The 72,089-nt window shown below is 40.9% G+C and overlaps 1 long non-coding RNA gene across 1 annotated transcript; it reads left to right on the plus strand.

Moving 5' to 3' along the window:
* The first annotated feature begins 3,578 nt into the window (after window positions 1-3,578).
* Window positions 3,579-8,128, plus strand: LOC120638798. Its single transcript, XR_005660749.1, has 2 exons — window positions 3,579-3,642; window positions 7,840-8,128. It is a non-coding gene; the product is annotated as an uncharacterized LOC120638798 (long non-coding RNA).
* Window positions 8,129-72,089: the final 63,961 nt, after the last annotated feature.

Below are 72,089 nucleotides of genomic sequence, written 5' to 3' on the forward strand. Positions count from 1 at the left end.
GGCTCCCTTTACCATCATTCACAGTCCTGTTCTATTCCTGAATGAAGTCTCTACCCTGAGGCTGTGGCTACTCTCCCAGAGAGTCCTAAGTAGAGATCTCTACACTATCCTCGGTCAACTCGTATGCAGGCGATGAAAGGCCAAAAGGGCATCTTGTAACCAATAGCCTTTCATGGTTTGCCAACCCAAATTGATCATTTTATGGGCCACTATCTGTAAATCGTATCAAAATGGCACACCAAGCCCTTTCTCTCTAAGATGCCGAACTGTAAACTGCAATCTGAGTTGTCTTCTCTAGCCTTGGGAAGGTTTCATCTCTAAGGACAATGGCCTTCAGCATGACATTAAAGCAGAATCAAGTACTGGTCTTTCAGCTTTTGACTACCCCGACAGTGCTTAGAATAATAGTACCTCACTACTATTAATTACTAGTAATCTAGTAATTATTAGGATCTAGTAATTACTCTAGAAGAGGCTCTTCCCCTCTTGCTGCCATTAGCTTGCCCTGTTCTCGCTCTACCTTTTTGCTTCTAGGATCTGGGCCAGAAGCAGTGTGGCTTAGTGGAGAGAGAGGACAGGCCTGGGAATCAGAAGGAGGTACTGGCTTCTAATTCCAGCTCTGCCACATGTCTGCTTTGTGACCTCGGGCAAGCCACTTAACTTCCCTGGGCCTCGTTACCTCATCTGTAAAATGAGGATAAGAGTGTGAGCCCCATGTGGGACAGGGACTGTGTCCGACTTGATTAACTTGTATTTACTCTGCACTTAGAATAGTGTTTGCTACATCGTAAGTGCTTAACAAGTACCATAATAAGAATTATTAGTCTGGCTCAACTGCTTCCTCTCCTACTCCTGACTTACTTTATGCAGGTCTAGTACATTCTCACCTGAGTTAAAAAAACATATCCAGTGTCTTTGGCTATCCCATTCTATTCACCTTTATTGGGAAACATGGAACCTGTGAGTGTTACATAGAACCCAATCAGTGCTCTCAGGCTGTCTTCCTAGAGTGCAACAGGATTCTTCCCTATCGTATCATTGAAAGATGGCCCCCCTCCAGACTTCATTCCTCCAGCATACATTTAGCCTTCCTTTAGGGTCTTGAATTTGACACCAAGTGGTAGCATCTGATTCCCAGCTGAAAGGGGGAACAGGGTTTCTTCTCTAACAGAATTGTCCCCGCTACATAAGCAATGTTCCGCTGAGCCCCCGGTTTCACAAGATATAATTTTAAAATGCCTGTCACTGAAAAAACATTACGGTCCTTTTAGACCCAGAATAGCAGCAGAGCTTAGTCATTTCACAATGCCATATGCTTTTTATGTGATACTCTGAGGTGCTAAGTGAACTTTGTTTTATAGCTAACCTCTTCAAAGAATGAAGACAAAATGATACGAGATCCTGCAGAGTTCCATTAAATGCCATAGCCGTGAAGAACCGAAACTGAAATGTAGACAGTAAACTAGAAGAGCATGGAAATGGAGCCTTAAAGAATATTTCTTAGCGCATTGGAGCATATATGATTGAAAACATTGTTAGCTGGCAGGATAGATTGCAGAGGTTGGTGCAGTATGCCTTTAAGAGAGAAATTATTGAAGAGAATTCCAAAGTGCCGCAACATGCTGCAGAGCAGAACTTAGAGGCAGAAGAATAGAGCTGGACACAGGGTCATTTGTAAATAATTTAAACTTCTAAGCCACTCTAAAGTTCCAGGACTGCACATAGAAAGCTAAGGACAAAGAGTGTTTAAGGTGAAGCTAAACCCACAAAGGAAGCTAATGAGATTAGATGGGGAAAGGCCCAGAAGTTTCTAGAACGGGGACTAGCTGATTTGCAAAGGATGTTGCTCATTCTCTCATCAACCGCAGCCCAATCAATCACAAGAGAGGAAATGGGCCAAAAACTCAGAGCCGGAGGGGCAAGCTAGTGGTTGTGGATAAGGAGGGATGTGTCTAGTTGGTGTTTTCCCCTAAGGCTGTGTTTCAAGAGGATGAACCGCAACCGAAGAGCTACCAAGGAAAGTAGAGTGGAGTGTTTTAGGGGAGTGGGATTCGCTGGGTTTCAATTGGAAACACATGTATCAGCAGGATAGGTGTTTATTTATGAGTTAGAGCAGGATTCTGTTTGCACAGCCCCTGTTGCTCTTGAAATTTGAGATTAAGTAAATGCTAGTTATCTGTTTTCTAACTTGAGGACTCTTTGTGTGTGGAACTAGATAACTTGAAAGGATTTGTTATCAAGGGAGAGGGTGGATATAAGCATTTGTTCCAAGTATCAGTAGCTGAAGTTATGGGGTGCAGATGGGCTTAGCTGCCTCTCAGATGCTTTTTCCAGAGACCTGTGGATGAATCAGATTTGAGTCATGGGCTGGTAGCAACCTCCTGGGGGTCACCTTGGAAAGGCAAGTGAAATGTCATATATACAATCTTAATAAGTAAGCTATATGTCCTGGTTTATGAGCCTTGCAGTGACTGCCTTGCTTCCTGGTGAAGTCACTCAATTCGGTACTACAAAAGAACTTGATAAATTGAATAGATTAGGAAAGGGGATTTGAATGCTCCTGGTTTTAGCTTGGACTAGTTGAAAAGCTTCCCTGTTGGAGTGTTAAAGTGTGAGCTCCTTGTGGGTAGGGATCATGCCTTATACTTCTGTTGTATTTTTGTAAGCTTTTTATGGATAATGATAATAATCAACATCAGGGACAGGGCCCTGAAAGCTGTCACTGAGTTCTGTTACCTGGTAACGTATTATCCAGTGATGCAGGGAAAGGCAAGGATGGAGGAAAAAAGGATAGATAATCCTCTGGAAGACTTGAATTGAGAATGGCACTGCAGGGAAAGTGGTTTTCCTTTTTGGGCAAACAGGATGAATTCCATACAGAGTATTATATTGGCAGGGCTATTAGGAAGAGCTGATGTCTCCTTGTAACCATGGGAGAGGAAAAGAGGGACAAGTTTACAAAAAGACGGTTCTGTAAAGTAGTTCGGGAGGGATGAGGAGAGTAATCGGGAGGGTTGTGGGGAGAGGGTAACTGGCTAATTTGGCAATAGGTGAATCGAACAGGAAGATTCCTCATTTCTTTGCCAGTCCCAAAAAGCAAGCCAAGTAATCCATCACTAGGTGACTTTTATGGAGAACCAACTATGTGCAGAGCATTATATCACCGCTTGAGAGTACTACTGAAAACAAAGACACATTCCCCTCCTTCAGAGAGCTTACATTCTCACAGGGAAAACATTATGACCCCCTCCTTGAGGGCTAGGGACTGTCCCTAGCCCAGTGTCTAATTTCCACCAGTTTACTTTTTCCCAGTATTTAATAGAGATGTCTTTATGCAGGAAGCATCCAGTAGTACCTTTGATTTGATAAACACAAATTTCTTTCAAACAGTGGAGGAGGGAAAACAGAAGATGACTAGTACAGGATAAGATAAAATAGGTGAATTAAGTAGCAGCTACAGTTCTGAAGACACCACGGATCTATATATGAATAGATTACACGCATGGTGAGGATACAGTCATCTGAACTGAAAATCCTTCAAGAAAGTGGGAAGTTGAACTTAATTTTTTTTTTTTTTTAGGCATTCACAGTTGCAAGTTGCCACCTGGAACCAATCCACTGAAAGAACCTACAGAATGGGAGGTACCAAATCTTTCTTTATGTTCAGGGCTAGCAGGTGAGGAGGGCAGAAGGAGCAGCTGTAAGTGTGGGCTATGGGGTGTTTTTGGCAGAGATTCCATATGTAACCCTTGCATTGTGATGGTGGTGGTTGCGATTGGCTCCCGGGACTGGGTTTCCATGGGCCACAGAGTGCCTGCCTATTATTACTGTGATGTATATACATGCTGCTTTGACCCTCTGAAAGAATAAACCTTCTGCATTACCTCAGACTGAATCAGAACGCCGTGGGAGACCTGCAAAGGCAATTGAAACCACAGTGGGGAAACTTGTTATTGGATTTTTTTGAAAAAAATCTCATGGCTTGTGACATACTAGCATTTGAGAAGGTCAGCTTCCTTGAGAAGTGGATACTTTAATAACAAGTATCTCTCTTCATAACAAACTTCAGTTGATGCTGTAATTGACTTGTACCTTTGAGATTTTTATTACTGTGGATTTTCATCAACATTTCAGCTAACGGGCCATTGAATAATATTTGGTGGTGGTTGTCGTTTGAGATGGCAGTGTGAACTAGGAGATGCTGTCTATTCCCAGGGTACCACAAGCGATCCATAACTGCATAAAAAGTTTTGCATGATGAGTAGACATTGGTGCAATGGTGTCAATGTGCTAATACATCTGTCTCAGTCAGAAAAAAATATTTATTCCTCATGGTACAGAGTCGTGGAACTGTTTTTTGTTGACAGGGACTAATGAACTAACTTAATTAACTAGTTTAGTCAACTAAGGTCCGCTAAAACATTAGTGAATAAGAATGTCCCTCCATTACTGTGAGTCTGTTTGGAAACAGGATGGTGTGATGTCACAAGGCACCGCTGAGCACGTGTGCATAATAACTGTAGTATTAGATATTGTGTGCTAACCACTGTTCGGTGCTGAGGTAGATTGAAATCATCCCGGTGCAGTCTCTGTACCACATGAAGCTCACAGTCTAAGGGGGGAGGAAAACAAGTGTTTAATTTCAATTTGGTAGATGAGGAAACTGGGCCACAGAGAAGTAGCAGAGCCAGTATGAGAAATGAGGTTTCCTGATGATGATGGCATTTACGTGCTTACTATGTGCCACGCACTGATGTCTAGTAATGTACTGTTTCTACAAGGTCATGCTACATATGATACCTTAAATACTACTGAGCAGGTTTTCGTTAATACCAGGTTTCATCAGAAGTTGTTCTTTGCATTTAAGGGGATCTGGATGGATTTCCTTTGTAACGCTCCAAAACACCTAGTTCAGTGTTTGCTCGCAGTGAAGTAATCTATCTTTGAATTTTTTTTCTAACACTTTCTATCAAGTAAAATATGGCCCCGTATTTGACAATGCAACTGACTTAAACTTCCACCATCTTAAAAAAAACAAACAAATGAAGGGGTGCAGTGTATTAAAACGCTACAAATCATGAATACTGAGATGAGCCAATCACTTTCCCAAACACAACTTGGGCCTTTAAAATGTATTTTGTAAGTATTAAGCATAACATTGTCAATTTGAGTATTCCAACAAAAGATCCATTAGTAACAGCAAGAGTGCCTCAGTTCAAGGAAGAATTATTTACTCAGCTTTGATTCCACTGGCATTCTAAATTTCCCCATCTCCTACATGTGAGATAATTTGGTGGGTAAAAGTGCTGAGTACCCCATCCTGGTTCTCCTTCAATAACAGATAAAGGGCATTCTGGAGGGTAGATGTGTGGCTCTGCTCTGATGCTTGTAGCAAAGTCTGTGACTCTCCAATCTTCCTCATGTCTGTCTGTGTGTGGTAATGAGCTTTTGGGATATCCTCAGCACTGATGTTCTTCTACCAACAGGTAATAGGCCAAGTCTCCTCTTCCTGGGACTTCTCTGGCCCAGGTTTGTCCATTTCATCTCGTCAAAAATACACTATTCTCTGAGGGGAAAATTGCCATCTGTCCCATCACTAGCTGGGTGTCTGCTCTACCCCTCCCACACTCTTCTGTTGGCATCACCAGAAGCAAAGTCCCGGGACAGAATGGAATTAATTTTAAGCGTCAGGAAAATCCCTGTTTTTGGCTGGAAAGGCATTCTGCAACTTCTTTATTTTAAAGTTTGCCCATTGTTTATTGACCACAGAGCCAACATTAAAGCTTTGTAAGTGATTTCCTATGAACCATCTTCTGCAGAGGATTATTTTTTCCAATGTTCTGGCTGCCACACACTAATAGGCTTGCCAGGCTTGCTAGGCTTGCTAAATTACCTCAGGAGATTTCATTTTGGAGACTTGTCTTCCATTTCTCATACTCAGAAATGGAGAGCTTGGATCACCTGGATTCCAAGCCCCTCCAGGAATCGCGGGTAGTAATTCCATTTTCACAACAAAGGAAAATTTCAGAAGTATAAAGTGCTTCAAAAACCCTAGTTTCCAACACCCCCCAACCCAGAAAATGAGAGCATCCCCTCTCCCAGGACACAACTGAACAGATTGCAGGGAAGGGAATATCTCCAGCATGAGACATTTCTTTTTCAGGGCTTTGAAACTATTGGAACCAAAGACAGATGTCACATACAATTTTTGGCTTACTCTGGCTGGGTTGTGCTGGAGTCCAGGATCATTAGCATTCTCAAATGTCACAGTATGAGCTATTGTTAATAGAGGGATAATGGCGCTACTCAGGAAAACTATAGGTGAAAGCCAGGATCAGTAAGAAGCCTAAGCAAAAGGCTTGCATTCGGAAACAGGTCCAAATCATCTACGTTTATCGATTAACTAGGATGAAGCACCCTTGACCCCAAAGCTTTAACCTGATAGCTGCGAAAAATGGTCAACCGAAAGTAGCCAACGGCATAACACTCCATGTCCAATGCAGTATTTGTCCAATAGGATAAAGGGATAGAAAACCCGACCTGCTATATATGGGGCGTGTAGATCATCCTTGAGCAGTACCACCCCATGGGAATGTGTCCATCTGGTCAGCATTATCTTTAAATGAGGTCATATAAGCATTTAATTACAGTTATAATGATATCTAAATGTTTATGATGTCAGGCACTGTTCTAATCACTAGGATAGACACACGTTAATCAAGTTGGACTCAATCCCTTTCCCACATGGAGTTCACAGTCTAATTGTTTATAACAATTGGTATGTGTATATATGAAGAGAAGTAACAGTAATCATCTATATCAGAACAGTGCGTTAAATACTGAGGGGGCGGGGAATGGGTTAGAAATAAGCCCGGTCCCTGACCCTTAGGGAGCTCACAATCTAAGAATAAAAGAGGAAAAGGAACTGGTGACAGATATGGACAGATAAAACAATAAAAACATAAAATAACATGAGACGAGGACAATGGTCATTTAAAGAGCAATAGGGCAGAGAAGAGCAGAGTTTTAGGCATCTCAGTGCACTTGACATCCAAGGCATCATAACCTCACGGAGTTGCTGGACAAAAAGAGAGGAAAATGAGAGTAACTAAAGAAGCCACACACTATGTGAAATGTGATTGCTACAGTGTCATATTTTATTAATAATAATAATGGTATTTAAGTGCTTACTATGTGCCGAGCACTGTTCTGAGCACTGGGGTAGATAGAAGGTTAGAAGGGTGGCCCATGTGCAGCTCACAGTTTTTACATTTTACAGATGAGGTGCCTGAGGCACAGAGAAGTGAATTGACTTGCCCAAGGTCATGCGGACAAGTGGAGGAGCCAGGATTAGAACCCATGCCTGTGCTCTTGCCACTAAAAAAATCCATTCCCTGAATATGTTTGGGTCCTGGGAAAGTAGTTAATAGATAATCTTTATAATGAAATGTTAGCCTTTTTTCTGAGGAAAACATATTGGAAAAGGCCACTCTGTTTGGATCCTATGACCTACAACCAAAATAAACTTTATCACGGAGACAGTTCTCTGTTATCATATGACTCTGTTTAGGGGTAATATTTTTTTCAAACTGAAATTAGAGGGTAAGTGAACCAGTAAAAAGACAATTAAGCCAGAGCTGCACTTGCTATCTAAGGTACTCAAGCAGTGTGAATGCAAACATAAAGCAGTTCTTATTCACCAGGCATGCAAATAAATCAACTTTAATGTCGATAAAGTCAGTAATGACAGATTTCATCACTAAGATATAACTAAGCAATAATGACCAGGAAGAAAGTAAGTAGCTCACAGCAGCAGAAGTGATTTCTTTTTTGTCCTAGGTGAAGCCAAGGGTAACTGAAGAGACTGGCCTTTTCTCCCTCTATTATTAACTGCAAATCATTCTTGTCATGTTAGAAAGCAGATTGTTTCTTCAAGTGTTATTCACCATTATGCTCTGGATCACATCTCTTGACCTTCTTGCGGGGAACTTAAAGTCCATTTCCAATTAACATGTGCTCATTGCGGAGCTGTGGTTTATCTGTATATGGAAGTCTTTGTTATTTTATCACTCGGTAGAGGAATTATATTTTCCATTTCTCCCCACTAAATGTCACACTCTGGCCAAACTTTCCGATTTATTTTTGTTGCTGCTTTATTTCGTCTGACAACAGAAAAGAATGAAAAGGCCAATTTGCAGGCTTTCAATTTCTGCTCTTAGTGAGCTGAAAAATTAGTCACACAACCGAGGGGCAAACAGAGAAAAGGATTGTTTTTTTAATGTAATAAAAAAACTATTACTTTAATGCAACTGCTCCATTTCAAGCTTAACTAAAGCCACCACTTTGGTAGAGACGTACACTGTAAAATTCTCTCAGCCTCTGGGTTTTAAAATAAAATACCTAATTTTATACTATGCATGGAGGTTTTATCCCCGGGGAATGTGTTATACAGCATTCGATTGCCGTGTTTCAGTGTTTGGCTGACATTCAGCAAATGTCTGAGCTGCTAATAATGCACTTAGTTCAGTTTGTCCACCCATCTGTCCATCACATCTGCCTGTCCTTGGAAATGCTATTATTAAGCAACATAACATTTCTCACCACCTCTCCACAGACACTGTCATCCTGCCTGTGAGGGAAGTAAATACTATAACATCCATCCTTAAAAATGTTCACCTACCCACCTTTTTCATTTGCAAGGGAAGAATGAAAAACACAATGATGAATAAAAAGTGCTATTGTTTTCTACTGAGACAATGATATTTAAGCCATCTGATGTAGGCTGAGTCCCATCAGCCCCTTGGCAAACGTGTAACGATTTAAAAAAAATCAAATTGTTGCCAATTTTCATTCAGAACATTGGAGGCAAAATGGCCTATGGTTATTACTACTATGGGACCAGACCACTGTCCAAACATGAACCCTTCCCAGCAGTTGATTATGGGGGGGAAAAATCACCATCTGATAGTAATATGGCATTGTTTATCACATAAACTGCTCATCAGACAGGGGAGGTACTAAAACCAGGAGATAATCAAAAAATTCTATTCAAAACAAACTAGTCATTTTCAGGATTCAATTAATGTTTCACTCACACTATAAATACTCGTGTATTTATAGATCCCAAATGTGAAACACGAAAATCCCCTTTACCTTATGTGAATCATTCTAACCCAGCCCCAGGAGTCTAGGAATTTGGAAGCAAGACTGAAACTTGAAAATGTACAATTGTTCCAAGGGTCCATGGATCATAACATTTTACAGCTGCTGCTTCATTTTGTATTCTGCTATCGTCATCCTATACCCAGTAGAAATCTGGATTTGTACAACAAAAGAGGCTGAGGGGAATGCCAGGGTGACTCTATTGATTTGGTCCGGATGACTTTATCTGCCTGCTAACCAGAATGAAGCCGCTAAGGTAAAAATCAGGAATCTTCGCATGGCCTCAGAGGAAGATAGTGAGGTGGATCTGAATGTCACATTCTTTGGAAGTGACTATCACTCTGTAGTAGTTTAATAAGGATGCAAGCCTACCATATTTCCAAAATCAGAGGGCTTCGCTGTTTCCAGATGACTATGACTTGGAAAGAAATCAACGCCCATGAGATGCCACGAGAAGGCAATTGTGAAAATTTGGGCAGAGGTGATTACTGGCTTCCTTGGTGTTTTCACCTAATGCTCATTTCAGATCAGCCAATAGTCAGTAATTATACCAGTTGCTGTGTTACAAAAAAAATGTTTTATGCCAACGGGACAGATTTCTTAGATGTTTTACCCTTACCGTGACCATCACTCCAAATAGCACTTATCAGGCACAGGCTGGGCAGACCACAGAAGCGGATACTTGGGTCAACAAGGACTCTGCTGTAGAGTTGGTTCTGGGCACTTTTTGCCTGGGAGGACAGATGTGATGGGAACACCCACTGAGGGTGGGTATCCCTTTAGGGAATCCTATAGGGATTCCCGTATCCCTCTAGACTTTAAGCTTGTTGTGGGCAGGGAAGGTGTCCACCATCTCTGTTCTATCGTACTCTTCCAAGCATACAATACAGTGCTCTGCACACAGTTAGTGCTCAATGTTAGTATCATGATAATGGTGATATTTAAGGGCTTTCTACGCACCAGGTATTGTACAAAGTACCGGTAGATACGAGCTAATCAGTAATCAGGTTGCACACAGGCATTGTCTTCCATGGGGCTCACAGTCTTTAATCCCCATTTTATAGATGAGGTAACTGTGGTCCAGAGAAATGACTTGTCCAAGATCATGCAGCCATAGTGTGGCATGATGGAGCCAGTATTAGAACCCAGGTCCTTCTGACTCCCACTAGGCCATGCTGCTCCTCTTGAAGGGTTTGTCTCTCCCTCTCTCTCATCAGAAAGCTACCACGTTCATATACCCTCACTCGTGGAAATATTGACACAGACTTTCTTGATGTATAATGAAGTGAAGCATCAGGGGCAGGAGAAGAAAAGTAAAACTACATTCAGGTGAAGCTATCACGTCTGGCCAGTGTCCCCAATTTTCTCCTCCACCAACTCTGGTGAACTGGGCTAATTGTTCCCACGGCCACACCAGGATGTCGTTGAACATATTCTCCCTTGTGGCTGCTCTGCTTTGCTACACACTCATATATTTGGTAAGTTTACATGGCTGAGTGTGTGTAGGGGTGGGTGTGTGGATGAATCTCCTTTCTGGGTGTGTTGGTCACTCTCATCTTCTGTAGATGATCCTCTCTCTGAATATCTATAGCTTTCTGAAGTCTACCTTTCATTTTTATTTCCAACACTTGAGCAGAAGGACTCAGCTTCCCTGAGTGTGCGTGTCGAAAGCATTCCATAAATCAGTCTGATTGAAGAATAAGCAAATACGCTTAGCTGAAGAAATGCAGGAGTGCCACGTTGAATTATTTGGTCATCTAAATAGAACTAAACTATGGAAAAACCTGGTGCCCCAAAGACATAACCCTATTTCATCATCATTAGACCAGATGTCAGTCTTCATTATGAGCCAGACATCATGCATTCAGTTGTGACTGAATCTTTAAGACTTCACCTTTACAATCCATTATGGGATTTCTCTCGAAGATTAGAAGCCTATTTAGGTTTGTGCTTCATGATTATATTTGGGACTATGACTTCTGGACCCAGATATGACTTTCCATTAATTTTCTGAATCAAAGTATCAGTGTTTGAGCTGAGGATATTACAAATCAAATGCATTTCCTAAAATAATAGTTTTCCTATTGAAAAGGCTAGCCTATATTTTGGTAATATACTGAATTCTTAAATGGGTCTCATAGTATGATTCCATATTTGAGGCGTTATTTATTTCGGTACTTTCACAAGCAACATATGTGCAGAAAGAGCAAAAGTGGGTCTTTCAGCCTTTTAATAAATGGTTAGTCTTTCCAGAAAAGAAGTGTAGCTTGGAACAGGTAAGACTTAAACTGCACATGGGTTTAGTCATGCAAATTCTCAGATATTTCAGGCAGAATGCACAAGCAAGGATGTGTAACACACCCTTGGTGTGTGACATAGAGCACTGAATGACCTGAAATTCTAATGAAACAAAGCTTGGTTTCTCTAAATTATCCATTTTCGGGATCCATCTCTCAGTTATTTTATTATTAAGTTTACTGTATTATCGTTATTACTATGTAAGTTCTAAGTTTTTTGGTACTAGTCATAGTGTGAACAGTCTTGGCTAAATCCCGAAAATCAATCGTTTATGTCTGATGGCCAGAAAAGGTCAGCAAGACCCCACCTCACCTCTGTTATCGTAGCGTCGACTCAGGGGACAGAGAGAGATAGGAAGGAGACGTTTACCTGTGAACATGTATAGTAATTTTAATAACTATCTGAATGGGAGGAAAGTTCTGATTAAAATGCAAAGAGATTGACTTTATTTTCTAAGATTTCTTTTTTTACTGTGCTAAGAAACAATCTGCATATGCATGCTGTAGGACAGAAGGATACCTACTTCTATATCTAATACAGTGATTGCTTTCTTGTGGAACCTCATGTTAAGGGAAACTTACACTGTAGCACATTCGACTGTATCTATTGAGCGCTCACTGTATGCAGGACACTGTATTGAGCACTTGGGAAAGTATAACAAACGGTGACATTCCCTGCCCACAGGTTTACAGTCTAGAGCAGGGGGAACTTGAATGTACACAGTCAATTTATCGACTGATGTGACATTTGGTGAATTTGATGATGATGATGATGATGTTGGTATTTAAGCGCTTACTACGTGCCAAGCACTGTTCTAAGCACTGGGGTAGATACAAGGTAATCAGGTTGTCCCATGTGGGGCTCACAGTCTTCATCCACATTTTACAGATGAGGTAACTGAGGCACAGAGAATTTGTAGTGGGCCTGCCCTCGGATCTGCATATTTTATTCACCCCACCCTCAGCCCCACAGCATTTTTGTCCAAATCGGTAATGTATTTACCTTAACATCTGTCTCCCCATCTAAACTGTAAGTTTATTGTCGACAAGGAATGTGTCTTCCATCTCTGTTGCCTTGTGCTTTCCCAAGCACTCAGCACAGTGTTCTGCACACTGTGAGAGCTCCGTAAATATGATTGTTATTATTATTTTCATTACAGTAAACGCTTACTACGTGTCAAGGACTGGGGCAGGTACAGGTTAATCAGGTTGGGGGCAGTCTCCGGCCCTCATGGGGCTCACGGTTCAGGTCTTCACTGCTCTTCCCTGGGTAGGCAAAGGTTAAGGCCATGTATCTGTGAGCTTTCCTACGTAATCCCCTGACGCTGGTCCACAGTGTAACTCATACTGAAAACAGTGACATTCCTCTTGCACTGGATGGTCATGTAACTATATTGAGCTGTGTAAGCAGCCATAACTCATCTTTGTGAGCATAACTTCAGGCCCTAAGGGACATTTCACTCCGCTTTCTGGGCTCACGAAGACACACGCTCGGTGTCTGAGTGCTGTGCAAAGAGACCATCTGAAGGCAGAGTATTGGGAAGATTAAAGTGTGTAAGTGGGAACATAATGGAGAAACTCCAAAAGGCACTATTCAGAGAAATAATAAATAGGTTTGAATAAATAAACTCACTATTCAAACCCATGGCATCCGGTACAATGGCTGGAAAATCATTTAGCTCTTCACCATCTGTTCATTGTCTGTCTTTTTCCTCCTGATCAAACCCTGGCATCAAGAGCCTAAACCCAAATGAAAGTGTTGATTTTAATTCAGAAAACCTGCAGGGATCCTGTCCAAGCTGCACTACCTGTCTGTGACATATCACTGTGGCAGAGGGGCTCTGTAGCCAAGAGTCGACGAGCTTACGTGCTCACTGAAGCATGTGTCTGGAAAGGGACTACATGAGCAGAGAGGTTGGGTTCAGGTACATGTATTTCAACACGCTGAAAGTCAAATGGATTTGAAGAATAAGGTTAGTCGGCTGTAACTGGGAATATTCTCCTAATGCTGCTGCGTAATAATTGCAGTATTAAGAGCTTACTATGAGCCAAACTCTAGGGTGGGTAGAGTAAAACCGTCCGATACAGTCCTTGCCCCTCATTGAGTAGCCAGTTTAAGGGGGAGGGGCAGACGGGTATTTTTTATCCCCACTTCAGAGCTGTGGAAACTGAGGCATGGAGAAATTAAGTGACTGCCCAAAGTCACAAAGCAGGAGGGGTTGAATTAGAACCCAGGTCTCCTGGCTTCCAGTTCTTTCCACTAGATCCCAGCTACTAGTGGTACTTGGCAAAACATAGTAGTTGGGAGATTATCTATGGGATCATTATCCTTTAAAAGTCCTCCAAATGGAACGGTGAAACCAAGTTAGTGGAAGGAATCCCCCAAGAAGAAGCCCCCTCTGTTTGCCAAACCAATAACACCAGTGGAGCAGCCGGAGAGAATTGTGAACACCGAAACATGTTGTCCTCATTCTCCTACCTACACCGATCAAACTGTGAAGACGGAAGAGAGCCGTTAGAGAGATGACAACAGCTTAAAAACTACCAGCACGAGAAATGCGGGTGAACAGCGGTGGTCCTGGGGACCATCCAAGAGCTGAATTCTCGAAATATATCCTCCAGATGGAAATCGAAACGGAGTGAACGAGGAAGCAGAGTCTAAGAGCCAGAAGTAGTGGGCAACATCTTCCCCCTTCTGAGAAGATAAAGCCTCCTGAATTTTCCTTGGGTAATAATTGGATTGGCTCTGAATTTAGAATATTTCTTTACCTATTTTAAAGTAACTACGCTGGGTCTCCCCAAACAGAGTGCCATGTTCTAATAAGGCAAAACGAGAAGGTTTCTCTCGGTTACTGTCAAATCAATCAAGCAATTGGTCGATCCATAGTAGTGTTTGTTGAGTGTCTATTGGGCGCACAGCACTGTGCTGTGCTTGGGGGTGTAAAACGAGTACAAAAACACTTCTATCATCGTGATTCTCTCAATTATCAGCAAGGCTTGTGGCTAAATCTCCCACAGAAAGAAACATTCACAAGCTTAGTAGAAAAAGAATAGTGGAATGAAACGGAGCTACTACAGAAGTGGTGGGATATCAGTATTACCAGCTGCAGTCATTATTTGTCCAACATAAATCTTGATAGCTCAATAGTCACCAAATGGTGGAAAAGAAGAGCCTATTTCTGACTGCCTTTCTGATTAGGTGAGACATTATCAATAATTAAAGAAGATTGGCGGGTCAAGCATTTTGGCAGTTCGACACCCATTGCGTCTGGCTCTTTATAGAGAAGTTATCCAGATTTTTATTCCTAATCACACAGTTGTTTTGCTAAAATATACAGATAATTCACTTCATCTGAGTATCCTATTTCCTTCGAGGCAAAAATAATGCGTAAGCAGTTTCTTGAGGGTAGGGATCATGACATTTAATTGTACTGTACTTGCCAAGTCAGTGCTGTACAACGTACAACTCTGTACAACGTAAGCGCTCAGTAAATACTAGTTATTGATACAGTCCGATTCTCCCACTCACCCAGCCCTAGGCTCCACCAAGAGGAGATAGAGGGAGAGAGATTCTGTTCTCCTGCACTAAATTTGACTTAAGGAAGGATGTCTTCCATCCACTAGAGACTAATAATAATGGCATTTGTTAAGTGCTTATTATGTGCAAAACACTGTTTCAAGCACTGTTGGGGGTGATACAAGGTGATTAGGTTGTCCCATGTGGGGCTCACAGTCTTGATCCCCATCTTACAGATGAGGGAGCTGACGAGTGGCCAAGCTGAGATTAGAACTCATGACCTCTGACTCCCAAGCCCGGGCTCTTTCTACTAAGCTACACTGCTTCTGAACAGCAGAAGGCTATGCCCATTCAAAGTGGATTCAACCAAACTCCAGCAAGGATCATTGGGGAGGGGCAACCACTACAGAGGCAGGAAAATTATCACTCCTAAGCACTTGTCAACAAAGGACTTTTTGCCAAGCAGTTTCTTAGCACAGATCTGAGCAATTGCAAGACTAATCAATCAACCCCTTTTGAGCACCTATTGAGTGTTGAGTACTGTTCAAAGTGTTTGGGAGTGTACAGTGATAGCAAGATACCCCCGCTTTTATGCTTGCAATCTACCTGGGGAGGCAAAGCCTTGAACAATTTGCAAAAGCCAGAAGACAGTTGAGGGTCGGCAAGAAGCAGCACAAACCCATCAGGCTTAATCAGTGAATCAATATCATTTATTGAGCATTTACTATATGCAGAGCTCTGAGGTAGATGCTTGGGAGCATGCAGTACAACAGAATGAGATGACACATTCCCTGCCAGTAATAATAATTGTGATTTTTTTAAGCACTTACTATGTGCCAGACACTGTATTAAGCATGGGGGTGGATACAAGCAAATAGGGTTGGACACAGTCCCTGTCCCTCGTGGGGCTCACATTCTCAATCCCCATTTTATAGATGAGGTAACTGAGGCACGGAGAAATGAAGTGACTTGCCCAAGTTCCCAACTGACAAGTGGTGGAGCAGGAACTAGAACCCATGTCCTTCTGACTCCCATGCCCGTGCTCTAACCGCTAGGCCATGCTGCTTCTCATCACCCGAGTTTACTGTCTAGAGGGGGATGTTTCTATTTGGTGCTTTTATTGCACGTAACATGAGTTATTTTTACTTCCTCACCCCAACACCCCCATAAGGTCAGGTTCAGGTATTATTATCCCCATTTTACAGATATGGAAACTGAGGCATGGGGAGGTTACGTGGCTTGCAGGGATTAGAACCCAGGACCTCTGACTTCTAGGGCTGTAGCTCTCTCATTATACCACCGAGCCTCTCCAGTCAATGGTATTTTTGAACCAGCGCCTTCACCTCCCCTCCCTCCACCGTTCCCCCTCCCCACCGCCCACCCCCAGAAAAAAAAAAACTGAATGAGAAGAAAATAGGATTCAAGAGGTGGAATAATTCCCAGAAAAGTAGTGTTACTCTACCAGACACATGTTTCCATTTACCAGTTTAATAATGTCCTCTTTCAATGTTACTAGTCTGCTTAGGTCCATTTTTAAGTTTAGCTCTGATTTTAATAGCAATACTTAAAAATTTTCTTCATGATGAGCGTGAATTAAATGGAAATCAAGACTTCTGGTTTCCTTCTTCAGTCTATGCTTAAATAGAGCTCACAGAGCCATTTAACCTTCCTGTAAAATGGCCATTTGGTATCGCCTTCCAAACAAGAAGGCTGAGAAACTTAATTAGCAAAAGATCACTGTGATCTTGGGAGAAAAGATACTATAAGCCTGATCATTTTTATTACTGTTTTATTTTAATATCAGCTGTATCACTAAGGTCAAGAGAGTGCCAAGCTTTGGGAATGGTATGCCGGATACCTTTTTTCAAGAATTCAATAACCAAATCTTTTTCACATCTTTCCCTCACTAACTCAATCTGAGGCAATTACGATTTTCAAAGAAAAATGCTCCATCTTTTTCCCTCATGGACAATATAATGTATTGGAGAAGGAGAAAAGGTAAAAGAAATGGACTAGAATTTTTAATATAAATGAGAAAGTGAAATGGTCTTTGGATACTTTCAAAGCTAAATAGAAGATGGCCTCAATCTGTAGAGTAATATGGAAATCCACGTAAACATTACCTTCCAAATTCTTTATTTTTGCCAGCTGCCACATATGACATTGAAGGAATCAATCAGTCATATTTCTTAAGTGCTTAATGTGTGCAGAACACTGTTCTAAGGGCTGGGGAGAGTCCAGTATAACAGAGTCGGTAGACGTGTTCCCTGCCCACAATGAGCTTACAGTCTAGAGGTCAAGCTTAGCATGAGTTTGAGGGGAAGAAGGTAGAGGAAGTTCTCGGAGTACTTCGAACCATCAGAGCTCTGGGGAACACAGGCCTCCAAGTGGCCTAGTAAAACATTCATGGAACTGGAAATTAGGATCAATCTATAAACAGTATTTGCTGAGAACTTACTGTGTGGAGAACACTGTACTAAACATTTGGCAGAGTACACTTGAGTTAACCCAATCTCGGCCTTTTGGGAGCTTACAGTCTAGCAAGGAACATGGGTTCTAGTCTCAGCTTTTCCACTGGCCTGCTGGTTGACCTTGAGAGAGTCATTTAATTTCTTTGTGCTCGTTGTGGGCGGGGAATGAGTCTCTTATATTCTCCCAAGCACTTAGTACAGTGCTCTGCACACAATAAGCACTCAATAAATAGGATTGACTGATTGCCTCAGTTTCCTTATCTGTAAAATGGGAGGAATCAGATACCCGTTCTGATGCTGTTCTCCTTAGAGAACAAGGATGGTATGATCACTTTCTATCAAACCACCACTTAGGGTGGTGCTTTGACACATAATAAGCATTTAATATATACCATAATAATAACCAGGAGAGCCACAACCACCACCAACCAACCACAGTTGTGTTAGGTTCTTTAAGCCTATTTTTTGCCGTGTTTTGATGATTTTTCTTCTGTTGTCCTTGCGTATGGAAACCCTACTGCCCTTTGCAGAGACTAACTTGGGTGGTGGTTACAGCCGACACTTGGGAAGGCAGGAAGAAACTTCCAAGAGACCTTGATGAATCTGCAAAATATTTCTCCAAAAGCAGAATGACAGAAGCAAATACGGACGGGGGATGGGGAAAGACAAGCTAGTCGTAGGGGGATCTGGATATCACCACCATACTAATTATCAGTCCTCTGGGAGGAGTGTTTTTAAAAAAGTCCACTGAGTAAAGGGGTGTATTAGCAGAAGGATGCTTTTCAAGGATGTTTCTGTTTTACTCCGTATTGCTCTGACCCTCAGTAGTTCATTGTGTTCGGAAATTGACCGAAAAGGGAGAAGGGAGGTGGGATAATTACGGAGGGACTGTGGGTTGGAAGCATAGCTATTTCAGCACTGGGGAGATGAGCGTGTCTGAAGACCGAGAGGATGGTCCCAGAGGATGGGTGAGACGATGAAGAGGAGTAAGGTGGGGACAAAGATTCTGAAGAGGTAAGAGGGGATGGAGTCCCAGGCAGAGAAAGAGGGTCAGATTTTGAAGGAAAAGAGAAATCCTCTTTTGGAAGACAGGTGAATTGTGTTGGGAGGAGAGAAGCAGTGTGACCCGAGAGCCAGAAGACCTGCGTTCTAATCCCGAATCCGATACTCGCTTGCGGTGTTATCTTGTGCAAGTCACTTAACTTCTCTGTGCCTAAGTTTCCTCATTTGTCAAAAGGTACCTCTTTTCCCTTCCTTTTAGGCTGTGAGCCCCACGTGGAAGAGGGACCATGTCTGACTATTCTGATAATCTGACATGTCTGATTATTGGGGTGGGGGGAGGAAAATTGAAGAATTTTACCACTGATGACTCTATTTGGTCAACCCATTCATTATCATTAAGGGCACGGGAGCAGTAGGGAGGAGATAAAAGAAATACGGGGCAAATAAGAGACTTCCAGAAGCTACAGTAACAGAGCAATAGTAAGAGACAGATAAAGAGATTCCTTTCGCTGCTATTTGGAGTGGTCCTACTACCTGTGAGAGATTGGTTTTTTGAGGCGTTTTTGTCCTGGTATTTGTTGAGCATTTACTACAGGTCAGGCTCTGAACTAAAAGCTGGGGTAGATCCAAGCTAGTCAGGATGGCCACAGTCCACGTCCCACATGGGGCTCACGGTCTTAATCCCCCTTTTACAGATGAAGGAACTGAGGCACAGAGAAGTTAAATGACTTGCCCAGGGCCACACAGTAGACAGTGGCAGAGTTGAGATTAGAACTCAGATCCTCCTTGCTCCCAGGCCCATGATCTATCCACTAGACCACACAGCCTCTCTCAAGAACTGAATTCTTTACAGTCATGTGTTTCTAGGATTCGGGTTCTTTGAAGAAATTACTTTGGCATAATGATGCATTGCTAGATTTTGAAATAAAAAAATAAAAGTAAAATTTATATTTTACCTTTTCTGGCTGAGAAATTAAATGTAAATATGAAAAGGATGTTCAGACTGTCAGCAGTGGAGAGTAACTCTATGTGGGTGGGCAAATGAAAGTTCTGCCATTTCAAACTTGTAAATATGAATTATCTTGTCTGATCTCAATTGCTGAAATGTATTTTAATAAAATGGCTTGAACAGTGTTCCTTCCAAACAGCTGAAAATGGAATTGATCTATCCAGAGAGCATGAGGATTGGATATGAGAATTGGGTAGGTCTATCTGGCCTTTTCTCATTTCCTGATCACAGGCTGTTTTTTCCCTACAATATTTTCAGCTTTTCCAGAAGCCTATTTGAAGTAGACAAAGTTAGTTAGTGCCTAGTTCCACTCTACCACACCTGGACTCTCAGAAACCTCGAGGTCTCTCTTTCGACCTCACTGCTGAGTCCGAGTGAGGACGCAAACTCAAGTAAGCAGAGAAAGTTCTGGGCAAACTGAAATCCCTGTCATCTCTGAATCTCTCTCATCACCAGACACTAACCTACCAAGGCACCCTTTTGGTTTGGAAATGCCACAGCCAGGCTATCTGGCTGAATGAATCTGGCAAGAGAAATGATTTTCATCAGCTGCAACAAACAAGTTCCTCATCTCCAACATTCCCATCTGTTCCTCTGGTTTCCACCCAGTTCTCCATCCACGGGCTCCACAGAACAGGTTTTAGACTGCCTAAGGTCACTGCACAATCAACCTTAACAGATGGCATTCCTGGGACAGTTCAACTTTCAGCAGTGGGCAAAGGATGTCATGCATTGCAGAGAAAAAATGCCCTTCGTGCAGACTACGATGGGGGTCTGATTCTCCTAAACATTGCAAGAGAAAGAGCCTCTCCAACAAATTGGCAAAGGGGCCCCTTCTCTCTCTTAAGAAACAAGTTGCTCTTATTGCTTAAGTTCAAGAGGCCAATTCCTTCCCCGTGTCTCTTAGTTCATTAAGTTGACGTGCCAGACTTCCTCCTCGGTTCCTTCCAATAACAGGAATGGATAGGGCGTCAGCTTGGCAACCACCGGCCATAGGAATGACTCAAAATGAAATCAGATATAGCAGCCCACCCTAGACTCGCTGGTGATTTCAGGTGCAGTTGTGCCAGAAACTAAGGATGCAACTTTGCACAAAAAGGGTAGTCATTAAATGTTTGTAAGCCTGCTTCAAAGATGAATCTGTCACCAGCCTCCCCGCATCTGCCTACCCTCTTGGCATCCACTACTCAGCTTCTAAGGCAAACAGCACAGGAGTATTCAAGAGCTGAGGGGATTTCATGTAGAACATGTTGGGCAGGCTCCTTTATTGGGAAAACAGGTATCCGGTAGTTTTCTAGTCTTGCAAACCCACTTCTCTTTGGCTAATAGAATCTCGCCAATACCGGATCGATCAGTCAATCAATGATATTTATTGACAGCTTATTATGGGCAGAGCACAGATCTAAGAGGTTGGGAGAGTATACAATACGGCAGAATTAGAGACACGTTCCTGGCCTGCAACGAGCTTACGGTCTAGGGGGAGAGGATCATCTTTGACTATAAAGGACAGCTATATGCATATCAGTTAGTGGTATTTATGAACACTGTACTAAGCACTTGGGAGAGCACACTAAAATGCAGTTGGTAGTTATGATCTTTTGCTTCAGATTCATTGAGAACCTACTGTATGCAGAGCACTCTACCGGGTTCTTGGGAGAGTACAATATAACAGAGTTGGGAGACATATTCCCCGCCCACAAGGATCTTACGGTTTTACAGTCCATTAAATACATAGATTACCAAGTATTTATCGCAGTCAGTGAAGACGCTTTTCCTTTCCGGGCATGTCCTCAGTCTCTCTTCTCCACCTCCAGACCGCCTCCGATGACTCCTCATTTTCAATAGTTGATTTTAGGGGGAGAGTTTTCCATTTTGAATTGCTTTCAAATAGCAACTGGAACAATGCCTCTCTATGGAGTTGTAGCCTCATTATGGGCAGGTATTGCCATCATTTGGAAACTTAAAGGAAAACACTCCAAAAAAATTGGCCAATTGATATTTTCAAAGTGCTTGTTATCTTGTTATTTCAGTAATGATTGTTGATTATGGTAATTGATAATTTGAGTCATTTCTGATATAGTTAATTGGTAAAGGTAATTTAGATGCTCTTTTATGTGAAATATTCTTAATTAATGAAGATCATTTGAATAAATTACCATAATATTGAAGGTCACACCTAAGTGTGGTACAGCAATAGTCAAAACAATTATAACGATCCAGGTTTCCTAGAGCTCTTGTGGCTTAGGAAGGTGAAACCAGTAAAGAATATTTGGGGGTTCAAACTATAAAAGGCATTGTCAACATAGCCAAAGGATAGTCTTCGGAAGTCCAGAGCAGGGAGGCTCCGACAGTGGTTTTTTCGGCCAGAGATGAACTTAATCATCAGTAATACCCTCTTGGAATACAAAGAATAATTATTTGCAAATCAGTATCGTACCGCACTGCCACATTAGAAATGATAAATATCGCACCATAGCATATAGTTGCATACCTTTCGACGAATGTGTTGACTCCATGTTAACACCCCAGTCCAATTTCTTGCTGAATAATTTTATTTTAAATTTAGTAGATTTGGAATGTGAGCACTCATTATTGAAATGATTGCTTACATACAGAGAAAAGGATCAGATTCCCTCCCTGAAGAAATGGCCATCTGAGCTAATTATTGCATATCTACCCCAGTACTTAGAACAGTGCTTAGGACAAAAGTGCTTAATAAATACTATCATTATTAATAATTACACAGTTGAGCATTATTGTGCATAATCTCATCTCCACTTCCAACAACTGAATGACTGACACATCAATTACTGCATCAGTGATTTTTGAAAAATGTGATTATATATATATGTATATATGTATATATATACATATATATATGTATTCGATAATGATGGAAATATAATTAAAACATAGACAGATGTTTCTACTTCTCCCCTTTATTCCTCCATCACTTTCTCATTTCCTTCTTATTCTCTGTTTAGGCTTTCTCTTCCTTCTCCATCTTCATGTTCTAATTTTTCTTCTTTTCCATCTCCTCCACTTTCTCCTCTTCTCTTCCTCCTCTTCATCTTTCTCTTTCTCATCATCCTTCTCCTCTTTATTAACCTTCTTCCTCATCCTCCTCTTTGTCTCTTCTTTCTCATTTTCCTCCTCTCAGTCTTGTTCCTTATCAGGGCATGATATTCTCTGGGACTAGAGAGCTGGACAGCAAAGGTAAAAACCTTGACTTAGAGGGACACGTCTTCCAAGGATCAAAAGTCTTTTCCTTTCCGGGCAAACCATATTTGCTGGCAGAAATTCCATCCTGGACTGGAATAGTTTCCAGGGGCAGCAGTAAAATGCTCTCCCCTACCTGGTGTGTGCGTGACTTCACAACACGGGGATGTTGCCATCCTATACACTACCCAGAGCCCTAGCTACAAATTTAGGTTGATCAATTTTAAGCGATGTATATGCTTAACCAGCAGCTCAGAATTTAGGAAAGCCTGAACAAATATTTAATGAAACAAAAAATTGTTAGCTTGTTAGTCCCCTAGGAAATTAGTGGCACTGATAACTAAATAATTAGAATGGGGAATTTGTGAACATCTTTATTAACCTTATATTAATTTGCAAAGAGAAGACAGAAAATAGAGAAAATCTGGTTCCCAGAAGTTTCTTTGTTCAACATACAGAATAAATAGGAATTATAATCAAGAAGATGCTTGTCCCATTTATAAAGGACGACATTGTTATAATTCCACTAAACCCAAATTATTAAATAAAAAATAAGCGATTGCTTTGTAAGATATGGTAAATCCCCTAAAATTACACTTTGATAGAATTCTATTACATTAAAATTGTACAATAACATTAGATAAAGAAGCAGTGCATTTGTAGTAAGACCTTGTAGATAAATAATTTCACTTGTACGGTAAAACCCCAAGTTAAGTGAACTGTGAGTTGTACTTTTGATCAGCTTTAATAAGAAAATCATAATAAGCATCTCAGTAATATCCCTCAGTTTAGTTATAGGTCGAGGCCTAACAGCTATCACTCCTGTGATTGTCTTTTATTGATGCTTTAGGTAGCTAAGGAGGAGAGGCAAGAAGGAGGATGATTGTGTGAATGTTTAACCTATCGCTACTTTTAAGTGTGTAGACTTAAATGGAACCTGCCAATTTTCAAGTCTCCTTTGTTTGATTATGTTAATGCTCACCAGAGTTTTATTGAAGAAATCACACAACCTCAGGGCACGAAGACTCCATTGTATTTCCCTCGAGCTATTTAGTGAATGTTTCCACTCTCAACGTACCACTTATGTACCCATCTTTATATTATATATTATAAATTATTTATATCAGTGTCTGTCTCCCCTTCTGGACTGTAGTTTGTTACGGGCTGAGAACTTGTCTGCAAACTCTGTTTCACTGTACTCTCCCAAGTGCTTATTACTGTGCTCTGCACAGAAAGCACTCAGTAAATAGCTCTGATGTTGATGATGATGGTATTGACTGTATATGCTGTTGTGTGCTAGCATGTGGAGAACCAAAAAACAGGGATTCAAGGAACATTGTTAAATTTCTGGCTTTGTTACTGGTGGGGTATATGAACCTGGACAATTAAGTTCTTCCATTCTGTAGGATATTACCTGCTATCTACACCACTGAGAAGCAGTGTGGCTTCGTGGAAATGGCACTGGCTTGGGAGTCAGAGGTCGTGGGTTCTAATCCTGACTCCACCACTTGTCAGCTGTGTGACTTTGGGAAGTCACTTAAATTCTCTGTGCTTAAGTTTACTTCATCTGTAAAATGGCGATTGAGACTGTAAGCCCCACATGGGACAACTGGATTACCTTGTATCTCCCCCAGGGCTTTGAACAGTACTTGGCTCATAGTAAGCTCTTAAAAAATGCCATCATTATTATTATTATTATTATTATTACATTGCTCATAGTGGTGATATGAAGAACCTTGACATTGATAAGGTTGAGTTCTCCTGTCTCCCATAATTCTAAGCTCCATGAGGGAAGGAATCCTGTCTACTTGCTCTATTCAATTTCCCAAGCACTTAGTAGAAAGTTCTGCATACAGTACATATTCAGTAAATGCTATTGGCTGATTTCAAGACTCTACACTCTAAAATTGTGATTATTAGAAATGAGATGGAAACCTGATTTATAAGCTGAAGCTCTCTAGATCAATGTTGCATTAGAAAATTTGAATGAGTACTGAAAATAATACATTTCCTCCAAGTTCAGGAAACTGTGAATTCATGGGAGATAGTCTCTTGAAATTAAATGCTGGGGTTTTACTTATCACGGACTTAATAGAGTCTAGGTAAGTAACTACTAGCTTTTATTGATTAATTTTTTTTAATTATGAGGTATAGTTACCAAAATTGCTTACATCATTCTAGGCAAATTTGTTAGGGTAAAATTTATTATCTTTTTTTCCCCTCCTTTATCTCTTCCTCAACCTCCTCCTCCTCCTCCCCTGTCACCTGTTTCTCTTTATGTTTTCATTCACTTCCATCTCTTCCTTCTCCTCTAACTTTTTAATCCTGCTCTTCTTTCTCCTTCTCTTCATATACCTCCTATTTTCCTCCTCATCCTTCTCACCCACCCCTTCCTACTCCTCCATTTCCTTGTCCTCCTTTTCCTCTCCCTCCTCCTCCTTTCCTTTTTCCTCTTCCCAAAATAACTCTGTAGAAGAGAAGTTTTCAAGAAAGTTTTCACTATTTTCATTTGTCCTACCACAAAAATGTGGGGTTCACAAAATGTGAGATTGCTTGCTTGCCTCTGTAACTGAAATAACGTCCAACTGCAGTTCAGGAAAGAGAAGATCAGGATCAGGTTGGGTCATGGAGCAGCGCGTTATTTGCCTGTTGGAGATGTCTTCCCGCAATCATTTTCTAGGAGCTGGTAATCTAGTCCTGAAGGACATCCCTCTAAACTCAAAGCTCATTCCCTCTAGACTGTAAGCTCATTGCAGGCAGGGAATGTGTCTGCTTATGGTTTTATTATACTCTCCCAAGCACTTAGTAAGTGCTCAATAAATACAGTTCAATGAATGATCCCTTTTCAGACATTATTGCAAGCTCTTCCTCCCCTCTCTTTACCTTATCGGATTCAAGTTGATCTGGGGAAGCCCTAAATTCTTGGAATAGAAATGTACCAAAAGTACTGTAGAGAAAATTCTATCCCTTTAATTGTTTATGTGTCATCCCAGCACAATATTAGAAATGAATTAAAATGCTAGAATTCCCAACTGAAAATGCAAAAGCAATATTTTATACAGTGATATTTTGCTATGAATTTAATTATGCATCTTTATTGCGTTTATTGCTTTCGTTATAGCAAGTTTAACTAAAGTTTGCTGATCTAATGCTGATCTAGAAAGTTGTTTGGACAGGTGCTAAATGTGCCACAGAATGGATTTATGCCAGAAGCAACCTGCAGCCACCTATTTGTATCCGATCCAAACTTATAAGTTTCATCGTCCACTTTAATGGGCATGCAATCTGCTAAAATAAAATTACTTCTGATATTCTGCTCGGAATATCCCTAATGAGAAAATGCTACAGGACCTTCATAAAACTGATTGCTCAGTGAATTTTCAATTTCACTAGGTTGTTTATATGTATTTACTAGATTGACTTTTACTTCTCCATGGAGTATAGGGTTCTCATCCCATTTTTGGCAGATTTTAATCCAGTACAGGGTTTCTTCTCCTGTGTTTTCTGCATTAGTGTCTCTTGCTTATGGCAGCACAAGTTAAGCAGATTGAATGATCAATGATATATGTTTAAAACATAATTTTCAACTCTGTTCAACTCTATCCCTTCCACTAGCATATTATTTAGGTAGTTTCCATTGTTGATTTGGGAGAAGAAATGTTGTTACAAAAAATGAGTGATTTGTCCTCTCCTCCTCTTTTGACATTCAGTACAAGGTTTAAACACAATAACAAAGTAATATGAAGTTCCTACCTGGAGAACTTTTGATGAGAATGACATTTCTGAGCACCTTTGCTTTCTTTCCTCTTTCTGGAATAATCTAAACAGATCAAGCCAGGTACCTCCCAGCATCCTCCGCTCTCATGTTTGACTTCCATTCTGGCAGAATGACACTGGACTCTCCACTGATTCCAGAATTGCTTTATTGTGTAATTTGGGAGGAGCAGAGGAACAGGCGCTACAATCAGAGGCAGCTGGTTGAAACAGGTGTTGCAGAAAATTATAATCCTACTTTGATTAATCCTGTTTTTTTTCCAACCGCCCTCCAGTTATGCATGACAGGTATCCAAATGATCAAATGTAGGGGCTTCATTGCAACAATCTGAGCTATTGTCAGGAGAAATATCAGGGATGACTTGAGTATGCAAGCCAAAGTAATTTGTCTTTTATGGAACTGGGCTTCTTAAATTACTATGTCCTTCCACTGAGATTTGCCTTCTTAGTTTAATATAAATACATATATGCATATATACATATATATGCATATATATATGTGTGTGTTTGTGTGTGTGGATGTGTATGGATATAGATATCTACATCTACACACATGTACATAGCAATGTGCATATATATGTGTGATATCTATGTACATATCGTATCATATTGATGTATGTTAATATATGTATGTGTGTGTATCTATATAGTAGCCTGAGGGACCTCATGAATATCCAAATATATCCCATTTGCTGAATTTCATAGAGCAACGATATGCAGTCTATGTGATGTATGTGAATTCAGCTGATTGATCTGAAGACTTGAAGACACATAAAAGATGATCAATTCTCAATTGTTTTGCAGTCAAAACAGTGAAATAAACTTATAATCAAATTTGAAATCACCAGAGTCATCAGCCCCAGGATCCACAGTAACTAATGAGCAACGACTACACTCTACGGAGTACTGTTCAAGGTTTTGTGACAGAAAGAGATCTTCCGTCATACAACCGAGATGAAAACTGATTGGAAAAAGTAGAAAGACCAATCAAATCAAATCAGAGGTAGTTTTATGAGACACTAAGAGACAGAGTCCAGAATTAATGAGACATCCATTCCAACTCAAGATAAAGACTGAGTCCCAGATGTAGCAGCTAACCTTTTGAGCTGATTCAACATTGTTATTCTAATGGGCAGAGAGGGGTTCAGGGACCTTAACGGAGAATTAGAATGAGGTGAGGCAGCAGTTTTAACAAGGATTACTAAACTGAAATTCAGAGTTGCATACTTGCAGAGTTAATTAATTCAGAAAAGGTGCCACTGAAAGAAGTCTGAATTCCAAGCTGCTGTGAGCAAGCAGCCTAATTTAGAGAGGAGTGACTCATAACAGTGGAGAAGTACTCTGAAGACGTTGAAAGCGGGATGGAGTTTTACCAATAAGAAGGCCCCCATAAATTTGGATCCTGAGCAGTTAGCAGCTACAGCCTGGAGGGATTGATGATCTTGAACTGCCCTTCATTCCACCTGCCATTAGGACCCAACAAAGGTGACCAAGGGACATGGGGCTGAAGGAAACTAAGATGTTACCGGTCGATCAAATATACGGGAAGCCGGTAGCGTTCTTGACAGCCTCGGGGAATAAAGATGTGATTTCTGGCTCCACATACACCAGCTGTGACTATCTGGAAACTGAAAGTTTGTGTAAGGGAGAACTCAGTGGAGCAGTAAGTATAGACCGATCCCAGGCAGAGGAAGTCTTTTCCCTAAAATGCTGCATATGCCATCGGTGAATTGTGTCATGCATGTGCAAACTGGGATAATAATAATAATGTTGGTATTTGTTAAGCGCTTACTATGGGCAGAACACTGTTCTAAGCACTGGGGGAGATACAGGGTCATCAGGTTGTCCCATGTGAGGCTCACAGTTAATCCCCATTTTCCAGATAAGGTCACTGAGGCCCAGAGAAGTGAAGTGACTTGCCCACAGTCACACAGCTGACAAGTGGCAGAGCCGGGATTCGAACCCATGACCTCCGACTCCCAAGCCCGGCTCTTTCCACTGAGCCACGCTTTCTTGTCACAGATGTTTTGACCCCGCCCCAAGACTGCTGAATATCTGAAGTCAGTCCTGTTTCTGTTCACCGTTTCTTCAGTTACACGAACTTAGCTCATCAGAGAGTAATCGTTTGGGTCTCCTCCTTTGGTCCTTTCGCTTACCAAATGAACATAGGATGGGACCAGCACTGTTTCGTTGCTAATTTTCTGACTCTTCTCCTGTATTTCTGTGCCTGTGAATTGGGCTTGCTGCTCTTGAGAAGAGAACCCAAACACTTACATGGGATTATATCTGCTCTATATAACCTTAATTGCTCTTGAAGATTTACTTGATAATGATATTAATCACAATAGTTGTGGTATCTGCTAACCATTTAGTATATGCCATGCACTGTACTAACTGCTGGGGTATATGCAAGATAATGGCGTTGGACAGAGTTCCTGTCCCACAAAGGGCTCACGATGTTAATCTCCATTTTACAGATGAGGTAACTGAGGCCCAGAGAAGTGAAGTGACTTGCCCAAGGTCACACAGCAGACAAATGGCAGAGCCAGAATTAGAACCTTGGTCCTTCTGACTCCCAGGCTCTATCTCCGAGGCCACACTGCTTCTCCTAAAGTTATTGGAAAATGTACCTCCAAATGGAATCCCTGAACTCATATCTTAGATCAACATAATGAACAGTGAATCCTTGTTTTTTTATTGCTTTCCCCAGTACTCTACTTAGTTTTTCCTCTGTCTTAATAACCAACAATTTACAATTAATGGGAATATTCCAGCTTTCCTCACCACTACTAGCTTCCCCTATAATACCTTGATGCACATTTAAGACGGACCAAGGAGGGTTTCAATGTGAAGTACTTTCATTATAACAAGCTGCTGAATTATTTACACTAATAAAAATTTATCTGTTGGAGTCTCTTAAAAAAATTATTCTCTGGATATATAAAATCATCGCCTGCAGTGAAATAGGGATACACAGTCCTACCATCCTTACCACATCACTGGAGCATTTAAATTATTCTCCTACTTCTCATTGTGTTTTGGGGTGTTTTTGTTTTGTGTTTTTATTTTGGTAGAAAAAAATGAAAGTATTTTCAACTTCAGATCCAGGGATGTTGTATCATGGTTGCAGAATTCTTCAGGAAGTCACTAATTGTATTTTCAGGGGCATTGACTTCCCTTTAGAGAATGAAACACTTGGTTATCCCATACAAGAGAAGCAGTGTGACTTAGTGGAAAGAGTTTAGTGGAAAGGGCTTGGGAGTCAGAGGACGTGGGTTCTAATCCTGATTCCACCACTTGTCTTCTGTGTGACTTGGGCAAGTCACTTAACTTCTCTGTGCCTCAGCTACCTCATCTGCAAATTGGGGATTAAAAGTGTGATTCCAACGTGGGACAACCTGATTACCTTGTATCTACCCCAGTCCTTAGAACAGTGCTTGGCACATAGTAAGTGCTTAACAAATACCATTATTATTGTTATTACTCCACCATTTGAATATACTAAGCACTTCACATATTTAATATGGGAGGAAGATGAATCCTGAGAAAGGAAAAAACCCCTGTGTTGAATGAAGAAGCCACTCTCTTTTCAGGATTCATCAAGATTGCTCTTTGCCTCGGCTCCTTTTGGTAGAAAGGTGATCTGGGCAGCAGAGCGAAGTATGTGATGAGAAAGTGTAAGCTCCTTGAGGGCAAGGGTTTGTTTGCTAACTCTCCTGTACTCTTCCAAGCACTTCAAACGGTGCACAGCACAGAGTAGGTGCTCGATAAATATCATTGATTGATTGGTCAAGAGGGGAAGATTTGAGTTCAGTTTGATAGCCTGGAGAACTGATATTCATTTTTACAAACAAAGACCTATGACCACCCCATATTTACCTCCAGTCTAATGACTCCACAAAATCAGTCGAAGCTTCACTTTCTTCAAAAGCAAGAGGAGTGGATTCCTGTTGCTTGGCACATAGTAAGTCTAGACTGTAAGCTCCCTGTGGTCAGGGAAAAAGGCTAGCATATCTGCTATATTGAACTTTCTCAAGCATTTAGTGCTCAATAGTTATGATTCAAAACTTAGTAATTCAATACTTAGTAAAATAAAAGTGTATTACTGCTGAGGGAAGGAGACTTCAGGTGAAACTTTGAGACCATTATAGTACAACTTCTAAAAAACCTTAAAGTCATATGTAGTTGTTTTCATATTCCCTTTAGAAAGTAGTCTTTTAAATTTTGTTTCCTTTGGGAATGATTAGATACAACATGCAATTTATACTTCAAAAGCCAGATTTGTGGAATTATTAACTATACATCATAGAACCAATCTTACAGTCAAAACGCAAACTTACTGTCTTGAATTTCTATACTTCCAAGAATTCCTAGCTGAACATATTATATTCTCCCAGAATCCCTGGGAAGAATGGAGGGGAAGGTGAATCATTAAGACCATCTTTTTGGATGGAGGAGCGAAGGCTGAGAATGGTTTAACTTCTGCTTGCCAAGGCCCCGTAGGTGGATGGCAGTAGAATTGGAACTAGAACCCAGGGATCCTGGCTCCCTCCCTGACTCCCAAAACTTCATATATTCTTCCCCACCTTATCATACAAGTCTTGATGACTAGGAAATGCACTCTGTGGCTAGAATCAGTAGACCACAAAGATAATTTAAATAATAATTACAGTATTTAATTATGCCCTTACTGTGTGCTAAGTACTGTACAGATACAAGAATATTAGATTGGGCACAGTTCCTGTCCCACACAGGGCTCACAATCTATCTTATCTCCACTTAGATGAGGAAAGTGAGATTCAGAGTGGATAAATGATTTACCCAAGGTCACACTGCAATCCAGTGGTAGAGCTGGACTTCCCGACTTCCAGTCTCCTCTCTTTCCAGTAGGCTACACAGCCTGGAGAAATGGATAGTCGTAACAGGATAAATTCTAAAGAGAAACTGCCAGGAAAAGAAACTTGGGAACAAGCTACAGGGTATTCTGATTTAATGGGAAAGGGTTAGATATAATCGAATTCAGCAGATGTGGGACTCACACCATACCACAAGTTGCATGTCAGTCTAAATGAGTACTATCTTTCCAAAAACTAACAATACTAGAGAAATTAATTCATTTACTCTGTGTGGTTTTGTTTAGGCCTCTATAGACTGTGTCTCTGTTAGACTCCAGTCTCCTTAATAGTTCACATTTCAGATTTCCACACCATTGCCTTGTGATTAGTATCTCTGACATTCAATAGAAATTGGTCTACTAGAGTTAATGGTAAAAGAACTAGAATATATTTACATTTCTGTCCAACAATAGAGATCGTTCACAGAACAGAACAATTAGGAAGGAAAAAAAAAGAGGAAAGAAATGCCTTGAGCCCATTTTCCTCCTGAATTTAGTTATACCAGGTTTGATAATTAGGAATGACTCACCACCAAGAAGATTCCATGCCCCAAAACAATTATGAGATATCTGATTTTCATAATCTCTTCTAATACCGTAGTTTGCAGGAGAAGAGTGCAACAAGGATAAGCTTCTTCACTTTCAATTCTCCCTGACCTCAGTTCTGGAATAAAGAGGTTCTAGAGAAGAGCAAGAGAAAACTAAAGCTTTGGAAAGGTGGATCTATGGAGAAAGAAGCTAAAGGAACTGGGATTATTTCACCTGGAGGAGAATGTCTGAAATGTAATTTAACCCTTGAAGTATAGGACATTGTATTTCATTAGGAATCCAGTTCACTGCTTCTTCACAGTTCAGAAACTGCAATGTTTTTTGCTTAAAAAGGTGTGAGGGAGAGAAACACTTTGTTTAGTAGAGATTTAAAGATCAGGATTGCAGGAGAAATAAGGCAATGTTTTCTGAACAGCAATCTGCACTTCCTGGTTTAATTTCAACTCCAAATGCTCAGCAACTTTATAAGCAGTAATTGTTTCATGCGCTTACTTGAGATACATTTTTGTGCAATGTTATTAGAAAATTACCATGGGAGCTGGCCATCTTCAAAGCAATATGTACTTTCGGATTTATTCAATAAATCCTTGGGATTTCCCAGAAAGGTAATAACAGATTTTATTCAGGATTCAAATGAGACCTGCAAAACCAGTAAAACATTTATACACTTCAAGTTGCAGATGCCATATTTATAACAGATAGAGTAAAAGCAGGCAGTCAAAATACTTTTTTTAACTTTTTAAACAAAGGAATTATTAGTTTCCCGCGAATTGTGCACTGAATCACAATCCTGTTTAAAAGGCTATTTTCTCATTGAACAGCCACAAAGCTAAATTCCAGTTTATCACATCCTGAGCCGAAATAGAATTACCGGTGGACTACCCAAGAGGATATTTTGACATTTGCTAGGGAGAGTGTTGGAAGCAACATTGGGAATCAACCACAAACCTAGCTTCATTTTTAAATCTCTTCCCAATGATATCACAAGAGATATCTCCACTGAGATATCCACCCTCAAAACCTCCACCCAGTGGCATGGCAATAAAGTCATTTTCTGGGCTGCTGCATTAAGATCATCTAACTCTTTGATTCACCACTGCACCACGGAAAATTAGATCTTTGGAAAGCTGTATCCACTTCTGAAGACCTTAAGTATCCTATTGAATAAATTGGTGTTTTGTTGCTCTAAATCTTAGGTGTCCATAAGTGGGCATAAACCACTGGTGGAAAATTGACCACAACAGTTGGCAAATTGAGAGTGCCTTGAGGGAAGAGGTGAAGGACGAGAAGAGAAAGAGAAGGGGAAGCAGAAGGAGAGAGGAAAGACCATAGCAAACGGCAGTCACGCAACCAGAGAGGAACAATGAGATGTGGAGAAAGACCGGTGGATAGCCAAAAGGGACATTAGGGAGAGGATCCTGGTGAATTTCAGTTCCACTTCTTCAGATGTTATTGGGTGTCTGGAAACTCAAATCAACAAACCACTTGAATGATTTGAGTAAACCAGTTCTCTTTAATTGAAAATATTCTTTTCTATGGTTTTTGTTAAGTACTTCTTAGGTGCTTAAGTCCTGGGACATATACAAGCTAGTCAGGTTGGATACAGTCCCTGTCCCACATTGGGCTCACAGCATTAATCCCCATTTCATAAATGAGATAACTGAGGCACATAGAAGTTAGGTGATACAAAGAGAAGGTAAGTGACTTGTCCAAGGTCGCACAGCAGGCAAGTGGCAGAGCTGGAGTTAGAAGCCAGGTCCTTCTGACTCTCAGCCCCATGAGCTATCCAGTAGACTATGCTGCGTCTCATATTTTCCAATCAGAGGCTATTTTCATCCCAAAGGGATGATTAGAGGAAGTGTCTAGTGGGGAAAAAAACTATTCTAAATGATGGGATACTGTTTCTGCTTTGTAGACAGTCTCTATCCAACGGAGATGTTAGATAGGGATGACTCTGCTCTAAAATCAGGGCTGTTCCCAAGGAAGACCCCAAAGCAGGTGAGGACAATGGTGTGCTCAGGTTTTCTCTGCCAAGTTATATACCCCCCCCAATTCCCCCTTTTGCTTTACATGGAAAATCCAACCTCCCAACACTTTGCTCATTTCAACAATGCTCAGTGCTTACTTGTGGTGTTGATGTCCGAGTGTTGCAATAGAGAATATCGGTGCCCACCTCCAACACATCTCACAACCACCCTGACTTCCTCACATTCCTTTCTCCACGACACATAGCCAATATGATGTTTGCCATTTTTACCACCCCTACTGGCCCTAGAGAAACAGCATGGCCTAGTAGAAGGAGCACAGATAGGACTGAGAGTCAGGAGGCTTGTGTTCTAATCCAGAATCCACCACTTGCTTGCTGTATTATCTTGCACAAGTCACTGATCTGTGCCTCAGTTTCCTATTCTCTGAGAAGAGCATAAAATATCTGTTCTCTCTCTCCCCCTTAGACTGTTAGTCACATGAGGGACAGCAACTGTGTTTGACTGAATTGAATTCTATGTATCCTGTAGATTGTAAGCCATGTGCCGGCAGGCATCCTGTCTACCAATTCCATTGTATTTTACTTTCCTGAGTGCTTAGACCTTCTGCACACAATAAGCACTCATTAAATACCCCTGATTTATCGATCTACTCAATTGCTTGGCACAGTGCTTGGCAACTAGTAAGGACTGACCAATGATTATAATTGTTATTAGTACCACGCTTATAATCTAACAGTTTCAGACTCTGCATCCATGTGCCTCTGTTCCTGGTGGGCTGACGATTTGTATTCACTTGAGAGGGAGAGTCATTCCGAAGAAATAGACCATGAAGAGCATTAGAGAGAGAGATGGACAACAGCTAGTGAAGGCTAAGGAGAATGGTAGATGAGAAAACCAGAGCAAATGATTTCTACTGAGACATGAAGCAGACTGTAAAACAAAATATTCCACGACAGAGAATCATGCAGTGAAGTTCTGAATGTCCATCCACCAGAGAGGGAATGTAAAAGGAGGCCATTTTATTTAACTGAGTTTGCAAAAATAGTCAAGATTGTGGTTCTTTTAATGGCTTTGATTTTTCTGTTCCCCAGTAAGTCTTTCCTGCAAGTTATTTTGTCCTCTTCATGACCTGCAATCACATTAGAAAGATCAGGCCAAATTAAGTGAAATTCATATAAGCCTTTCAGGCCCCGATAGTGTGATCAAGCTTAATGCTTACTATAGGGCACTTATCTATGTTTACAGAGGTGCTAAGAGGTTTTGCAGTCATTTTTATACTCTTAAATAGAACTAATTCATTTGAAATATCACAGAGAAATGTAACAGGGACAAGGAAACTAATTTCCCATAATTCTGTGCGTAATAAAGATTACACTATAAAGTTAAATTACCAACATTTTACAACATTGCAGAATAGCCTAAACACATTTTGGCATTTAACTCAATTAGGGATAATATATTGTTGATTACATCTATGCAGTTCATTCACTTGAATACCTAGTACTCACCACTGATTAAATCAGGATATGAATTCTGAATATTAAACACATTTCATAATATTTCTAGATTTCATCCCTTCAAATTAGGAACTTGATTTGATTTTGAAGCAGTGTACAATTAAAATGAAGTTTGTTTATTTTAATAGAATAACACCACCATTTACGAAGAAGCCAAGTAATCAGTTGAAGGTAGACTTTTATTAATTTCTCTGGAATTCAGTGCTTTGTTAACCCGCTGTATAAATTACGAAGAACACAGGTAGGGGAAAGAGTAAAGTCCGAAAACTTGGTGAAGAGAGAATCCATTTAGGTGAGATCAACAACTCTCTTCTTGCCCTCTGGTTCAGAAGGCCACCAATGGGGTTTCAAAATATAGGAAAACTGAAAAATAGAGAAGCAGCGTGGCTCAGTGGAAAGAGCACAGGCTTGGGAGTCAGAGGTCATGGGTTAGAATCCTGGCTCTGCCACTTGTCAGCTGTGTGACTTTGGGCAAGTCACTGAATTTCTCCTTGCCTCAGTGACCTCATCTGTAAAATGGGGATTAAGATTGTGAGCCTCACGTGGGACAACCTGATTATTCTGTATCTACCCCAGCGCTTAGAACAGTGGCTCTGCACATAGTAAGCACTTAACAAATACCAACATTATTATTATTATTATTAAAATACCACATTGGGTGAAACCAATGTCCTGATGAGCCTACTCATCTACCACTAATAATGGCATTCATTCACTTGTATTTATTGAGCACTTATTGTTTGCAAATCACTGTACTAAGCACTTGGGAGAGTCCAATATAGCAACAAACAGGCACATTTCTGCCCCCGACAAACTCATAGTTTAGAGGGGGAATCCAATGGCATCCAGTGCCATTCAACATGTGCTTAGAAAAACATCTACTTAATGGTCTATCTCTTAGATATCAATTTCCCTACGTAGGAATTTACCTTCTAATATCCTTAGCCTTTCCCTCTAGGCCCTAAATGACCCTCTGATACTCATTATGGATTTTTACTTATGCAACTATTAGAATTTGAAGTCATATAAGACATTTTTTTCAAGGTTAAGTGATTTGAGAATGGCAGTGTTCACTTTATGTGGGTCGGTCTCTTAGGTTGTGAGCCCACAAGGCACAAGATTTTCATGTCCGATGATCTTGTAGTGAACCAAGAGACTATCGCAGGCCTTTTCAAACCACTTTCATGTTTGGGAGTGGCAAACGTGTTTATAAGAATGGCTTCCTCAAGCACTCTTGCAGCTCTTGGAACCTTGATATCAATGAATCACAGTCCAGCTGCTAGGATACCTAGTCTCTAAAAACACATCCAACCTTCCCCAAGGTCACTAAATTCTGTCACTGACAGTGACTTGCTTGTAGACGAATAAAGTTCACAGAGATGAAACTCAAAATAATTTGAGATCAATCCAGCAACAGGTCAAGCAACTTACTTTAATTGCTTCTCCATGCTTCTAAGAGAACAGAATTAACAATTAATGACAGGAATTTATTGATTCATATGTCAGTGAGAAAACACATCAAGTTACTTTTCTGAGAAAAATCATTCTCAGCCCTGCATCCACAGAACTTCTTGAATAGTTTGTGCATAGCTGTTTTCCAGAGGATTTACTGTATGTTTTACATTTTCTCCTAGTGATTTGGGTCGGGGGAAGGAATCAACTACTGCCTAAGGGTGAAAGTGTTTTCTTTCCTACAGAGATCCTGGAAAAGCGTGATGGTTATATTTCTCATGACCTAGTTGAAAAAACACCTCACCCTTAAGCATCATGTTGTAGAGCCCTAGGATGGCAGTGTTCATCTCTTGTGCCTAAAGTGCAAATCCACTTTGGTTGGTTTGCCAGTCAAACAGAGCATCATTTGAGACCCAGAGCAGTCTCAGCTTTAGAGCCTTTAATTCCGGCACCTTCATCTCTATCATCTTCACTGGCATGAAGTTGACTTTGTTGTGCACCCCCTGCTCCTTTCTTCTATAAGTTGCATCTTATCCAGACTCTCAAGAGATTTAGCAAAAGATGCTTGATGGCTGCAAATTCCTGGGGAATCTAAAACCTAAAGCATTTAAAAGCTGATTCTTGTTGAAAAAAATGAAGGGATGGAAGACAACTTTTCTGAGGTCTCCATTTTTTTTTCTATGTGAAAGGGCAATGTGACTCAGCTGCTTTAAGCAAGAGAGTTACAAATTTCAGGTTTCTCTCCTGCCACTCATGCTTGGCTGGGTAGAGGGAAACCACCCAGCTACTTTGTTAACCAGTGACTTGGAGAAATAACAGGGAAGGAGAGGAGGAGGAGGAAAGGCTCTTTCATCCCTTCTATTCTTCTTCCTTAGCTGCAAAAGCAGACACTGTGACCACTTCAGCTGGAATGGTCAGTTGATTCCTTATGTTTCTGCATTTAATCCTTCGAACAACCTCCAAAATATTTTTTTGGTGGTGGTATTTTTAGGACTCACCCTGTAGTAGTGCTCTGCACAGAGTAAGCTCTCAATAAATGCAATTGATTGAGATTGATTAGTGTGGAAGGATAATCACAACCCTTAAAAATTAATGGGATTTAAAAAAAATTATAATAAAAATTTGTATGATTGCCAATTCATGATTTATTTGTGGAAAGGGGTTTTGACCACAAGAATGGTGGTGTTTTCCCCAAGTTATCTCTAGATTTTTCCTCTGCCCCAGGAATTCAAACCAAAAATACAAACATTTCCACTCCTTTTTGTTCTATGGCCTTGCTAGTTCAGGTGATGTCAGTTTGGTGCTGTTTTCTCATGGTTTCAGGGTCTTTCTGATTTTCAGGTTTGGCGCTCAGCCTGAGAATGTCAGCTATCCCATCCAGATAATTCCCAGGACCACCCCTTGAAGCATTTTTCTCAGTGAAATTCACCTTCTCCACTTGTCAAGTCTCCAGTACACTTAGTGATTGTTATCACCCTCTTAAAAGAAATTCTGTGAGGCTCCCTCTGCATTCTTTCATTCTTTCTGTCCTCTTGGGAGGTTGCTACCAAGTCCCAGAGATTTGTTTACATCTACTTTATCCAGTTTGGTCCTGTGTGTTTACCACAGATGGATTCAATTCTTCTCATCTGTCTATTATGAAAATCAACTGGCTTGTTGGAACTTCCCTGCAGTTGACTCAGAAAAGACTAAGTTAATGAACCCACTGAGTCACTAAATTCTTTCCTGCTTGTCCTTAAGTGCACCTTTAACAACATGATCATCCTCTGACAACATGATCATCCTCTGACCCTTCCAAATTCCCTAGCTGACTTTCTACTTTTAATTTATTTGAAGACTCATTTATTTTTTTTTTGACCAAGCAATTACATATTTAAGATGCAATAGTTCTTGAGGGTGAAAACTAAGTTTATGAATCAACTAGAAAAGCTTCTTTAGGTAGACATTAATCCCAGAGAAAAGTATTCTGTTTAAAATTAATGAAAACTGCAGATCTTTCTGGTCCTAGAGTTAAAGGGTAAATTTCATTTAGCATGCAGAATATTGACTGCTAGATTGACATTAACGAATAAAATTCTCACAGTCACTACAGAATAGAGTGAGGGGGGAAAAGTAAATCATTAAATCTGTTCCTATAAAGAAAACCAGGCCAACCACTGAAACCAGAGGAAGAACATAGAAACATTTATACTTTGAGTCTGTCAGCAAGATGCTTTTGACAACTTCATCTATAATCGGAGTAATAGACAGTTGGGAGGACGTCTTGCAGATGTTGGAATAATCTAATGCTAAAATTATGCTTGGGTTTCTGCTCTTGGGCAGAATTGAGATTCTGGCTGTAACAGGGCCTGTTTATGCATTTTCAGTGAGCCCCCAACAGAATACTAGATGTCGACGATCTTCACCATTACCATGATCCCTGCAGCAGGAAAGACTTACTTACCAATTACGGGGGACTGTTGAACAAATTGTCAGCCCAAAATGCAGGAATCAAAAAGGCAGTTTTTTTCATGCAAACCCGACTCATTTACAATCCATCCCATTCAGTGACATGAGGCGGTGGGGAGAGGGTGCCCTGAGGAAGCCTGAGGTGACTGTGACTCAGGTTGCAAACTTTCAAACCACCCAAATATCATTTACCTAAGGCTCTGCTTCCCACCACGACCCAAAACGGAATGTATTTGATAATTGGCTGTTAATCAGCATCAAAGAGTCAGATGAAAACAGAAAGATCCTGCTAAATATATTTTTCACAGCTATTGGAGGTTCAACTGGCACACTTCTTATGATCCCATGATCTAAATCTCACGTTAGCTTGGGGAGGGGCCGGTTCCAATAGAGAGATTGAGGAGGAGGTTTTCATGGGTAAAGAGGAGAAATGAAGTTTCCTTTGAGACTTTGAATCTCCAGCTCGCCTGGCTACTTTGTTCATTTCTGTTTGAGATGTGAATCCCGCAACCCTAGATAATCTGGATTACAAAATCATATATTCACAGCAAGCCTCAGTAAGGTCCTGTGTGCATATGCATCTGTGTGTTTGTGTGTATGTATTCACATATATACTCACATCTAGCTGCTCTTTGTTTTCAAAGATGACTCTGCTGACATCGTGTGGGTGACTGTAGCTCAAAGGAACAAGAGACCCACCTATTAAACCACACTATCTACATTGCAAGTAGAAAATTAATCAAGCATAGTGAGCAGGTTTGGGGACCTGTGAGCTAGACATACAGTTTTATAGTAACTGGGTGCGAAGCAGCACAGGCCTGGGAGTCAGAAGGAACTGGGTTCTAATCCTGACTCTACCACTTGTCTTCTGTGTGACCTTGGACAAATCGCTTCATTTTCTGTGCCTCCGTTACCTCATCTGTAAAATGGGGATTAAGACTGGGAGCCCCAACAGGGACATGGACTGTGTCCAACCTAATTAGCTTGTACCTAGCCCAGTGCTTAGGACAGTGCTTGGTACATAGCAAGTGCTTAACAAATACCATTTTAAAAAATAAAGGGAGCAATGTTTAGGACATATTTTCTAGTCCCTCTTTCATCTGGTTGAACAATGCGTTTCTGTGTCTCTCTCTGTGTTTGTCAAAAACTCCTGATATACACCCCAACACACACACTCCCAATCTTCTCCCCACACCCCTCACCACTCATGTTCTTTACTTGGAGACCTCTGAAGATGAGTGTATTTTGGGGCTTCTGGGTCTCACATTATTGCAGAGCTATTTTCTGGGTGTTGCTTTAAGTTGTCTGCTACAACATGCCTGGCCATGAACTTGTCCAACATCACTTTGAAGCTTCTCATTCTTCCTTTAAACAGAGTTTCAGCCCGAACAGGGCTGCAGAAATTGGTTTTGTTTTCCATTCCTATGTGAAATTGGTAATAAACCACCTCTGAGATCCTGCCACACAGCGATAATAACTGAAAAAGCAGACAAAATGAGCTGAATGGCACATGCTGGGGACTGGCACCTCATTGGGTGACCTTTGATTGATAGTCTCCAAAGAAAATAGAAATAATAGTAATATTACTAATTAGTGAGAAGCAGCATGGTTTAGGGGAAAGAGCACAGGATTTCCCAGTAGGCCAGTAGGAATGAGTTCTAATCCTACTGCCACCATTTGCCTGTTACATGACCCTGGGCAAATCACTTCACTTTTCTGTGCTTCAGTTTCCTCAACTTTAAAATGGGAATGAAATACCTGTTGTCTCTCCCCTTTAAACTGTGAGCCCTATGTGGAGCATATAATGGTCTGATTGAATTGTATCTACCTCTATGCTTAGCATAGTGCTTAACAAATATCATTATTATTATTAATACATTATTACTTAGGGAGATAAAGAGACGAGAGAGAGAGATGGGATGGGACAAATATTATTATTATTAATACATTATTACTTAGGGGTATATTATTATTATAATGATATATTATAGTATTTAACAAATATTATTATTAATACATTATTAGGGAGATCAAGAGACAAGAGAGGGATGGATTGGGACAAATATTATTATTAATACATTATTACTTAGGGATATATTTTTTATATATTATATTATAGTGCTTAACAAATATTATTATTATTAATACACTATTACTTAGGGAGATCAAGAGATGAGAGAGAGAGAGAGAGCTCTGTAATCCAGCAGCCGAGTTCCATAACAAAGTTCAGAAAGGGAAAATTGGATGGAAATTTCTTCTAAGTGATCAAGATCTGAGGCATTGTGATTGTATTCTCTAGGATCCACTTATACAGATTTCCTCCAGTGCAGTTGAAATTTTCAACCAAACCATCTGTCAGGATAAGTAGGGTAAGGTTTTAATTAGATCGAGCAATGCAATTAAACCATTAGTGTTCAGTTCAAAGAGATTCCCACTCTATTGCATTAGTAAGACAGCTGAGAGTAGACAGGGGAAGATACTTCCCACTAGCCACCCGGAGGCTCGTTCAATAGTTGCTGCTCCTGAGTCCTGCACTCTTCCAGGTGGAGCTGGAATTTTTGCCCATCTAAATGTGTAGCGCCAGTCCCCAGAGCAGAGGGTAGAAATGACCACCCCCGGTTCTTTTCAACTTTACCTTCTCCATTCTGCCGTCACTGGGAACAGACTGAAATCTGTTTTGAAATCCTGATTTGCTCCGGTGTAACTTTGGCTGAATCTTGGGGGATAATTCTTGATTTCTGCCCCAAATCAACGCCTTCTCTTGCAACGGGTGGGTTAAAACTACCACATTCCTGATTGTCAGGAGAGATGGAATCAGCTTTAAATCCAGAGGATGGTATCTCCGATACTGCCATACCTTTAGTGCTCCTTTGCCTTCAAAGTTCTCGATCAGCTCTCCAACACATACCCCAGGCCATAGCCTCAGTTCTTATTGACAAGATTTCTTGGGGCAATCAACGCTCGAGCATCCTCACCTACCTCCATAGAACAACCTCCTACGTAGTCAGTCATCATCATAATCACTGCCATCCTCACTGTCATCAACAATGTTAGCTAAGCACCAAGCTCTGTACTGAATACATCTCCTTTGCAGAGAATTTCAGTGAGCACCTCATCTTTACAGAGCAGTGTACTGAGCACCTCCCTTTTCCAGAGCATTGGACTGAGCATCTCCTCTTTACAAAACATTGTACTGAGTGCTTCCCTTTTTACAGAACACCGCAATGAACTCCTATTGTACGCAGAGTATTATTCTGGATATGGAATAGCCTACCCTTCCTGTAAATCCGTCATCAGGGATAAGGGATCCCAACTCTTCCCCTTGCCTGTCTTACCACCTTGGGCAAGTCACTTAACTTCTCTGCGTCTCAGTTGCCTCATTTGTAAAGTGGGGATTCAACCCTGTTCTCCCTCCTACCTAGACTGTGAGCCCCATGCGGGACAGGGACTGTGTCTGATGAGATCACCTCATGTCTATATCAGCACTTTGCACATGATAAACATTTAACAAATACTATACTTAGTAACATTATGATTATTTGGAAACGCTGGTCCCGATTATTCAGAAACGTTCCTTCTATGCCTATAACATTCCAAATCAATGTAATTCAGCAGTAGGATTATTGGAAGAGTCTAATGAAGGGGCACAGGATCTGTGGGTCCACATGATCTAGACTGCCAGTCTCTCACTTGCTGCCCCCTGATTAGTAATTTCTTCCTCTCTCTCACCAACGATATTCCTAAAATGGCCTCTTTCTCCCTTCCTGCCAAACGTTCACTTACTGCAGGGATTCGAACATTCTTACACGTAATGAACACAGTATTTTATGTTTAATGTACCATCTTTTATGAGAATATGCTAGCATAATGATAGAGGGCTGAAGCATGTAATCTATAATTAATACAAAGTACACTGTCATGTGGGGAAAAATGTGCCTTTTAGCCGTGCTATAAATGCAGTCATGGAAACTGCTATAGTTCCTTGATTGTAATTATTCAACCTCACTGGGGGTCTGCAGCTAGCTATTAAAGTGCCAGTGGTCCCTCTTGGAGCAGTCTCACATCCAATTAAACTTTCACAAGTCGATTCAGGAGACCAGGTTCGGATTCTCAGAGACATTCCAGGGTACTACTCTACTCTACTTAGCAAAATTGCACACAGCGCACTGGGTATCCGGATCTTTAGTCACCATTCCATTATAGGGAAATTTTGAGACTGCTTGTACGGTTCTGCTCCGTAGAGAGAGATGGTTGGGGATGATGGCATGAGAGAGAGGAGGAGAATGATACAGACAGGTGGGGAAACTATGTAAAGAACCTTTTAAGCCTTAGGAACGTACAGCAGAAATAAAATAATAATAATGTTGGTATTTGTTAAGCGCTTACTATGTGCAGAGCACTGTTCTAAGCACTGGAGTAGATACAGGGTGATCAGACTGTCCCAAGTGGGGCTCACAGTTTTAATCCCCATTTTACAGATGAGGGAACTGAGGCTCAGAGAAGTTAAGTGACTTGCCCACAGTCACACAGTTGACAAGTGACAGAGCCGGGATTCAAACCCCTGACCTCTGACTTCCAAGCCCGGGCTCTTTCCACTGAGCCACGCTGCTTCTCCAATACTCTCTAGCTCCAATCGGGACCCTATAGTAATTAATGGAGAAGGCATATGGACACAAATTATTTACAAATAATGGAATCATGAAGAAGAATGAGTATATAATCAATCACATGTGTATTTACCGACGACTTTACTGTGTGCAGAGCACTGTACTATAACCACTTGGGCAAGTACAAAAGAACAGAGTTGGTAGTTAAGGTCCCTGCCCATGAGGAACTTGCAGTCTAGAGGAGGAGATTATGCAGATTCGTGGTACAAATGTGTCATGATGAAGTAGGAAATTAAAACACTGAATGTACAGCTGAATATGAATATATACATCAATGCTGAGAATGGGTATCAATCCATGCAACCTCTGAATGGTGAGCTGAAATTGGGAAACAAAAATAGCTGGTAGTTTCCCCCCAAATATCTCATTGGCTTTTTTTAATACGTGTGATTCTTTATACAATAGTTAGTTCAGACTTTCATTCTTTTTTGGCATTTCAAGCCAACTGAATAAAACCACAATATTTCACTGTTGCCCTTGGATTTTGATTCTTTTTCTCACCCAGCTCAGGGGTCCGTGACCCTTAAATATCAGACTGAGATTCTTATAACTACTTATAGATTATCTCTAGAAGCCGCTCTCGTACATTTTTTCCACAGCCTTATCTAATCCCAGTTGACCTTGAGGCGTGTCGATCAGTTTGAATCGAGAAATGGCAAATATTATAAATGACGCATCTCTCCATGGGCAGGGTATCTATATCAACTGACCTCTGCTTCCCCTTGTGCTCTTGAAAAGTTCCAAAGCAGTTTTCAGAAAATCTTATTCAGGAAAACCTCCCATGATAGACCACTGGGATCATTAATCTTTAAAAGAAACAAAATCAGTCTTGATTTGTAAATCTTTCCTTTAATTATCTTTGTTCCTATGTAGGTTGTATATCACATTTTTTTTTCTGTTCCTGTTCTAAATCTTAGTGTAAATTATTCTACTGTTTCACACACAGATATCGGAGAGCCTTCCATTAATGCAGAGCTAGAATATGGTCATTTACTAATAGTCATAACCCACAAGCAGCTAATATTTTTTTCAATGATTGAAAAGGGTATCCATTATGAATGATTTCCAACATTGTCCTTTGAGGAGAAATATGCTCTGAATTTGATCTCCAAATGATAGCTTGAGTTTTCTGGATAACAAAAGCTATTTGTACTGCCCTTATGAAGGATGACCATTCAAATTCAATTGGCAAAGTGTTAGTTACACATTTTCTTCCCAATATCATGTAGCTCGCTTTATTACTTTTTTCATTCTTTTCCTTATCACTTTTCCTTCCCTCAGGAAACGTAACTGAGCCTCATTTTATTTTACAGAGTAACATTTCTAGTTAGGAAACCCCCACCGAAAATAGTGAGAAAAATGGTAATGGCTGTGCCCTGGGACACAAAATACTTCTCTAAATAGAGAGGGCCTGGGAGATCTTTGAGATGAAAATGATCTTCTGAATTATAAATATTTAGCTCCAAAAATTCTAAGTTTTTAAAAATATTTGCGATATTTCTTAGGAATCACTACACTGCACAGATTCAAGCTTAGTGCTGTAAACCTAATTGGAGAAAATTCCTTTAGATTGGCTTTTAGATAACTAGACTGCTGAATATTGGTCCACAAAGTGGAAAGTTGATAACTGCTGTAACACAACAGCAATGGTTAACTCAAGTCATGTAAATACTTTTTTTTTTCCCCGCTGACAAAGCATGTAAGATTGAAGTCAGTAGCATCTCTGCAAGACTTAGAAGTGTTGGTTTTTGGTTGTATTCTCATATTTTTTACTACTGTAATGTAATGTCATCCAAATCAGTGTTCCCACTGGGAAAATCCAATGCCTTCAAATTGTGCTAAATTCTGGTGTAGTCTGATCATCAACAGCAGAATTTACCTTGGTTCTTAAGACCGTTTGATATTGATTTAAAGTTCTTGTTTCTCACAGGGCAAGTTGGCCCATTATCTGAGTCTTCAGCTTCCTCTGGAACCTGCTGGTGCTCACCGTCCCACCTAAATATGAATGCTTTACCAGAGTAACCAGACCCACGAAGGGTAACTCCTTTTCAATTTGCCACCTTACTGGAAAATTTAGTGACTTTAAATAGCTCAGGGTTTCCAAGTTGTTTTCTTCTGAGGAATAACATTAAATTCAGCAGTTTCTCCTATGTTGTCGAATTATTTTTTGAACATTCAGGAAAGCTCTTTTCCATTTTCATACAAAATCATTCAGATTTCCAAGTATTCTTGGTCTTTGGTGTTGACTATTTTCAGTTTACCAACTACTCTTGGCAGTAGCATTGTTTGGGCTTAGATTCGGCTATTTAGACTCCTTCTTCTAGTACTGGAGACAATGTTTCTCGGAAATTATCCTTTGGATCTCTCACTCTTTAACCTATCGTATGTTCACTGTCTTCTATTTCTGTTGTACATTTCCCAGGCTCTAGTTACAGTGCTCTGTATCTAGCAGGGGGCTCAATAAAGACTGATGAGGAGGGTAAGGAGGAAGAGGAAAAGTAGAATGGATGTGATGATGTAGATGACATGATGATGATGAAGATGATAATGTGAACTAACTGATTAATGTCCAAATCTGAATAATGGAAAATCACCCAGTATTTTGAAATTCATTCCTTTAAAAGTTTTTTTTTTTAATTTTTCATTTCATTTCCTTTGTTTATCAAACCCGCCCTAAATACAGTGATGAACAGTTTCGGGGTATTGAGGGAGAATCTTTTATCTTATCCCAGATTAAGAGTTTACAACATGAGATAATCTCCATTTTTCATTTCAGATAATCATATATGGAGTTTGTAGCCTTTACAGATATATAGGCAACTACTCCTGTTTACTGTCATTTCATTTTTATCCTTATTAAGGCTATTTATTTACTAGTGTTGCTTTATGTGCAGGTATTTTTACACTATTTACAAAAATGAAGCCCTGATTTGTAATTAGGTTCAAATGCACATGCTGGTTACTGTAGGCAAGCTTAGTATGTTTGTAGCAAAGAGCCATGGACCTCAAGGGATGCTCTCTCCCTCCTGGGCAAACTTTCCTAGTACTACAGAGAGATGCCTTCTAGGCAGGAGCAGACTAAGCAAGCTGAAATTGAGCAGATTGGGGGTGGGGTTTCTATTCTATTTCCCATTAAAAGGGAAGGCAGTGGATATGCAGACTAAACTAATTAAATTTAATATTTTAAAGTCAAGAGTTCAGATTCTTTAGGTAGTAGCCTTGAGAAAACAGGGCTGGAGTCCCTGGCTTTTTCACCATGACTTCTTTCCACTTTGGAAGTCAAGAGCTGAGGTTTTCTGGGACACTACTTCATTCTTGGTCTATCTACTAATTAGCACTGTCTTAACGTGAAATTCAGAGAGAGAGAGAGACTAAAACAAGATAAGGAAAGAAAATGTTCCAAATTTAGATTAGGGCGGTGGTAGATGTTACCGTATTGGTTTTAAAAGCCATTCACTGAAACCAGAAAAGATAGGAAGAATTTCCCAGAGAGGGTAACTTCCTTCCTTGGAAATCTTAAAATTGGCATCCTCGCTATTTGGCAGAAATTCAGTGTAATCATGTCTGAGGTTGTAAAAGGCCCTTTTTTTCTTTATATTTGTTAAGCACGTACTACCTGCCAGGCAGTATACTAAGTCTCAAGGTCGATACAAGCTAATTAGGTCCACATGGGGCTCATGATCTCAATCCCCATTTTACAGAAGAGGTAACTGAGACACAAAGAAGTTAAGTGACTTGCCCAAGGTCACAGAGCAGACACGTGACCAAACGGGAATAGAACCCAGATCTTTCTGACTCCCAGGCCCGTGCTCTTGAAAGCTATTGAGGAAGAGCTGCCTTTTACTTGTGTTGCTCTCTCACAGTCCCCTGGTACAGTCCCCACATGTGGTGCTCAATAAATACAGTTAAAGGAGTATTAAACAGGGAGGAAGACAAGACAAACCCTCCCATGACATCTACCCTTTTAGATTGATTTTTAGAGGGCAATATCAGTGCTAAACTTCTAGAAGGTACGTCAGCAATCATGGCCTTGGGTTACTAACACGTCCTTTCTTACGTCTGTCAGAAAATGGCCTCAGTGGCTTTCTAGATCCCTGACTTTTCTAATGCCCTCCCCTTCAGAATGGGAAAATGAGTAAAATCCTTTTGAAAGTTTACTACTGCCCCTGGCAATTATCACTGTAAGTGTAATAATTCCATCTGGTGTTTGATGAACGAGATGGCAGACAGCAAACTTAAGAGTACTGAAAAGTGTTATTACCCAAAGTAAAAATCTCACTCCACAGATTAACTTCAAAGGATCAATACACTTGGAATTTCAACTAATCAATAGGGTTGGTTCAAATTAAAAGATGCAAAATCGTGAAAAATGCTCTCACTGAGAACAGCTTAAAAATGAATTTCTTCTAAACGTTAGGGAAATATAAATCTCAATAAAAAATGTTCTTGTTCCAGGCAGAATCCTAGAGGTTGTAATCTAAATCAAGGCAGCTGATTTCCTTTAGCGATGGAGCCCAGACATAGAACCAAAAAGCTAGCAAAACTTTATTACCTTCTGTTTAAAGGCATATCTGACAACTAAATGTAAGTCTCATGAAGCTTAAACACCTTAAAGATTATGGGGGGCTGGGGGATGTCTTGATTGGAATGTAGAGGGTTTGTGTGTGTTAACTAAATCAGTGCAATAGATGTTTTCTACCTGCCCCTTCATTGGTAAAATGTGCAGTAAAATTAGTTGCAGTATTTTAAAAGTGCTTACTCTACGGCAAGTGATGTGGTAAATAAAACAATCCAGGCACAATTTCTGTTCCATGTGGGACTCCTGATCTAAATGGTAGAAGACAGATACATAGAACAGTAAGAATGCATTAGAAACAATAATTGATTTTACAATTCAAAGGTCCAAGATAGCCATCTTAAGCACACATAGGCACACAGGCACACACCCACCAAGGGGAATAAAGAGACCACGACACAAGCAGCTTTTACACTTTTACAGTTTGGGCTGCGCTGGCAGCAGTCGTCTTTGGTTTATTCTGGGTGATTCAGGTGATACTTCACTCCTCTACCTGGATTATCTTTCTTCAGAAACGGTCTGGGCATGTCACTCCCCTCCTCAAAAATCTCCAGTGGTCTCCTATCAACCTTCGCATGAAACAAAAACTCCTCACTATTGGCTTCGAAACTCTCCTTCACCTTTCCCCCTCCTACCTCACCTCCCTTCTCTCCTTTTACGGCCCAGTCCGCTCACTCCGCTCCTCGGCCGCTCACCTCCTCACTGGGCCTCGTTCCCGCCTGTCCCTCCGTCGACCCCTGGCCCACGTCCTACCTCTGACCTGGAACGCCCTCCCTCCTCACCTCCACCAAACTAACTCTCTTCCCCTCTTCCAAGCCCTACTGAGAGCTCACCTCCTCCAGGAGGCTTTCCCAGACTGAGTCCTCCCTTTCCCTCTGCTCCTCCTCCCCTCCCACTGCCCCTACTCCCTCCCTCTGCTCTACCCCCTTCCCCTCCCCACGGCACTTGTGTATATTTGTATATATTATTTATTACTCTGTTTTATTAATGATGAGTATATATCTATGATTCTCTTTATCTATTTGGATGGTATTGATGCCTGTCTACTTGTTTTGTTTTGTTGTCTGTCTCCCCCTTCTAGACTGTGAGCACGTTGTTGGGCAGGGATTGTCTCTATCTTTTTCTGAATTGTACTTTCCAAGCGCTTAGTACAGTGCTCGGCACACAGTAAGCGCTCAATAAATACGATTGCATGAATGAATGAATGATGTCCAAGCGACTCGCTAATAATCCTAAAAGAACCAAACTCCTTGCTTTTTTTCTCAAGATGGAGGAACTTTTTAGTGAGGGATTCTTGCAAGCCGAGATTTCCGTTGCTTGCTTCTCAAGAGAACTGGCATCCAGATCCACCCAGGCTACGGGTACTTCTGGGACAGCTGCCAACACTGCAGACCCAAGAAAACTACAGTTTCCTGAGACACTGATAATCAGGCTAGACTGGCATCCTCTGTAGGCTGTTACCACGAAAGTCAGGCTCCCACACCGGCAGCAGGCCGACCCTCAGCCTGAAAAGGCTTACCGTCACAAATGGAAAACTCTTCTGCAGTAATCATTAATCAGGCAGCACCACTGACATAGATCTAATCCAATCAGACCTCGGAGTAAGTAATACTAACAAATAACAGTTCTGTTTGAAGCCCAGCATTTAAAAGATAGGGGAGAAGAGAGCAGTCTCGAGAGACTTTGATAATCCAGCCGAACCAGAAGTCTAAACGTTTAGAAAGATTTGGGGACTTGGAAAGCTACTCACTAATACAGGCGTTTCAGCAGGGAAAAGGGGGGCCAGGGAGAAGAGCTGTTTACAAGTATTTGCTGGTTTGTTATATAAAATGTGTTGTGCATGTGATATCTAAATTTAAAGGAACATGATTTAAACTGCACAACTTGATGAAGAGTCCTCTGAGGTCACTAAAGCTTTGATTTTCCAGTTAGCTTATTTTATAGCTAGTGCTTTGGAAGCCATCAAGTCCATAACGAGATAGATCAATCAGATTGCTTTTATTGGTCTACTGCGTACAATCCAGTATACACAACAGTATTCACTGAATTAGGCTGCTGGGGAACAGTAGTTTTAACCTTGAGATTTTAGAAGAGAAAGCAACAGCTTCCAAATTAAATCCCGATGAATTACACATATTCCTATATGAAAGTTGAATTTTTAAGCCATTTCAACTGAGACCTTTTGGCCACGAACCCTACTGTAGTCATTCCAAAAGGGAATGATATCCGGGAGTTCAAATATTTACTGATTTGAAATAGCCTTCTGACGTTATGATGAAAGAGGGCGTTTTTGTCCTCTCCGATTCACTAAACTGAGGCACAGAGAAGTTAAGTGACTTGCCCAAGTTCACAAAGTAGGAAAGGGGCAGAACTGTCCTAGAAGCAAGGTGCTGTACTGGGGCCAATCCAGGAAGGCCTCCTGGAGGAGAAGTGATTTGGGAAGAGGAGAGGGCGGTAATAGACCAGCAGATGATGAAAAGCTATAAGAGTGGCTAGAAGAAGCTAGAAGTAGCTAGAAGAAGCCCACCTGAAACACTACCTGTCAGGAATCAATTCTAGTCCAGGACCACAGCAGAACTGATCAAAAGAGGTCTCATTCTCAGAGCTCTTTAGGCCTCAGTTTTCTCATCTGTAAAATGTGGATAATAATACTTGCCTTTTTATATCTCATAAGTATCTGTGAGAGCAAAATGAGGTGATGTGGAAAAGCTTTAGGAAAATGAAAGTACTGTACAACTACAAGGAATTTTCTGGTCAGAGAGGGTGACAGAAAATTCATTCGGTATTTATTGAGCGCTTATTGTGTGCAAAGCACTATACTAAGCCCTTGACAAGGGACATGAAAGTAAAGTTAAAAACTTCACAGCAGGTCTAAATATTTTAAACATACATTTAAAATATTGACAGTTTTATAATGGAAAATCTGCCAGAAGCAAGCCATTTAAGATACACTCCTTCTAAGGGAATGTCATCAAAGCCAATGAAATTCATGATCTGAAAAGTGCAATCACTTTAACACTTTTCCAGTAGAAAATCAGATCAATTCCCAAGATTTCAGAACACTGGATGAAACTTCAAGGATGTGGAAAGGGTGGGGTGGTAAGCCCAGGGACGGAAAACGTCAGGTAAGGTGCCACTAAGGGGTGGGAATGACCATGGAGTCACTGTTACCCAACAGCAGACCCCCTCCATGCAAAGTTCAGGCTATCAGTCGATCAGTGGTATTTATCGAGTGCTTACCCTATGCAAAGCACCATACTAAATCCTTGGGAGGGTACAATAGAGTGACTAGGAACGATTCAGCCTTCAAGGAGTTCACAATTTAACGGGCTATACCGTGGGATGGCCTGAAGAAGGTGAAACAGTAAGCTCCTTGTGGGCAGGAAACATGTCTACCAACTCCATTATACTGTACTCTGCCAAGCAAGTAGAGCATTCTGCACAAGGTAAGCACTAAATAAATATCATTGCTTGATTGAGAAAAACCCAAGACTGCACGAAGTAAGCGCTCAATAAATGCGATCGAGTAAATACGACTGAATGAATGGGAGTCGGAAGACGGGGAATCTAATCCCAGCTCTGCCCTCTACCTGCTGGTGTGACTTTGTGAAAGCCACCTAACTTCTACATGTTTGGTTTTCTCTCTGTGAAATAGGAATTAAATACCTCCTCTCCCACTTTCTTGGACTGGGAGCCCCATGTGGGATAGGGACTGTGGCTGATCTGACTGCAGTGTATCTATCCAGCCCTTACACAGGGCTTGGCTCATAGTAAGTGCTTAAGAAAAATGAAAGTTATTATTGATTTATTGGGTCTCTTTGTGAATCTATGGAGAAGACACAAAGAAGGCAAAACACCTCGGGGGGGTGGCGGGGGAGAAGTAACTTTAGTGAGTTTCATCCCTCCCCAAAACCTTCTACTTTGTCACTCCCTCCCTTCACCCGCTAATTCTCCTCCCAAACTGCAAAGATTTCATGCCCGTACGCTGTTTCTTCTATTTCATGAGGATAATGGACAAACACTTTTCATGACTGCAACCCAAAGGTGAATGTTGGCCTTTGCACACGCATTTTTCTCCCCTTTCACCCCAACCAAACAACATAAAACAATTTCCCTGCCACTTTTTATCACAACCCTGGCCTTGACTTCTAACTATTTAGGGACCTAGGAAATATTCATTTAGCCTTCTGGTGACTGGGGTAATTGCTCTGGATGTCAATTTCACTAGTGGTCCCAGCTATTAAACCGGCTAATCGGTCCTCGGGGAATCTTCCCTGAAAATCACTTCCACCAATTCATTAACCAGAGGAGCCTCATACACTTGCATGAGGGGGCCCATCAGCTGGAGGCAGATCATACGGAAGAGGTCACACTGGGGCATGCCCCCAGGCCACGGCAGTAACTAGGTGCTAGTCCTCCCTGGCAGTTGGTGAGCTGAGCCAGTGGCAGGAGGCAGGAGCCTGCCAGACATGCTAATAGAGTGGCCCTGGTGTTTGAGATAATGCTTGTGACAGGCACGATTTAAACTAGCCCCAGGGCAGAATTTAGACGGGAAGAAAAGTGTGCTTAACCCTTGCATTATGTAAGACCCAAAGACCAAAAGTATATTAACAGGGCCCATCGGTTACGATTAAGCCCCATCGTCATTGCCTGCTCTTCCTAGAAATTATTGCACAGCACCCTTAGTAAGAGAAAGAAAGCTATTTAAGACCTGCATCAAAATACTTTCCACTCCTTACAGCCCCTACTGTACTCCCAGTGCCCACCCTGCTAATATTTAAGCACATAGGATAGTGTGAAGAGCTATAAAAAGCAACTTCGATACAGTCGCTGCCCTAGATCCATAAGTGCCAACTTTTCACTTTGGGGATTTCAGGCTTCCGATAATAGCATTAAATAAAGTTATGGTTTGAGGATGAATAATTGACTAGTAAAAGTGAAGAGCTGGTGCTAGCCTAACCAAGAGTTTAGGCACTTGCCTTAAGGGCAGTTTATCCCCAGCAGGCCCCCAAACAATCGATGACATCTACTGAGTGCTTACTGGGTGAAGAGCACTGCCCTAAGCACTTAGAAAAGTGCAATAAAATCGAATGGGTAGATACAATCCCCACCTTCAAAGAGCTTACCACCTCATGGAATTTACAATCTTCAGATGTCTCTTCTCTTCTTTTCCTCTTCTCCTCCTCCTCTCCCTCCAACACTTCTTCAGAACTTTTGTTGTTGATATTTTACAATGACCTCTCGATTCACTTCCGAGCTATAAAATACCACCAAAAAAAGCAGAGCATTCTAGAGGAAGAGAACGCGATGGCAAAATGGTGACTTCCCCAGTTCCCTGAATGCCTGGAATGGAAGCAGTGACAGCCACCTCCAGCCTGGTCAGGCCTCAACCTGGAAGTGCCACCCTCCCCCCCAGCTCCAGCCCTGGTCCCTCCTTCTCTTAGCACAAGAAGAGAGAGGTGACTGGAGTGAGAAATGCTGGTTGAGGGGGGGACGGGGTGGGGAGGATGTACTTCATAGAAGTCTAATCCCCAAGTGATTACCCGAAGAACCACTGAGGAACAGCGTGGTCTAGTGGGAAAAGCACAGGCCTGGGAGTCAGAGGACCTGGGTTCTAATCCCATCTCTCCCAGTTGCCTGCTGTGTGACCTTGGGCAAGTTATTTAACTTCTCTGGACCTGTTTTAATGGGGATTCAAAGCCTCTTGTCCCTCCTGGTTAATCTGTGATCCCCACGTGAGGCAGTGATTGTGTCCGACCTGAATAATTTGCATCTACCCCAGCACTTACAAAAGTGCTTAACACATAGTAGCAGCGTGGCTCAGTAGCAGCAGCAGCAGTAGCAATAGCAGTAGCAGTGTGGCTCAGAGAAGCAGCGTGGCTCAGTGGAAAGAGCCCAGGCTTTGGAGTCAGAGGTCATGAGTTCAAATCCCGGCTCTGCCACTTGCCAGCTGTGTGACTGTGGGCAAGTCGCTTCACTTCTCTGTGCCTCGGTTACCTCATCTGTAAAATGGGGATGAAGTCTGTGAGCCCCACGTGGGACAACCTGATTCCCCTGTGTCTACCCCAGCGCTTAGAACAGTGCTCTGCACATAGAAAGCGCTTAACAAATACCATCATTTATTTTATTTTATTTATAGTAAGCACTTAGCCAAATAACAATAGTAGTAATAATAGAAGGATCCAAATTTGGGTCAATCCATGGGGGGGGGTATATTTTCATCACTTTGAATCCCACTCAAATCCCCTCACATCTTAGCAGAGAAGCAGTAGACGCTGGCATTCAGATATAATAGGGACTTTATCCCCAAGCTGTAAATCCACAGATGCCATAATATTCGGGGCCTATGCTCAGAATTGTGATTTCCCAGTGCTTTCTATATATTCCCAGTACTTCATAGTGTTGTGAGGCAGCTGAGTGTACTTAACACAGGCATCATGCAAGTCTCAGGGACCAGATTGGTATTACCGAGGCCCAAATCAACAAAGAAGGTGGAGGTGGAAAATGCAATTAGACTTGATTCTCCACTTCTGAACTTTCCACTCATATATCTCCCACATGCAGAGCCCCACTGATTTCAAGAGGAAGAAAGGTGGAATAAAATGAGAAGGCTGTATAGTTGTTCAAAAGAACTCCATCCTGGAAATCAAGCTATCTGAGCACATGAAGTTTATGAAGGGAAAATTCTCCTGCTCTCGCCCTGCCAAGTTTATGAACGCATGATTGTCCCATCCTTGAGTATTGGTGGTACTATGAAAAAAAAAGTTCTCCTAAAGTGTTACCCTCAAAGAACTCCTCTGAAAGGACTGTAAATGGCATCATTGGTGAGACAGCTTGTAATCATAAATTGAGCATATACAGGAGAAAGAAAGCCAGAAAGAAAACCATTTGAGTGGTTTCATAAGCGAGAAACTCTGAATCTTCGGGAAAGAGAACTTCTCACTTTGAATGGTCTCGGAATTTTATGAGCAAGTAATATTTCAAATATTTCCTGGAATAATAAGAAAGAGTTTCAGAGGTCATCTGGTTTCAGAGTCCACCTCAAGGCAAGGTCACAGGCCTAGTCTCTAGACAATAGATCTAGAGTTGGTCAGGTTACTCTTGCTCTAGTTCAGAGCCCATACAAACTCTGGGATCTTGAACGAGTAACTTCTGTGACTCAGTTAATTCATCTACCAAATGGGTATTAAATATTTATTTCCTCATCAAGGAAAAAACTGGGAAATATATGGGAAAACACTCTGAAATTTTTGTGGAAAAGGTGCAATGTAATGCAAGATGTTATTAATGTATCTTCTAAGAGGAAATATCTTCTATTTAAAAATAGTTACAGAAAGGAGATTTTATAATCTTTCTGGGTTCTCCACTTCAGAGTCTAAGGATCTTGATTGTCAGAAACTATTTCAAATGTGCCAGACTATTTATCTCCCATATGAGGTTTTGAAAATTTAAATAAGAACAAAAAAAACACATCTCCAAGATTCTTTCCCTGACTAAGCCCTCATTTCCTCTTCTCCCACTCCCTTCTGCGTCACCCTTGCACTAGGATTTGCATCTTTAGTCACTGATCCCTTCACTCCCCAGCACTTCTGTACATAACTGCGTGGCTCAGTGGAAAGAGCCTAGGCTTGGGATTCAGAGGTCATGGGTTCAAATCCCAGCTCTGCCACTTGTCAGCTATGTGACTGTGGGCAAGTCACTTAACTTCTCTGTGCCTCAGTTACCTCATCTGTAAAATGGGGATTAACTGTGAGCCTCACGTGGGACAACCTGATTACCCTGTATCTACCCCAGCGCTTAGAACAGTGCTCTGCACATTGTAAGTGCTTAACAAGTACCAACATTATTATATCTGTAATTTATTTATATTAATATCTGTCTCCCTTTCTGGACTGTAAACCCATTGTGGGCAGGTAAAGTGTCTACCAACTCCACTTTTTGTTTATTGTTGTGTTTTTGTATTGTGTTGCATTTGTCAAGCGCTTACTATGTTCCAGGCACTGTACTAAGAATTGGGTAGACACAAGCTAATCTGGTTGGACGCAGTCCAAGTCCTTCATTCAATAATATTTATTGAGCATTTACTATGTGCAGAACACTGTACTAAGCGCTTGGAAGTCCCATGTAGATCTCACAATCTTAATCCCCACTTTACAGATGAGGGAACCAAGGGACAGAGAAGTTAAGTAGCTTGCCCAAGATCATACTGAATACAAGTGATTGGAACCGGGATTAGAATCAGGTCTTTCTGACTTCCAGGTCCATGCTCTATTCACTAGGCCATGCTGCTCTCTATATAATTCTACTATATTGCACTCTCCCAAGTGCTTAGTACAGCGTTCTGCACATGATAAGAACTCAATAAATACGATTAATTGATGGACAAAAAATTCCACTGCTGGGTCAAACATTGGTCCATCCAGTCCAAAATCTTACATCCAACGGTGGAAACAGGCTGTTTGGAAGGAACAGTCAGTTTCCTTCCCAGACACCCACACTAATGTTAGGGTTATGCATCCTTTCTCTTCCCTCATAACACAATAATCCCAGTGCCCATAAATCTATTTAAAGCATATCTCCTCTCAAACTGCATCTTTTCAGGCTGAATCAATCAATGAATAAATCATTCAGTCTACCAAATGCCTACCTTTTGTTGAACAATATACCGAGCACATTGGGAAATTATAGTAATAAAAGTGATAGACATGGTCCCCGTCTCTGAAGGAGTTTGTGATATAATGGGGAAAAGGACTGGAATGAATTATTTACAAACAATGCAAGTATAGAGAGAAGAACAAAGATACAGTGAGTAAGAAAAGATGAAACAATGATTAAGTACAGGATATAATTTGATATATACATATATGCTAAAGTGGCTGTAGGGATGATATTCTCTGGGCTGGTGAAAAACAAACAGTAAAGACTTCCTGGAGGAGGTAGAAGAGGTTTAATCAATCAGCTTTTAAAATGCTCGGTGAAGGGCTTTATTCCCTGAAGAAAATGACTCTACTCTTATGTTCCTAACCACTAATTCTGCATTTGGAATTTTTTTAAAATTCTGTTCTTGGAACCTTCAACAAAACCTCCCTAGAGAAAACCTTACACTGGCACTGTTTAAAATTTTATTGTTTGGGGTTTGTTTGTTGTCTCTAGTCTCAACTCCATTTCTCTAGATGAACTGATATGAAGTTGGGTTCACTATTCTGAAATAGTTAACAACCTTATCAAATTCAAATAGTCAACAGTCAAACAGCAAATGGTCAAACATCTTCAGGTTTAATCAACTATTATTGTTATCAGCAACCTAAACATCAATCAAGTCATTCATCCATAAAACAAACAATGGTTTGTTTGTCTTATAACAAACACTTATCTTAACCTGCCTTGATTACTGAATCAGCTTCCTTGCTAACCTCTCAGCCTCCTGTCTCTCACCACTCCAATCCAAGCTTCACTCTGCTGCCCAGATCATTCTTCTACATAAATGTTCAGGCCACGTTTCCCCTCTTCTCAAGAACTTATGTGCACATCTGTCATTGATTCATTTAGGTTTCTTGTCTGTCCGTCTCCCCCGATTAGACTGTAAGCCCGTCAAACGGCAGGGACTGTCTCTATCTGTTGCCGACTTGTTCATCCCAAGCGCTTAGTACAGTGCTCTGCACATAGTAAGCGCTCAATAAATACTATTGAATGAATAGGTTAATATCTGCCTCCCTCCTCTAGACTGTAAGCTCATTGTGGGCAAAGGATGTGTCTGTTTATTGCTTTATTGTATTCTCCCAAGTGCGTAGCACAGTGCTCGGCACACAGCAAGTGCTCATAAATATGCCTGACTGACTGGTAGCACTAAGCAAGCTCAACCAGCAGTTCTGAATCCCCATTTCCCAAGGCTGAAATGGGTTATTCAATTTCTCGAGCATTAGGAAATGAAGAAAGTGGGGTTTCTATACAGGAGAGGTCAGTCTCCATTCACAGAGATCAGAGGTGAATCCTAATTTGATGAAAAGAGTTCTTATGCTCCTCTAATCTTGGCTGGATCCTGGATTCTACCTCAAGAGCCAACTTTCTGACACCACGTGACTGCCCAGAATATACGCCACCCCTATTCGGAGCTTCTTTGGTACCATCTACCTTGTCCATTCAGGCAGAAACCTTCTTCGTGTGATTGGAATATAAGTCTCTGACTGGTGGCTGGTTGGTTTCAACAAGCGGGAGTCAAAATCCCTCCAACTGGACATTATCATCAGATGAAAAGTAAAGTTACCAAGACACTAGCAGTGATTTCTTCTTCGAACATGAAGGACAATTACATGAACTTACCAATCATTTGGAAATCATCTTCATTCAATCCGGAGAGAGCTCCAACTGGGAGCTCTTGATCTTAGCAGTCGTGGTGATTTGCCCTTCGAGTTTGATGCGATTTGTTATCGGCTGAATGTGCGGTGAGTTAACTTGACAACATGGATGGTAGAAATTTCAGTCATTTTCAACCCATGGTTTTCTCGTCCACATTTTTATTTTGTTGGTGGCCATCTAGAATCTAGATGCCAAAGGGATTTAGCTTTTGCAAGGACTGCCTAAATATTTGCTTATTCCACCATTTAGGTTTGTAAGAAATCAGAGCTTTATAGCAACAACATAATTTACTCCATTTGAAGATATCGAAGGCTTTCATGGCCAAGGAACCTATTGGAGGACATAGGCCCAATTGTTTTCAATGTCTGAACAACAGATGCATTGGCAGACTAGATAACTAGGTGTGTGTTGGCAATAAAGGGAGAGATGAGAACTAACCTTTTCTGCAGTGAGAAAATGTCCCTTATAGCTTCCAAGTGCTCCTCTCTCTGGGCTGCCTCCAGTTCTATAGTTGGCACCAGCTGTCAGTCGCAAGGAAAGTAAGCCAAAGTATTGGCATTATTTTATTTTCTTTTTGGTCAAAGCAATGGCAAAATATAACCAGAGTCAGCAATTATTTCATTATTTCATTACCCAGAAAACCTGCAAAAAGACAATCTTAGTGGATGAAGCTGAGTGAAAACTGTACATATTTTATCTAATAGGTGTACGTGTGAAATGAGAGTATTTTTTCATGACAGCGGTTTGAACTGAAACTTGAATGAGGATCAGAAAATGCAGAACAGATTGGAGCCTCAAGGTCAGATTTTCTATGGGAACCTAGGAGGCTTAAAAGATAAAACCCAGAAGACTATTTCCACTACAGTGAAAACCAGCCACATTTATGGTTTGTTCCTTTATGGAGGTTTACCGTCGGCGGGTGCAACTGTTACTGCATTTGTGTTTTTATAAAATAACTGGAAGGCGTTCAACTTGATATATGTCGATGGGCTTTTTAATCTTGCATTGAAATCATGTTAGGGAATCGTTTCCAATCATTTTATATTTCGAGGTAGGTTGCAAGCTGCCACGTATGAAAATTCCGTAATATAAATCCTTAAGGTCTTAAAAACATCCAGACCGTGAGTTAAAAACAAAATGGCAGGATCAAGTGAAATGGAGTCTAACAGGTCAAAATTTGGAAGCTGAGTTAGTCAATCATCTTGTCAGCTCTCCTGAAGTACCTGATACTTTTATTGGTTGTGCACAGTATATTCCCCATAGGGTTTTCATTTGGACCTCTGTTATGGCCTGCTTTCATAGGGAAGGAGAGAAATAATGATGAGATAAAATTATTATTGATATTATTATCATCATCATCATCTTCACAATTACCGAGATGTGTATTTTCTTTCAACAACCTCATTTTCTAGGCATCTCGTGAATTTGAGGAGCAAGATCCAGCTTCTGTGGGTCAAAGGAAGTTTGATTTCCTCATTTGTCAACTTGACTATTAGTAAAAAATCAGGTTCAAATTTCAACTTCAGGCAGAATATCTTCTTCATAGAATTGCAGTACACTGGTAATAATGGAATTTATTAAGCTCTTGCTTTTCCTGAGCTGTGTTCTAAGCTCTAGAGTGAATCCAAAATATTCTTGGGTCATGATTTGGCATTTAGTGGTTCCTGAGGAGAAAAAAACTATTTTCTCAGTAAACTTCACAATATGGTAAAAATTCATCACATGAAATGATTGGAGACTGTATGACCTTGGACAAGTCATTTAACTTCTTTGTGTCTTAGTTCCTTCAACTGTGAAATGAGGATACGATCATTATAATAATTATTATGGTACCTGTTAAGCACTTACTACGTGCCAAGCACTGTTCTAAGCCTGGAGTAGATGCTCATCAATCAGGTTGGACACAGCCCCTGTCCCCACATGGGGCTCACCCTCTTAATCCCCATTTTTACAGATGAGGTAACTGAGGCCCAGAGAAGTTAAGTTTCTCTCTCACAGTCACACAGGCTGGAGCCATAATTAGAGCCCAGGTCCTTCTCACTCCCAGGCCCGTGCTCTGTCCCCTAATAATAATAAAAATAATAATGGTATTTGTTAAGCACTTACTATGTGCAGAGCACTGTTCCAAGCGCTGGGGGGAGATACAGGGTAATCAGGTTGTCCCACGTAAGGCTCACAGTTAATCCCCATTTTACAGATGAAGTCACTGAGGCAAAGAGAAGTGAAGTGACTTGCCCACAGTCACACAGCTGACAAGCCCGGGGTCTTTCCACTGAGCCATACTGCTTCTTGAAGGGACCAAGATACTCGTTCTCCCTTCATCTTAGACCTTAAAGTTCATGTGGGATAAAAGATCAATTATATCTTATCCAATCCAACTATAAGTAGAGTGCTAGGCTCAAGGTAAATCCTTAAAAACTACTATCATCATTATAAGCTTTTTTTTTAAGAGAAGCAGCGTGGCTCAGTGAAAAGAGCCCGGACTTGGGAGTCAGAGGCCGTGGGTTCTAATCCCGCCTCCACCGCTTGTCAGCTGTGTGACTTTGGGCAAGTCACTTCACTTCTCTGAGCCTCAGTTACCTCATCTGTAAAATGGGAATGAAGACTGTGAGCCCCATGTGGGACAACCTGATGACCTTGTATCTACCCCAGCGCTTAGAACAGTGCTTGGCGCATAGTAAGCACTTAACAAATACCAACTTTGTGTGTGTGTGTGTGTGTGTGGGCAAAGAATGTGACGGTTTCTTCTGTCAAAATTCCTAGGTGCTTTCTTCGTAAAGTGCTTCACACCCAGTAGGTGCTCAATAAATATTATTACTGAAACATGCAAGATTCCTATTTGATAATTCCACCATGGTACTTCCCCTTCAGTTGGAACCTCACTAAAACTGGAACAGGTTTCAGTGAAAAAAAACCCAAAAACCCAAATGCCATCCTCCTCTCCATCTCCCTTCACTGAGCCATCTCGTGCCCATTACCAGAGAGAATAAATAGTGCTGATATTGGAAATTTCAGCAGGCAAGCTTCAGAAGCAGAAAGCCACCGATTCAAATCCCGTTGCCGTACATTAACATTATAGAAATTCCTGGAGAAATTTGTGGGTCTTGAAATAATAGGCTTATTATAGCACAGTTTTTTTGGCATTAATAGTAATTAACCATCTGCAGCTCACAAGTCACAAGCAGCACCTCATGACAATTCACTGTTCACCAAGGCATGCAAAAGCTATTATTTACTCATTAGCACACTAGCTTAGCAATGTTCCTTTAATTACTAATTTCTATGCTATAAATTATCCGAACCCTATTTTAAACTAATTTGCCCAGTGCTGAATACCTCCATTTGGAAAGGCCACCCTTAAAGACTTATTCCTAATTTACTTTGTTTTTCTAAACTTGGGAGAGAAAAAAAAAATCTGGAGAGTCAGGGAATGATTCGGGTTTGGCCATTTCAGGACAGGGAATTTATTTAGACACCACAGAAAGAAAGCGAAGCCCTTTTCAGTGACCGAGTGACATCACACTCAGGAACACGCAGTGCCAGAACTATATTTTGGCCTCAGATCGGGCTGGCAGAGATCTTTCTGAAAGGCACAGACATATAGCAGGCAAGTTCTAAAAGCTGGCCCAAATGCTGTTATCCAAGTTGTCACAACCGCACTGCCGTGTAAAGATATTTCCTGACAAGGATATTAAAAAAGCTTGGGATTTAGTAAATCAAAATGCTATTCCTCTCCTCGAGGCCAGCCAACAGGTGCAGCAGAGGACACATAGGCAATTTTTGATGTTCTACTTGTATTTTTGTTTATTTCACAAAGATAATTTCTTCTTGATATTTCTAACATCTGCAAGAGCACACTACCAACTTTGTTTTTCTGCCCACCTTTCATTCAAAATCAAATATTTCAAAAGGATTTCAAGATTTTTAATAATATGGCTGGTTATTAAAGGTTGGAAGAAAAAAAATACCACCACCATTTCCTTCTATCTGGAGAAAGTGTCTTTTATTATGCAGCATTAATGAAACACCCACCTGCCCCTGGCACTGTATTGAACATTATACCTTTTTAAGCTAAGAGAAGCCAGAATCCCTACTCCTTAGGAGCTCACAATCTAAAACATTTATATGCTTTAATTCATTGGCGTGTTTATTTATTTAAAAGAAATCACTTGAATGTTAAATTCAATAAGCTATAGAAAAAAGCCGCGCTAAGGTAGCCTGCTGTGATACAGAATTCTGAAGCTAATAAGAAGCATCCAGTATATCGAATCCTAATGAATAAATTATACAGGCTTTTTAAGTTACTTCTAAATGAAGCAGCCCTCCAAAGGTTTCAAATGATTCTCTCCCCATATCTATTTTTCTACGTGTCTTTGGCCAATAATCTATTATTGTGTAAGTAATTGTAATATACCCCTCCCCCTGATTCCAACCCAGCTTTCACCTGTTGAAATGCATTTCTTTGTTTACCAGTTTCTATGAATTCTGATTTCTAAACGTCGTTGTTCTACTATCTGGTATCATTCAGATTCCAGGACCTAAATTTATTTACTTTTAAGAACTCCAAAGCAGAACTCAGTTGTGACAATCCTGCAGCTTCTTTGATTTGGAATAAGTTTACCTGCCAAAGATGTTGAGTACTTGTTGGCTTACACCACCCAGCACAGAGAGAGATCCTGAATATCAGGATTCCAAACAGATGTTCCTTTTTCCTATACAATCTCAGCATACAAATGAATATACCTGCTTGTACTATACTGCCCGGGCCTCTTTTCCTACTTCTTTCACAAAATTAGCTGGGTTCTACTGGTGCTGAGAAACATATTTTGAGATTCCCAAGGGCCAGGAACAATGCAGTAAAAACATACACTTGATTGCAGTTCATATGGAAACCATTTCACCAAGCCTATAAATATTAAATCCAAGAGGCACAATTTCAATAACTCTAAAGTTATAGTTGAAATAACATTGACTGGGCAAACTTAGCAACTTGAGATTGAAGTCAACCTGTTCTGTATGGGTATAATTTAGAGGAGACAGTGAGACCAGGCTGAAATGATGGGACCACTATTCTCAGAGACCTTTAAAAAATATTAAAGTCCTGTCTATCCTAGATGGTTTAGTTATTTACCATCCCAGAGTGTGGGGGTGGATGAAATGACCTCTTGAATCCCTTCCACCTTAAGGAACCTATATTCTTTTGTGAGTTAAGTTCCTGATTAATTCTGAAGAGCAGCATCATTTCTAAATTATTTGTCTCACAAGCACAACTTAAATGGTGGAAATATTTTTCTGCCTGAGATAAGGATCAATCAATCAATCAACTATATTTATTAAACACTTATCATGTGCTGAGCACTGAACTAACCACTTAGGAGAGTACAGTGCAATAGAGTTAGTAGACGTGATCCCTGTCCCCGAAGAGTTTACAGTCTAGTGGATTGATGAACTTCTTTGTATTTATTTAAATGTAATTTCATCTTGAATCCAAAGATGCCTAAACATCTGTATTAAGCACTTGCCTTTAATATATTCTGTGATTTCACTGTACGATGTGAATGTCCAACACTGACCTGCGTCTAGCCGGATGTTAAAAATTATTTTATTTACAATTTGACCAACGATTTAATCACCTCAATCTTTGGCAAAAGCCATGACTTCTTTATGTCTCACTGCTATGGATTTTAGACCCGAAACATAAGACCAGTTACACAGCTAGTTCTGGTAATGGATGATCAATAAGAACACCAACTAGTCATATAGTTGGAGAATTAGCCAAGTCTTGAAAAAATTTACAACGAGCAAACATAGAAACGTTGCACCTTTTCCTGAAATTCCACAGAAATATTTATATATGATGATGATGTTTAGCTTTTACAATGTGCCACACACTGTTCTAAGCTCTAGAGTAGATACAAGGTAATCAGGTTGTCCTACGTGGGGCTCACACTCTTAATCACCGTGTTACAGATGAGAGAAGTTAAGTGACTTGCCCGAAGTCACACAGCTGATAAGTGGCAGAGCTGGGATTAGAACCCATGACCTCTGACTCCCAAGCCTGGGCTCCTTCCACTAAGCCACACTGCTTCTCCAGTGTCTGAGCTGTTTATTTTGTACCTACCCAGGCACTTAGTAGAGTGCTTGACACATAGTACTTGATGTTATTGTTATTATTACTCCTCTTATTAATACCTTAGTTAGTCCTGCCGTTGGGCCAGGGGGAAGACCACCCTTTTGGAATCAGGAAACCTGGTATGTTGTCCCGGTTCCACCTATCATCAATAGTTGGGAAATACTAGATGTAGCCTTTGAGGTGAACAGGTCCAGCTGGAATCCTGGGCTATACTTGGCTAACGTTGGCAGCAAAGATTGTCTTGGCTACTGTATTATGGTCCTAAGGACACATCGTTCAAAATAGCATCCCATACGTAAAAGGAGTATTGCCTAAATTTTTCAAGGTACGGCCCTCCTAGCCATCTACTTACTCACTACACCCTGGGTCTCAATGGGAACATGGCTAGCAGGAATGAGAGAGTCTCAGGGTGTTAATATACAGACCACTGTTTCTAACAATCAACTCCTTCAGGCAGGTTTGCATTTCTTAAATCTCAAATCCAAGATTTGTCCGTCTCTCTTGATCGGAGACCCCATAATCATAAGTGAACAATACATAGAGCGCTAGGCTTTAGGCCCGTCGTTAGTTCTAAGCTGAAGTTACATCCACATAGGTACAAAATAAAAATAGACAATCTGGCTTCCTTGGAAGTCTGTACCGCAAGATACGTGGGTATAGCTTCACTTCTATTCACCTCAATAGAGCTTCACTGCTATTTCTCTTATCTTTAGATCTAAACGAAGGTCACCGGTCTTAATTCAATCTTCCATCCTCTGGGGATTTTCAAAAATAAAGTTTTGCTTTGTATTATAGAGACACCAGGCCATCATTTTCTCAAAGTGCATTAAATCAGTCAGCTCAAGACACAAAACAGCAAACAAACATGGAAAACCTGTGTGCCTAGACTGTAATTAGCCATTCCGTGGATCACAAATACTGCCAGTCTGTTTGACAACCTGCTGTCCTCGCTTTATTATCCTCTGGAAAATGGCCCTGCAGCAACTTTAGCTCTTCTGGCACTGATTCTTAAAGTAACAGCATCTCAATACTTATTCCCAAACAGTACTCTGCATAGCTGAAATCACTGCAAGAAATCGGCTTACACTTAGTTAATCATCAAATGCTTGAGTATTTTCCATCAAAGGTTTTTAAAGTTTATTCCCTTCCCAGTCAACAGTTGTTACGAATCACGCTGAGCTTTTCCCACAGCTTCTATAAAATCTCACTATAAAATCTGACTGTCAGAAGGGGAATTTAAAATTCCTAATGTGGCCATCTAGTCTTAATCCACCACCTGATGAGATCAACAGCCTTCTTTTGTCTTTCCAAATTCAAAAAAAACCCCAGAACCGATGCCAGGAAGGAGTTAACTCTTAGAGGTCTTTTAACAGAATGCTGCTGATTATTCATTTGCCTTACAACACTTGGGTCGCACCAATATGCTGTAGAAAACTACATCTAGATGCTTGAGAATGTTTATGGAGGCTGTGGGGTCCAGTGAAAAGAGCGAGGCAATGGGAGTTAAGGTCTCTCGCTTCTAGTTCCATCTCTGCTGTGACCTCCAGCGAGTCACTTAACCTCTCTGGGTCCTGGTGTCCTTCTCTGTAAAATGGGGACCCCCCCCATCTCTGATTTCATCTACTGAACTGGGGTGTGGGAAGATAAAATGAGGTAGTTGATGGGAAATGCCTTGGAAAAATAGTTTCCTAAAAAATTTGAATTATCAATGTTATTAAAATGCCAGGGCTTAAAAAGATTGGCCTTGTCAAAAGATAATCTCATGAGCATTGTAGTTGTTTATGTTCTGGGCATCATTAGGATTTGAGCTCTTTGTGAACAGGAAACCTGCTACTTTAGTCAATCAGTGGTATTTACTGGAATGTTTTCAGTGCAGAAAGCATGGAACTAAACACTTAGGAGAGAATAATAAATAGAAATAATTCCCGCCTTCAAAAATCTCACTATCTGTGTTATGATGATGATGATAATGGTATTTGTTAAGCGCTTACTATGTGTCAGGCACTCTTCTAAGCTCTGGGGGGAGATACAGGGTCATCAGGTTGTCCCACGTGAGGCTCACAGTCTTCATCTCCATTTTACAGATGAGGGAACTGAGGCACAGAGAAGTTAAGTGACCTACCCAAAGTCACCCAGGTGACGAGTGACGGAGCAGAATTAGAACCCACGACCTCCGACTCCCAAGCCCGGGCTCTTTCCACTAAGCCACGCTGCTTCTCTAGACCCCCAAGTGAATGCTCAGTAGATGCTAGTATCACTTTTTGATTTTATCGTGTGGATTTTCCTCAGATTCCTCCAGGATTGAAATTAATGATTAATGAACACTAGCCAAGACTTTATATGCATTCAGTGACTGTAAAATTGTACTTATAATTTAGTCAAATATTGCAGTGTCCTAGTTTGGGCAAAAGCCATTTTTACTTGGGTGTCAGTGGTTTCTCTCTGATTTTGACTGAGCCACAAGAAATCGCCAAATATATTCAGCATTTTTTAATGTCGCTTTCTCATTCAAATCCCTTTAAGTCCTGCAGAGTGCCAAGTTTCACCCCAGCTTTGCTTTCAAACATTTTTAATAATGTTCAGCCTTGTCAAATCTGAGTATTTTGGACAACTCTTATCAAACTGCATGGAAGGAGTGATAGCTGAATCACAGAAATAAAGATTCAGGATGGGCTGGGGCCAGGTTTAAAATGTGATTGAGTGGCAACCGATTTTGAAACAGATGCTTCAAAAGTCTGGCTTAAGGCAAATGTTAAGGAAGTCAGGATGCTGTATTCATTAGCTGGGTTGGGGTTGGAAAGTGATGTTTCAGCTAGCTCCGTATTTGCTTTACAATAAAACAGTCTTCATTATATTATTGATGCCTCTTAAGGGTATCACCATTTATACGATCTCCTGTGTAATTTATTTCTCCATGAGCAAAACTATTCCAATATATATTTCAGATGAATTGGTTTTATCAAATTATTTTTAAATTCCCAGAGCAGACACCTAGCTTTATCTGCCCTCTGATTTAGTAGCAACTGGTTAATTACCTGCAGGATTTTGACTTGCCTGATCATAAATAATAATAATAATTTTGGTATTTGTTAAGCATTATCTGTGTGCCAAGGTAATCAGGTCAGAGACAGTTCCAGTCCCACATGGGACTCACAATCAAAGTAGGACAGAGAATGGGTATTTAATCTCCATTTTAATGATGAGGAAACTGAGGCTCAGAGAAGTTAAGAGACTTTCCAAAAGTCATCCAGCAGGTAAGTGGTTGAAGTTGTATTAGAACAAAATTAATCTAACTCCCAGGCCTGTGCCCTAGTGTGAGCACTTTGAAAATCCTTCAGAAAAGAATTTAAATACAGTCTAAACATTATCTCATTGGTAATTCACAAGAAGAATGTTGGGCTAGCAGTTCACTGGAAAGAGTAGTCAAACATTCCAGTACATGGTGAGGTTATGAATCCCAGCCAAGCAGGGCTGGGCTACTCCTGCTTTCAGGTAGGTTTCCTGTTGGACTGGCACGCCCCACGTTAAAAACTGAAGAATGATATTTTGGGTCCCGATAGCATCTAGAGAGAAGAAAGGTCTTCCAGGGTGTCTGATCTAGAATCCTCTTAGGGAGGACTTGAGCATGGTTAGTAAATCACACCCTTGCAAGCCAGGAGAAAGGAGAGAATGAAGAAGAGGATGGCAAATGCATATATTTCCTTCTCTCTGTCCTTAAAACTTAATAGGTTGGCTAGCTTTCAGGAAGAGAGGCCTACTTGCTTGCAGCACAGTGGAAGAATGCTATGACAAAGCCGAAGAAATTAGAATTCCATGTTTCAGAATAGATGGTCAAATGGAATATTATTTTTCTGTAAAATGCTCAAACCACAAAACCAAATAAACCCTTTAGAAGTGGGAATAAAGTGAAATATTCCCTGGTGTTCAAAGGCCTCCGGTTTCATCCTTTGGCTTTCTCCATTCCTGTGCTTTTGACTGGCAGGTCGTGAGGGTGATTGTCTTTCTCTTCCACTGTTCCAGAGCCCACAGTCACAATTTAATTACCTTTTATTCCGTGCTTCCTTTCCTGGTTCCCAGTTTGAATCAGCAGTCTTGGCAAATCAATGATAACACATTAGAATAAGCCATCAACCTCCATTATGAGGAAAGTCCTGCTACTCCACCAGGGTTAACCAAGTCTCTCAAGCACTAATTTGCTGGAGAAAAACTCAGAAATAAGAAATGAATATGCCTTCAGCATCCCATTAAGAATTGAGAGATAGCTTATTTCACAATGAGGTACGGCAGTGCAGATATTTCTGAAGCCCATCTACTATCGTTCCACCAGTGAGAATGCTAACGGTGAGTAAGAACACATCCCTAGGTGGACTGTCATCTCCTTGAAGACATGTCTTCTATCTTACGGTATTCTCTAAAGTCCTTAGTGTTCAGTGCTGTAGCCATAGTAGATGCTCAATAAATATGATTGTTTGATATCCACCCATCCTTGGGAGACTTGGGAACTAAGTCCAAGGGCCTTCCTGTCCTTTAAGGGAAGGTCTTATCCTTTATTTAGGGATCATCCTTCAAGAAAGTCCATTTTCTTTGGTTTCTCTACTGAGCATGATATGGGAAAGGATTTTGGAGAGACCGTCACAGCAGACCAAACAGTTTAAGAGTGAGATGCTCTCATGAGGGAGGACTTTGTGAAGATCAGGATACCAAGAGGCAGGCTTGAAACACACAGATCCTGAATAGAGGCGACACGCCAATGCAATGCTGAGAAAAAATGGCTTGGGTATACAAGAAGCCACGTGGCTTAGTGGAAAGAGCACGGGCTTGGGAATCAGAAGATGCGGGTTCTAATCCTGACTCCTACACTTGTCTGCTGTGTGACATTGGACAAGTCACTTAACTTCTCTATGCCTCAGTTACCTCATCTGTAAAATGGGGATTAAGTGTGAGACCCACATGGGACAACCTGATTACCCGCTACCTACCCCAGTGCTTAGAACAGTGCTTGGCACATAATAAGTGCTGAAGAAATACCATGATTATCATTATTATTATTATCATTATCACAGTCTCTTCAGTCACACTCATGGAGAGAGGATTTCTTTGTCAGTAACATCATCTCTGATAACAAAAGGCAGATATACATGTGAATGAGGCCGAAGTAAATCCTATCTGATCTGAGCATCTCAGCCACAGATGTTGCTGTTTTTGTTTCCAGGCTCCAAATATCCCTACCTTCCTGCTCTGCCACTTTACCTTGGAGAAATATTTTTTTTTAATCAGAACATCAGCCCACATCCTTAGCCAGACCTGCTGATCAGTCACGATTGCTTCCCAGTTGCTTGGATCAATGGAACACTCTAGAAAGAGACACTCCATCACATTCTCATGTTGCTTAAGCCACCAGGCTCTCAACTGCTTGCTTGTTATTATTTGGCCAACAAAATCAAGCCCCGAAAATTCAGGGGTCCATGTCGAAGAGGCGGAACTGCTCCAGCACTGAAATGTTTGGTTGAAACGATTTTTAAAAGGTAACTTTTAAACTGGGCAAAGGAAGGCAAATGCTGCCTAGAAAATTGGCTTACTCTTTGGAAATGTCCCTGGAACACAATCCAGCTCACCACGCCAACTACAAGAGCCCCAATGACCTCCGAATTGTACACAATGAATTTTGTTCTGTGACTGAAGTTTAAATCAACCAAACATTTTGCCAGTTTTGGTCATCCCTTAAGGTAACTTCTCTCAATTAAAACATCCTGAAGTAGCACCTTATTGAGGTCATTCATATTTGAGTGGCTCAGCATTGAAAAGCAACACAGTAGGAGGAAGTCAGGCCTAGGGATAATTGACAGGGGACTGAAATTTTCATCAGTGTTGATGGAAAAGCCAAAACGTGTTGCCGTTTAATCAAAACTATCTGCATCAGGCTTAAGGTCTCGCTATAGACGGGAGAAGAACCGTCTACAAGTAGTAGCTCCTATCTGAGCAGGCTGACAGTATTTTTGCTACTCAGTCACTTCAAATTAAAGATATCACCCTCCATGCAGTGGTGACCTTGAGTACTCTGGCTGTTATTTATGTACACATCTTTCAGCATTTCTGCAATGTGCCATTGCCAACTGTAAATGGTTCTGGCAGCTTCCTGAGACCAGAAATCCTGGTGTACACTCTGTTACGTGTTGGGCTGGATATCTTGACAACTGTTTCTACCCAGCCCAATTTTCCTAAGAAGAACAACGGCCTTCATGATCAACCCCGTAGAAGCTTACGGTCTAGAGGGGGAGACAGACATTAATATATATAGATAAATGACGGACAGGTACGTATGTTTTGTAGGGCTGAAGGATGGTGAAAAGAGGGGTAAATCCAAGAGCATTATTGGCTCATTAAACCCAGAGTGGATGTCACAAATTTGCTCCAGGCACTGTCTTTTTGTAAATATTATAGTTGTAGTTCCATTGCCAGACCACAAACCACCCTGTCTTTTCAGTAGGACCATTTCAGCAAAGTCAATGCTGGGACTATTTTGCCGAAACTTGTTGTCAGCAGAGCATTGAGTTCCGTGGCCACTGAATGATTGGATGAAGTTGGCATCTTTGAATACCTGTGTCCCAATTTCTTTTATATATCATTCTGCAAAGCTGTACTAGTTGCCTAGCTAAAATTATATGCTCCAGGTTTGAAAAGTCTGGCAGGGTTGACATCCCCAGTTCTTAATCATCTTTGACAAATCTGCCATTTGCTTCCCACATCAGCCAGCCTCTACCTATTGTGGAGAATTAGAGAATGCACCTTACCGATTCTTTCCCAAAGAATTCTACTAGGTTTTTCTTTTATCTATTTCACAGTTCCTCCCATTCCTCTCCATTAATTTGGCTATGACCTTGGTTCAAGCCCTCATTATTTTCCAGCTGAAATGGTTTACAGCCTCCTTGCTGCCTTGAGCCACTCCCCTTCTCAGGGTAACTTGTAAATAGGTGTCCATGTACTGTTCTCCAAATCCTATTTGGAGCATGTCACTTCTTCAAAAATGTCCAGTGGGCCCATTTCTCCTCACATAAAAT

The sequence above is a fragment of the Ornithorhynchus anatinus genome, chromosome 14 (genome assembly GCF_004115215.2).
Source record: "Ornithorhynchus anatinus isolate Pmale09 chromosome 14, mOrnAna1.pri.v4, whole genome shotgun sequence".
Lineage (NCBI taxonomy): Eukaryota > Metazoa > Chordata > Mammalia > Monotremata > Ornithorhynchidae > Ornithorhynchus > Ornithorhynchus anatinus.